The 71,882-nt window shown below is 47.9% G+C and overlaps 2 long non-coding RNA genes across 3 annotated transcripts; one reads left to right on the plus strand and one right to left on the minus strand.

Annotated features, from left to right (window-relative positions):
- Positions 1 to 20,721: 20,721 nt before the first annotated feature.
- Positions 20,722 to 37,785, minus strand: LOC112446018 (uncharacterized). 2 transcript variants are annotated; one of them, XR_003034070.2, is made up of 5 exons: positions 37,208 to 37,783; positions 35,370 to 35,502; positions 24,577 to 24,691; positions 24,382 to 24,451; positions 20,722 to 20,907 (listed from the first exon to the last, which is right to left on the minus strand). It is a non-coding gene; the product is annotated as an uncharacterized lncRNA (long non-coding RNA). The 2 variants fall into 2 exon arrangements; XR_009493992.1 differs by lacking the exon at positions 20,722 to 20,907 and adding an exon at positions 20,925 to 23,794 and having other exon boundaries at positions 37,208 to 37,785.
- Positions 37,754 to 49,532, plus strand: LOC132344917 (uncharacterized). Its single transcript, XR_009493993.1, has 2 exons — positions 37,754 to 37,923; positions 49,069 to 49,532. It is a non-coding gene; the product is annotated as an uncharacterized lncRNA (long non-coding RNA).
- Positions 49,533 to 71,882: the final 22,350 nt, after the last annotated feature.

Here is a 71,882-nt window from a genome sequence, read left to right on the forward strand (position 1 = left end):
AATGAAAACTGACCTTTTCCAGTCCTGTGGCCACTGCTGAGTTTTCCAAATTTGCTGACATATTGAGTGCAGCACTTTCACAGCATCATCTTTCAGGACTTGGAACAGCTCAACTGGAATTCCATCACCTCCACTAGCTTTGTTCGTAGTGATGATTTCTAAGGCCCACTTGACTTCACATTCCAGGATGTCTGGCTCTAGGTCAGTGATCACACCATCGTGATTATCTGGGTCGTGAAGATCTTTTTTGTGCAGTTTTTCTGTGTATTCTTGCCATCTCTTCTTAATATCTTCTGCTTCTGTTAGGTCCATACCATTTCTGTCCTTTATCGAGCTCATCTTTGCATGAAATGTTCCTTTGGTATCTCTGATTTTCTTGAAGAGATCTCTAGTCTTTCCCATTCTGTTGTTTTCCTCTATTTCTTTGCATTGATCGCCGAAGAAGGCTTTCTTATCCCTTCTTGCTATTCTTTGGAACTCTGAATTCAGATGTTTATATCTTTCCTTTTCTCCTTTGCTTTTCGCTTCTCTTCTTTTCACAGCTATTTGTAAGGCATCCCCAGACAGCCATTTTGCATTTTTTGCATTTCTTTTCTATGGGAATGGTCTTGATCCCTGTCTCCTATACAATGTCACGAACCTCAGTCCATAGTTCATCAGGCACTCTGTCTATCAGATCTAGGCCCTTAAATCTATTTCTCACTTCCACTGTATAATCATAAGGGATTTGATTTAGGTCATACCTGAATGGTCTAGTGGTTTTCCCTACTTTCTTCAATTTAAGTCGAATTTGGTAATAAGGAGTTCATGGTCTGAGCCACAGTCAGCTCCTGGTCTTTTTTTGCTGACTGTATAGAGCTTCTCCATCTTTGGCTACAAAGAATATAATCAATCTGATTTCGGTGTTGACCATCTGGTGATGTCCATGTATAGAGTCTTCTCTTGTGTTGTTGGAAGAGGGTGTTTGTTATGACCAGTGCATTTTCTTGGCAAAACTCTATTAGTCTTTGCCCTGCTTCATTCCGTATTCCAAGGCCAAATTTGCCTGTTACTCCAGGTGTTTCTTGACTTCCTACTTTTGCATTCCATAGCTCACACTATATACAAATATTTAACTCAAAATGCATCATATACTTAAAGGGTCATAAAGCTATAATATTTCTAGGAGAAAGTCTTTGTAACCTTAAGATAAACAAAGTTTTTTAGATTCAACATCAAAGTACAACCCATAAAAGAAACTTTTGATAAGTTGTTGTTCAGTCACTAAGTTGCGTCCGATGCTTGGTAGCCCCACGGACTGTAAAACACCAGCCTTCCCTGTCCTTCACTGTCTCCCAGAGTTTGTTCAAACTCATGTCCACTGAATCCATTTGTTAAGTTAGACCTTTTCAAAATTTAAAACTTCTACACCTCAAAAGGTATGAAAAGACCAGATACAGGCTAAGTGAAAATATATGCAGAGTTTATATTTGATAAAAGATTTGTATCCAAAATCTATCAAGAACTCTCACAACTCAGTAAAAAGAAAATAACACAATTTTTTAAAATGGACAAAATATTTGATAAGACATTTTCCCAAAGATATGAAAATGATCACATGAAAAGGTGATTAGGAACTTTTAAACCTCAATATGATACCACTGCATATGTATGAAAATGGCTATAATTTATAACTGATCATGCTGGGTGTTGGCAAGGACACAGAAGGACTGGAATTCTTATACACTGCTGATGGGAATGAAAAATGGTAGGACCACTTCAGACGAGTGTTCGGCAGTTTCTTAGAATGTACAGCTATCATATGATCTAACCATTCCACTGAAGATATAGGAAAGCATGTCTATACAAAGACTGGTACATGAATGGACATAGAAGCTTTATTTGCAACAGCCCAAAACTGGAAACTACTCAAAGTTCCATAGACTGGGGAATGTATAAGTAAATTCTTGTATATACATACAATGGAATGCTGCTCAGCAACAAAAGAGAATGAGCCAGTGATACACACAGCAACATGGGTGAATCTCAAAATATTTACACTGAGTGAAAGAAGCCAGATAAAAAGAGTACATACTGTATGATTCCACTTATACAAAACTCTAGCAAATGCAAGTGAATTCTGTGGTAACAGAAAGCAGTCTGATGGTTCTTTGGTGGAGTCTTGGTATGGAATGGCATGAGGGGAGTAATTTATGGAGGGGCAAACTTTTACAAAGGAATACTGGGATGTGGACCTACTCACTGTCTTCTTTGTGGTGATGGTTTCATGAATACATACATGTCAACACTTACAAAATTGCACACTTTAAATATGTGCAGTTGGTCAATTGTACCTCAAAACTCTTTTTAAAAAGAAGCAAGTAAAAAAAAAAAAAAACCCTAATTAATTACTTTTAAAAAGAAGCAAGTATCAATCTCTAGTTTATGTGCACCGTCAAATTCCAGTGGACAGAGGTCAAGCTCTTCCTAGAACCCTCTCTCTTGTTCTGCTGTGCTCTCATGACAGGTCTGGGAGGTGCCTGCAGATTCAGCACCTCAGCAAGCATCTCACCAAGGAGTGAACTCCCAGTTCCCTCTTCCTACAGACACTCCCAATCTCTAAGGGTCTTCCTCTTGGAAACTCCTCCATCACTTAGATTAAACTAGAAGAGAGAGGAGGAGGGAATGTCCTCTCCATGAAAGTTGTACTTCCCATGATGATTATGACAAATTTCCCTTTCTCTCCTGACCGATCTTCCTGTGCAGGCTTGGGGATGGAGTGCTGCAAAGCTGCAGGGAAGATTGGATTTGGCTGGGATGTTTACCTGGGAAGGGTGTATCTGATCCCAATTGTTAGCAGCTGCAGGGCAATCTCTTGCACAGATAAAAACAGGTCCAGAGGAGAAGCTGGATGGAGGGAGCCTTACTGTTTGTCCCAGGCTGCAGGAGAAGGAGGGGGCTTCTAAATGACGAGTGGGTAGGGGCAGCCGTGGGCCCAGAAAACTTCAGGCTGCACACTGAGCTAAGTCAACAAGTCTTTAATGACGGCTCTCTTGGGGGGATTAAGACTCAGGTCAGCCAGATCTTGAAGCCAGCAGTTTTGTGTCTTCCCCCACATTCTTCCTCCCCCGGTCCTTGCTCCTTTCAGCGCTTGGCATCGCTGAGCAAGTAGAAGAGACAACTCTTTTACGTCTAATGTTTTTCCACTATGTGCTCTTTTTGGCACACAGTTGTTTAGCCTTGACTTAAAACAATTTAAATATCAAATCATGTACAGGTATACCTTGGGGGTATTGAGGTTTTGGTTCCAGACCACAGCAATAAAGAGAGTCACACGAGTTTTTTGGTTTCCTAGCACATATAAAAGTTTTATCTACATTATATTGTGGTCCATTAAGTCAGCAATAGCATTATGCTTGAAAAAACAATGTATGTACTTTTTTAGTTAAAAATACTTTATTGTTTAAAAATATTAACCATTATCTGAGCCTTCAACTAGTCATAGTAGTAACATCAGATATCACTGATCACAGATCACTGTAACAAATATGACAATAATGAAAAAGCTTGAAATATTGCAAGAATTATCAATACGTGATGCAAAGACATGAAATAAGCAAATGTTATGGGGAAATGGTACTGATAAACTTACTCGATGCAAGGTTGCCACAAACCTTCAAATTGTGATAAAGGTAACATCTGGGAAGCTCAATAAAGTGCAATAGTACAAGGTATGCCTATATATGTCATGTCAATCCAGGTAGATTTTAATGCTGTATGCTGAGACCTGTTCTGGATGAGAGAGGATGAGGAGAAAAATCCTGATAGGGATTCCATAGAAAACTCTAGGCAGTTTTCTCTCTAAGCTGTGTCTAGAGTCTATCTTTTACTCTCCATGCTCACAAGCTGGCCTCTCACTTCTCACCTGAACAGAAATCCTCTGCCTCGTCTTTGAGGCTCTCGAAGAGACCATGCAAGGATGCCCGAGACATTGGCTCCCAGGCAGGCTGGGGTTAATGTAAGACTTAACATGCAGATTTGCCAGGAAGCAAGTCTCTGGGCTCCCAACTTTGCTCAAATGGACCACATCAATCACTACTGAGACTTCCTTCTGAGGAAGTGAGGATAAGGGCCTGGTTATTTATGACAACCTCCTGAGGACTTTCCTCTGCCAACTGGGTTCCCCAGGAGGGGAGATGGCCATTAAACTCCCCACCTCTGCTATGCCCTTCTTTATAAACAAGATCCCGTTCTTCAAGAGGAGACCAATGCCAAGAAAAGGAGGCCAAGAGAGGAACATAAAAGGGGCAGACAAGCTTACATTGAATCTGAGTAATTAGGAAAGTCACCTTGCCAACTACCCAGCAAGGGCCCTAAGGTCCGGCTCAGGAGTGCCCAAGGCTGCACGGATAAAGAGGCAGGCCTGAAACTATGATCAAGTGTCTCCTCTACTCAGCCAAGGGTCTTTTTCTTTTTTGGCTGCACTGGGTCTTCATTGCTGTGCATGGGCTTTTCTCTAGTTGTGCCAAGCAGGGGCTACTCTTCGTTGCAGTGCGTGAGTTTCTTGCTTCAGTGGCTTCTCTAGTTGGAGAGCGGGGGCTCTATAGAGTGCGTGGGCTTCAGTAGTTGTGGCTCATGGGCTTAGCTGCTCCACAGCCTGTGGAATCTTCCCAGACCAGTGATTGAACCCATGTCCTCTGCATTGGCAAGTGGATTCTTCACCACTGCGCCAAGGGGGAAGTCCCAACTGAGGGTCATTTTTTGCAGTCATTTTCATTTTCAAAACAAATTTCTGAGTAACAGAGATTTCTTAGAATCCTGCTTTTAGAAACCTTGGATACTGAAATTTCTTCTTGCAAAGTTCTTCCTTCTCCTAGAGCTGTTTTGTAATGAGGATGGAATTTCATTTTCTGGAATAGGGTATCTCAGAATTTTCTTCCGATCAGACAAAAGAAGGATCACTTCTCAAAATGTAGGCAAAGATAGAACAGGAGAAACCCTCACAGCAACCCAAGGGAGGTAAATTTTATTACCTCCATTTTGTAGATCAGCAGAGCACCAAAGAGTTAAAGCAGTTTGCCTTAGCAAACTGAAATGGTGGTCGATCCATCTGAATGACTTAAGAATGAAAAGAACTGGACTTCAATGGCGGCCCAGTGGTTAAGAATCCTCCTGCCAATACAGGAGACATGGCTTTGATTCCTGGTCCAGGAAGATTCCACATGCTGTGGGGCAACTAAGTCCGTGCACCACAACTACTGAGCCCACACTCTAGAGCATACATGCTGCAGCTGCTGAAGTCCGTGCACCCTAGAACCAGTGCTCTGCACCAAGAGAAGCCCACACACCACAACGCAAGAGTGGCTACCGCTTGCCGCAACTAGACATCGTCTGCACACAGCAACAAAGACCCCCCAAAAGTTTCTTTAATAAATAAAAATTTAAGCAGTAAAAGAACATATATTAATAGATAGAGACCAAAACAGTACCTTTATTGGCCAGAGCTGGAGACAGACATGTCTCAAGACAGATCTTAGAAGGATGTTCAGCAGATCTGCTCCCCTTCTTCCTGGCCATCAGCCTTCTACACATTTCAGTCTTGTTCCCTATTGGGCGTGGCCATGTGACCTAGTTCTAGCCCGTGGACTGTGGGCAGAACTGCTGAGCACCACTTGCAGGCAAGACTCATAAGCTCCCATGTGTAATTCTCTATTCCCCCGACTCTTCCTTATCTGCTGGTAGAATGTCCCAACAGGATTTTATTTTTAACCTCAGCACTATCGGCATTTGTAGCCAGACAATTCTTTGCCATGGAGCCTTCCCATACATTATAGGATATTCAGAAGCATGTCTGATCTCTACCCATGAGACACCAATAGCATCCCCACTTGCCAAAGTGGCAACCAAAATGTCTCCAGACACTTTCAAAGGTCCTCTGAAGGGCAGAATCGGCCCCTGTTGAGCACTGCTGCTCTACAAGATGCCAAAGACACACGGCGGAAGAAACCTGGGTCCTGAATGACTGCATGGAGCAGAGCACCCATCTCACATTTGTCAGTAACATGAGCAAGAAATTTTACTGCATTAAGCCACTTCAATGTAGGAGCTGTTGATTCAAAAGTAGCTTCCTCTGACTAATATATTACTGCTAAAGGCTCCCCATAAATAGACGTATCCACCCAGATGGAGTACTCAGACCAGGGACCACCCCTGCCTGCATGGCTTGGGCCCAAGAGGTACAGCAGTAAGTCACTTCCTGTGGGTAGACAGTGCACAAGATAAAGGAAATGACAGAGCTGAGCTCTACATGCTTAGAACTTCTGCCCAAATTCACCATTAAGTCACTTCTCATCCATAAAAGCAGAAAAATCTGAAATGTGCTTGAAAGAAAAACTTTCTTCTCGAAAACTCCCTACTCATGAAACCAAGGGGCTCTGCACCGGGAAATGCCAGAGTCCACTTGTCTTTTTCTAACCCTAGAAGATCTGCTCAGGACAAAAGATAGCCTGTACTCTGCTCAGTACAAAGTACGGCCTGGGTTCTGATTTTCTCTCCAAATGCTTTATCTTACTTTGTTATTGAAGTCAAGGCTCAGGCTTTGGCCAAAGTCAGGGTTGGCCTCACTTAGTGATCGTGGTCCAGGTGTAACCCAGCAAGCAAAGGGCTTGTTCTGTGACAAAAACATAGAGTGGACCAGAAAAGAGTAAAGCCCACAGCCTTGATCTGAATTCACTGGTGAATGTTGTCAAGAGCTCCCATCACACAATTCATTTCCTTTCTCCATTGTCCTTTATATTTCCATTTACTAAACAGCCCAGTGATATACTGCTTGCTTCACATAAAGCTGTCAAAGGAATGCTGTGAGTGACCTTAGTCCAGGAGAGGCAGATCAGTGGAAGGGAAATAACTGGCTGGAAGTCAAAAAACACAGATTTGTGTCCAGATCTGATCTGTCACCAACTGATTGTTCCAAACTGGACCTCTTCTCAAGACCTCTGTTTCCTCAACATAAAGTAAGAACACTGGGTTGAGCATCTCATAATTTTACTGTTAACTGCACTGGGAAGCATTAAATTGAGATCTTGTTTATATCTCTATTGTTAATAGTGACTATGAGCCTCTTCCTCCCCCATCTCCTGCATGCCCAGCTCAAGCCTTGGATGCTGTTGTACTCAACAAAAGTTGCAATAGTCTTTCACAGGTCTTCATTTTTCCCTCCCCAAACCCCAATCTATTTTACGGTGAAAGAGACTGAATTAGATACAGTCCTAGGCCCCTTTGAGCTATGCTATCCTGAATTCTAGAATCCTAAGGTTCTAATACAGTAAGTCCCCCATGTATGAACAAGTTCCATTCTGAAAGTCCGTTTGTAAGTCCAATAAGGTTAGCCTAGGTATCCAACTAACACAATTGGCTATATAGTGCTATACTGTAATAGGTTTATAATACTTTTCACACAAATAATACATAAAAAAACAAACACAAAAAATAAAGAAAACATTTTTAGTATTATAGTGCAGTGCCTTGAAAAGTGCAGTAGAACACTACAACAGCTGGCTCACAGGACCTGGCGTCAAGTGGACAGGCAAGAAGAGTTACCAAGTGGAGGATGAAGAGAAGGTGGAAGACGGTAGAGATGAAAGATTGTCAGCAATAGGAGATGGAGGGCAAGCTGCAATTTCACTCATGCCTGACACAGATGGCACAGGTTCTGGTTCCTTGTTTCACTGAATTCTACTTATCCTCTTAACAAGTGAACCAGTGATGTCTGACTGCGTGCATGCTAAGTCGCTTCAGTCGTGACCAACTCTGAGACGATATGGACTGTAGCCCACCAGCCTCCTCTGTCCATGGGATTTCTCAGGCAAGAATACTGGAGTGGGTTGCCATGCCCTCCTCCAGGGTATCTTCCTGACCCAGGGATGGAACCCATGTCTCTTATGCCTGCTGCATTGGCAGGCGGGTTCTTTACCAACAGTGCCACCTGGGAAGCCCAGTGTTTGGGTGGTAGCTCTTGTTCTCTTGTCATAGATGACACGGTAGCACCGGACTGCCTTCTGAATGGCTGCTGTGACCTTCGGGTACCATTCTACGTTTGAGTCCTTTGCCTCAAAAAAGAATAGTGCCTCCTCAGATAAAGACAATCCCTTAGAAATCTCCAGAATCTTTTTGATTCTTCACTTACTTCTTCCTCTTGTCTCTCTTTGTCCTTTCTCTGGGCCTCCAGTTCCATCAGGTCTTCATTAGTAATCTCCTTGTGGTTCATAGCATGGAGTTCAGTGAGCCATCCTCTCACAGATCTAGCTTGAAATAAAGATACTGTACTACTGTACTCTGGACAGAACTGTAGGGTACATTGCACAAAACCACTCGTGGAGGGCACACACACCTGACAACGTGCACAAGACGTGTGAAATAACTTGTGACTGGACACACGTTCGCATCTTTGAAAGTTCACAACTTGAAGTTCTGTACATAGGGGACTTGTTGTGATTTATATCTTTAATATTCCAGATCATAGTCTAAATATCTGGGAGCCTAGAATTCTAAAGGGCTAGCAGTCTTAAATTCTAAAGTATTAAGAGTCTAGAATTCTAAGTATAACTTGAATTTCTCCAGGAAATAAATTGCAAAAGTGGAATATGCTAGTATTTCAGACCCATTACGTGGCATCACCAACTCGATGGACGTGAGGTTGAGCAAGCTCCAGGAGTTGGTGATGGACAGGGAAACCTGGCATGCTGCAGTCCACGCGGTCACAAAGAGTCGGACATAACTGAGCGACTGAACTGAACTGAATAACTCAAATATTCATGGCTTCTGTCCCTATAGGCATATTTCTCATAGGTAGCTCATATGGCGTCCTCATGACACATTTGGCCAGCTAGAAAGCAGCACTTTCTGGGCCTTTCACTGGGTCATTTAGCAAATGGAAATACAAAGGACAATGAAGGAAGGAAATGGATTGCCCTTTTCCATCCTCCTGCCAAGTCAACATACACCAATTAGTGATACATGTTCAGTTCAGTTCAGTTCAGTTCAGTTGCTCAGTTGTGTCCGACTCTTTGCGACCCCATGAATTGTAGCATGCCAGGCCTCCCTGTCCATCACCAACTCCCGGAGTTCACTCAAACTCATGTCCATCGAGTGGGTGATGCCATCCAGCCATCTCATCCTCTGTCGTCCCCTTCTCCTCCTGCCCCCAATCCCTTCCAGCATAAGGGTCTTTTCAAATGAGTCAGCTCTTCGTGTCAGGTGCCCAAATTATTGGAGTCTCAGCTTCAACATCAGTTCTTCCAATGAACACCCAGGACTGATCTCCTTTAGAATGGACTGGTTGGATCTCCTTGCAGTCCAAGGGACTCTCAAGAGTCTTCTGCAACACCACAGTTCAAAAGCATCAATTCTTCGGTGCTCAGCTTTCTTTACAGTCCAACTCTCACATCCATACATGACTACTGGAAAAACCATAGCCTTGACTAGACGGACCTTTGTTGGCAAAGTAATGTCTCTGCTTTTGAATATGCTGACTAGGTTGGTCATAACTTTCCTTCCAAGGAGTAAGCGTCTTTTAATTTCATGGCTGCAATCACCATCTGCAGTGATTTTGGAGCCCAAAAAAATAAAGTCTGATACTGTTTCCACTGTTTCCCCATCTATTTCCCAGTAAGTGATGGGACCAGATGCCATGATCTTCATTTTCTGAATGTTGAGCTTAAAGCCAAATTTTTCACTCTCCTCTTTCACTTTCATCAAGAAGCTTTTGAGTTCCTCTTCACTTTCTGCCATAAGGTTGGTGTCATCTGCATATCTGAGGTTATTTATATTTCTCCTGGCAATCTTGATTCCAGCTTGTGCTTCTTCCAACCCAGCGTTTCTCATGATGTACTCTGCATAGAAGTTAAATCAGCAGGGTGACAGTATACAGCCTTGACGTACTCCTTTTCCTATTTGGAACCAGTCTGTTGTTCCATGTCCAGTTCTAACTGTTGCTTCCTAACTGCATATAGGTTTCTCAAGTTCAGCCTTATCTAAACCTCAGAGGTAAGTGGAGGCCTGGATGCAATGTACTTATCATTAATATCCATATTTCATGTTTTAAAATTCCAAGTTTCTCACAATTTATAGTCTGAAGATTCTTAGATGTTAATAGTATAGGCAGAAAAAAAAATTTTTTTTAGATTCTGAAATACTATCATTCTAGGAGAGTGGAAGATGCTAGGGTATGTCCCACTCCCTCTGGGAGGCTCTGGGATGAAGGAGGCAAGGAGGCCTGAGCCAGTTTAGAGTAAGGTTTTAGGAGGCAGTAACAGGCCTCAGGGGTGAATACGATCGTCTGGACAGAGTGTTATAGACACAGGGCAGAAGGAAAGACAATCAAAAGTCCATGGTAGTCACACCCTAGTGGGCTTCCCAGAACCCTGGCAAGCAATGAAAACCAATTTAACAGCTTCCAACCAAGTGTGTTATTTATTTTATGAAAGTGAAAGTCGCTCAGTCATCTCCAGTTCTTTGTGATCCCATGGACTGTAGTCCATGGAATTCTCCAGGCCAGGATACTGGAGTGGGTGACCTTTCCCTTCTCCAAGGGATCTTCCCAAGTCAGGGATCAAACCCAGGTCTCCCACATTGCAGGTGGATTCTTTACCGGCTGAGCCACAAGGAAAGCTCTATTTATTTTATAAGTAACTGCAAATAGCAAAATAAAACCAAGAATTTGCATCCATGACCAGACCCCAGAGTTATTCAAGCTGCTTGCAGCTGTACATTGAGGGGTTCTCCTCCCATGGATGAGGGTAGACCCCCAGCCTCCTACAGATCTGGTCTACCAGGGTTTGGAGTTTTGGAGGTTTGACCCTTCCCAGCTTGGCTGCTGAAGCTGAAGTTCCAGTACTTTGGCTACCTGATGAGAGGAGCCAACTCATTCAAAAAGACCCTTTTTCAGGGCTGGACCTGAGAAAGATTGAGGGCAGGAGGAGAAGGGGGCAACACAGGATGAGATGGTTGGATGGCATCATTGACTCAATGGACATGAATTTGAGCAAACTCAGGAGATAGTGAAGGACAGGGGAGCCTGGTGTGCTGCAGTCCATGGGGTGGCAAGGAGTCCGACACAACTGAGTGACTGAGCAACTTGACCACACACTCCTCTGACTCTGGAAAGTGAAAGTGAAAGTCACTCAGTCATGTCGGACTCTTTGAGACCCCATGAACTATATAGCTGAGCCACAAGGAAATTTAAACTTGGAGTTTTAAACTCCACATTTCAGGTTTTGAAATTCCAAGTTTCTCACAATTTACAGTCTGAATATTCTTGGATGTTAATAGTGTGGACCTAACTGAAGCAGAAGATATTAAGAAGAGGTGGCAAGAATACACAGAAGAACTGTACAAAAAAGAGCTTCATGACCCAGATAATCATGATGGTGTGATCACTCACCTAGAGCCAGACATCCTGGAATGTGAAGTCAAGTGGGCCTTAAGAAGCATCACTACAAATAAAGCTGGTGGAGGTGATGGAATTCCAGTTGAACTATTTCAAATCTTAAAAGATGATACTGTGAAAGTGCTGCACTCAATATGTCAGCAAATTTGGAAAACTCAGCTGTGGCCACAGGACTGGCAGAGGTCAGTTTTCATTTCAATCCCCAAGAAAGGCAATGCCAAAGAATGCCCAACGTGAACGTGAACGTGAAGTCGCTCAGTCGTGTCCGACTCTTTGCGACCCCGTGGACTGTAGCCCACCAGACTCCTCCGTTCATGGGATTCTCCAGGCAAGAATACTGGAGTGGGTTGCCATTTCCTTCTCCAGGGGATCTTCCCTACCTAGGGATCTAATCCACGTCTCCCGCATTGCGGGCAGACACTTTAACCTCTGAGCCACCAGAGAATGCCCAAACTACCGCACAATTGCACTCATCTCACACGCTAGTAAAGTAATGCTCAAAATTCTCCAAGCCAGGCTTCAGCAATATGTGAACCGTGAACTTCCAGATGTTCAAGCTGGATTTAGAAAAGGCAGAGGAACCAGAGATCAAATTGCCAACATCCGTTGGATCATTGAAAAAGGAAGAGAGTTCCATAAAAACATCTATTTCTGCTTTATTGACTATGCCAAAGCCTTTGACTGTGTGGATCACAATAAACTGTGGAAAATTCTGAAAGAGATGGGAATACCAGACCACCTGACCTGCCTCTTGAGAAACCTGTATGCAGGTCAGAAAGCAACAGTTAGAACTGGACATGGAACAACAGACTGGTTCCAAATAGAAAAGGAGTATGTCAGGGCTGTATATTATCACCCTGCTTATTTAACTTCTATGCAGAGTACATCATGAGAAATGCTGGGCTGGAAGAAGCACAAGCTGGAATCAAGATTGCCGGGAGAAATATCAATAACCTCAGATATGCAGATGACACCACCCATATGACAGAAAGGGAATAGGAACTAAAAAGCCTCTTGATGAAAGTGAAAGAGGAGAGTGAAAAAGTTGGCTTAAAGCTCAACATTCAGAAAATGAAGATCATGGCATCTGGTCCCATCACTTCCTGGGAAATAGGTGGGGAAACAATGGAAACAGTGTCAGACTTTACTTTTGGGGGCTCCAAAATCACTGCAGATGGTGATTGCAGCCATGAAATTAAAAGACGCTTACTCCTTGGAAGGAAAGTTATGACCAACCTAGTCAGCATATTCAAAAGCAGAGACATTACTTTGCCAACAAAGGTCCGTCTAGTCAAGGCTATGGTTTTTCCAGTAGTCATGTATGGATGTGAGAGTTGGACTGTGAAGAAAACTGAGCACCGAAGAATTGATGCTTTTGAACTGTGGTGTTGCAGAAGACTCTTGAGAGTCCCTTGGACTGCAAGGAGATCCAACCAGTCCATTCTAAAGGAGATCAGTCCTGGGTGTTCATTGGAAGAACTGATGTTGAAGCTGAGACTCCAATAATTTGGGCACCTGACACGAAGAGCTGACTCATTTGAAAAGACCTTGATGCTGGAAGGGATTGGGGGCAGGAGGAGAAGGGGACGACAGAGGATGAGATGGCTGGATGGCATCACCCACTCGATGGACATGAGTTTGGGTACACTCCGGGAATTGGTGATAGACAGGGAGGCCTGGCGTGCTGGGGTCCATGGGGTCACAAAGAGTCGGACACGACTGAGCGACTGAACTGAACTGAATAGTGTAGGCAGAAAAATTTATTTTTAGATTCTGAAATACTGTGATTCTAGGAGAGTGGAAGATCTCCCAAATCTTCCCAAAGATCTGGGATCTTCCCAAATCAGAGATCGAACCCATGTCTCCCACATTGCAGGTGGATTCTTTACCAGCTGAGCCATGAGGGAAGCCCAAGAATACTGGAGTGGGTAGCCTACCCCTTCTCCAGTGGATCTTCCCGACCCAGGAATCGAACCAGGGTCTCCTGCATTGCAGGTGGATTCTGTATGAATTGAGCTATCAGGGAAGGGAAGGAAAGGCCTGGAAGTCTTCAGAGTAACAGAAGCGGTTTCGACTTGTGTCAGGAAACTGAAGCTTGACCTGAATCTCAGGTTTCCTAAGAAGCCCAGGGGGCTGGCAGAGATTCCTGGCCCAACACATCTCAGAGCCAGGAGCACCCCCTGCAGCCAGAAGCAGTGAAGTCCCAGCTTGGAAGAAATTAACAGCAGAAAGAGAATTTTCTCTGTTCAGCAAGGCTGGGCCTGCAACAGAAATAACCCCAATATACTGTCTGGCACTATGGAGAAGTTTTGGCAAATGCCTTTATCAACCAATCAGTTGGATTTACTAAGTACCTTTTATGTGCCAGCCACCATGGGGACAGGAGGGTCTTTTATTCCTTTTTTTTTTCTTTCTTTTTTTTAACAATGGCTCATTTGAAAAACACTTTTTTTTTTTTTTTTGCCATGCCATGCATCATGTGGGATCTTAATTCCCCAACCAGGATCAAATCTGCACCGCCTGCAGAGGAAGTGTGGCGTCTTAACCATGAGACTACCAGGGAAGTCCCAGGTCTTTCACTCTTGAAGGCCTCACACAGGCTAGTGCCTCAAGAGAAAGCCCCAGACCATAGACTGGTCTTCACATCTTTTACACACCAACCCCATGTTCCTTTCCAATCTCACATCTGGCGCTCTCCATTGTAAACCCCGCTGGTTCCCCCATATTGCACATCGCACCAGCATACCTGTCTGCACTCCCCATTCCTCCAGCTGGAATATCCTCACCCTCTTCTGATGCTCACTTCCTCAAACTCAGGACTGGCTCAGATGTCTCCTCCTCCTCCTCTGTGAATCCAGCTCTAATGCCCCACATGCTCAGGACACCCTTCTTTGAGTTCACATCATGTTCATTTAAGTGTCATTCTCCCCAGTAGATCTCAGTTTTCCTCTTATCTGTAACCCCAGTTCCTAGCACAGGGCCTGGAACAATATTTTATTTAGGATATGTGCAGTCATGGGGGAGTAGAAAGTGTTCAAAGCATGTCTGAATAAAGTGGAAGAATCTGCAGATTTGATGAAAGCAGAGTGACATCTAACTGGATAGCAAGAGTGAGGTGAGTGAGACAAGAGAGATGGTACGGGCCTTTCGATTCCAGAGAGATATCCAGGCTTTGATGGCTGGTTCCACCCTTTACTAACCGGATGAACATAAACAGATGACATTATTAACCGCATTGTCTCCTCTGTAAAATGGGGGTGGTTGTGAGGATTAAATGAGTTAATACAGATATACGACCTAGAACAGTATCTGGCACTTCATAAGAACTCAGAAAATACTACCTTTGGTAGTAATAATAGTAACAGGAGAACGAGCAGTGCTGGGAGTTGTAGCATCATTGTCTGGGGTATGAGGAAAACAGAGGGTCTTTCTGTGTGTGTGTCCTCAGTCGGTCAGTTGTGTCTGACTCTTTGCAACCCTGTGGATTGTAGCCCACTAGACTTCTCTGTCCATGGGATCCTCCAGGCAAGAATCCTGGAGTAAGTTGACATTTCCTCCTCCAGGGGAACTTCCCAAGCCAGGGATCGAACCTGAGTCCCCTGCATTGCCAGGGGGATTTATCACTGAGCCGCCTGGGAAACTGAAGGTCTTGCTGGCCAGGGTGGAATAGGGTGGACTTTAGTGGAGAATGGAGCTTCCTCACCCCTTCCAAAGTGCCCTGAGCGGACAAACCTCAAGCGCCTTCCTGAGTCACAGAGTAGGGGTAGAGCTCGCACTTGCTGACAAGTGCTCAAGCTGTCATGTGACATGATCTGTTTGGGATGTAATTCCTTATCAATTCCAGTCCGGAGCCCCTGAGCCTCTCTCTCTCTCTTTCTCTTTTTCTCTCTGTCTCCCTCAATTAGTCCTTCAGTCACGTTCGATTCTTTGTGACCCCATGGACTGTAGTCTGCCAGGCTCCTCTGTGCATGGAGTTCTCCAGGCAAGAATACTCGCGTGGGTAGCCATTCCCTTCTACAGGCGATTTTCCCAATCCAGGGATCGAACCCAGGTGTTCTGCCTAGCAGGCAGATTCTTTACCATCTGCGCCACCAGGGGAGCCTTTCTTTCCATTATCTCTCCTTTTCCTTACATTTTTCTTTCACTTGGTCCTCTACCTCTCTCTTCTATCTGAGAAAGACAACTAACAGCATAGTGAACTTCAAAGAACCCCAGATGTGAAAACAAAAGGCCTGTGTTCCAGTCCTAACCTTGCCTGCAATTGCTGATGGCTCCTGGGCAAGTCCCTTCTCTTCCCTGAACCTAAAGTCCGCTTCTCAACAGTGAATCACTGAGCTGTGTGTCTCCCTAAACTCCTTTCATTCTGAACGTCTGTACATCTCTGCCGCAGTATTCTCTGTAGGAAACTTCTCTGCACCCACAAGAATCACACAGAGAACTTGGTTTCATTCATCATTCAGCCAGTGTTTATTGAGCATAGATAATATGCCAGGCTTTATATCAGGTACTGGGGATCATGGGGTGACCAAACCAAAGTCCCTGCACTTATGGAGTTCACATTTGAGAGAGTTTAGAAGAAGATCAGATGATGAACTCATTACCTTGCAATTAATCATGAACCACTTAAGAGGGGAGAAAATTGATGTGTGCTAAATGCCTCTTGTAGGCCAGGCCATGTGCCAGACACCTCAGTCTAGGTTACTGCAATTGATCCTCCCAATAACTTTATGAAGTAATTATGAATGTGTTAGTCACTCAGTCATGTCCAACTCTTTGCAATCCTACGGACTGTAGTCCGCCAGGATCCTCTGTCCATGGGATTCTCCAGGCAAGAATACTGAAGTGGGTTGCTGTTCCCTTCTCCAGGGGATCTTCCTGACCCAGGGATGGAACCCAGGTTGCTTGCATTGAGGCAAATTCTTTACCATATGAGCCACCAGAGAAGTCGTTATGGTCCTTCCTATTTTAAAGGAAAGGGACACAAGGCCAAGACCGCTCAGTCCCTTGGTCAACGTCACCCTGCTAGATTTGGTGGAGATGTGTCCGGTACACACCAGGGCCTCTCCACAGGAGAGGCTCCTGAACCCTGAGGCCAGAGCACACCTATCAGGAGAGAGGACCCCAGACCCCCTTCCTACGGAGGCACTCAGGGCAACCCCTGCAGGCTGGCTGAGGTTTCCCGGGGCATTATCCTTCAGACGGCTATAGCTCACTCCCTCCATCCCACCATCTCGGCGGGCAGAGCTGTGAGATTTGTAGCTGAATTCTGCCCTCCTGGCCCATAACCCCATAAAACAGCAAGCAGCCTCTAAGATAGGGGGGGATAAGGGGGGCAAGGCTAAAAAATAAACACTGATGAAGATTAAAAATGACTGGTGGGTCTCGGGGATTTACGTCTCATAAAGTGAGATGGTCGAGGAGGCCAGACAGGGAGCAGACAGCCCTGACGCCTCTGCCTGGTGGATAATTTATCCCAGAAAGTGGAAGCCTCTATTTTTGACTCACACAGGCCAGGGTGGTTCTAGCCATCTGCCCCACCCCACCCCCGCCCCCCGCCCCACCAACACACACACACACACACACACACACACACACACAAACCCACTGATGAGGAGAGCCCGGCTGAGTCAGAAGTTTTGTTTTCCCAGACCAAACCCACACGTTTGATACTTTTTCAACCCTTTTCACTTCTCTGATCTCGTCAGAGTATTGTCTTACACCCTCAGTGAGGCTGGCAGGATGGGGACCCTCACCCACACTAGTCAGATGAAAAAACCCAAGCTGGCAGAGGCTGATTCATCCAGGATCTCCCAGGGAGTCAGGACTGTGAGCCAAGCCATCATTGGTTGATGTGACAACCCCCATTAGGTACACAGTTTCCATCCTTCTCTTTCTCCTTCCTCCAATCCTCACCCATTCGCAAATGAACTGTGTTCAGTCAGTGGAAATGGCTAACCCTCTACTGAGTAACAGTATTTATTAAGAAGTATTGTAAACACAGAGATGAGTAAGATTAAAACAGATGTTAATGACAAATTATCACTTTTTAAATATGTGGTGTTGGTGATGATGTTAATGGAAGTCCTCTCTGATATAATAGAGGAACTGAAAGAGCAGGAAAAAAATTTAAAGAGGAGTTGGGAAGAGGGAATCAATGTTGGGGTCAAGCGCAGGAGAGCCTTCCAGAGCAATTCCCTGGACGTCAGAAAGGATTTTTGTCCTGGATGATTTCCCATCAAATGAGGTCACGGGTTGGAATATGTTTTAAGACGAATAAGTAGCTGACAGTCACAGAGGATTCTGATGCTGACGTTGGAGCTCCCAATCACTCTGTCCACAAGATGCACAGTCAAACGTCACTTCTGTCACCCCTAACTGCTGCAGAGGTAAAGCCGCAGTCTTCATAGCGGAGTAGGAAGAACTCAGGTCTTAGGTTTTATTTGTTTGTTTGTCTGTACCACACAGCTTGTGGGATCTTAGTTTCCAGACCAGAGATTGAACATGGGCCACCATAGTGAAAGCCCAGAATCCTAACCTCTGCACCACCAGGGAACACTTAAGGAAAGAATTTGGATTTTTTTTTAAATTATTTATTGATTCATTTATTGACTATGCTGAGTCTTCACTGCTGTTCACAGGCTTTCTCCAGTTGCAGCAAGTGGGGACTACTCTGTAGTTGAAGCGTGCAGGCTTCTCATTGCAGTGGCTTCTCTTGTGGAACACAGCCTCTACGCGCTCGGGCTTCCGTAGTTGTGGCATGAAGGTTTAGTTGCCCCATGGCATGTGAAATCTTTATGGACCAAGGATCAGACCTGTGTTGGCAGGTGAATGCTGAACCATGGACCACCAGGGAAGTCCTAGAACTCAGGTTTTAGAATCCCAGTTTTCAATTCCAACCAGTTGTGTGCTTGAGAGTTCGTTTCTTGGCCTCTCTGAACCTGTTTTATCATCCATTAACTGGAGATAGCAACACTATCTCAAAGTTTTGCCTTGGAAAAAAATGGAAAGAGGATCTTCAAACTTAACTACATTAGTTGAGACTTCATGGGAGGCCCCCAGATAATGGATAACACATCCCCAAGTGAAGTGCAAGACCACCAAGCAAGAGTTGCAAAAGGTGGTGTTGAAAACTGTCTTTGTGGTCCCTTGTTGACCACCCAGCTCTGGCACATAAAAGAGGAGGGAGGGGCTAAGAGCAGGGCAGGCATTAGATAGGGGAATTCTGGAATGAGCTGTGAGTACATCGTGTATCTTCCTGTACTCCCTCCTGGAGCTCAAGCTTGACAAGAGTGGATTTTAATGGGATACTTGGAGAGCTTGATATTTTCCTTTCTTTGGGGGACACAGTGGACTGGAGTCTGACCCCCACAGCTAAATCTAAAGGGCAGAGGCTGACTGGCCAGGTCTTCTAACAACAGAGTAAAGACAGGTGACTGTACAAAGGGCAACCTGCATTCTCAGAATTTACCAGGCCGAAAACACCAAAGTGTTTCCTCTGAACAAGGTCTGGACCAAATGAGAGGGAGATGGCATAGATCAGCTGGACCCTGTCAGAGGATCATGTAGAGGAAGGAAAGATCTCATCAGAAAGAGGTTGGTGGTACAGCAGCTACCTAGAGCCTGTGAAGGAGTCTGAAGTAGCCAGCTGGAATAGAAATTCATTTACCCATACCAAAGAGGAAACTGTATGGGGAGGGGGTGGATTTTCTCCAGAGAACCGGCAAAAACACCCCATGAGAGAACAAGCAAGGTTAAACGTCTGCCAAGCCCAGAGAACATTGACCCTTGATCTTCAAGTTTACTAACTAGCCAGGTAAGTACTCTATTGTCCCCCTTTCCTTCTCTTTCCCTCTATCCCCGACAATGGAGAGATTAAAAAAATCCACGATGGTTAGCAAGATGAAGAAGGAGAAGTAATGCTTTAGGCAGAAAGAGAAAGAAGAAACGACTCTTGTTCTCACTGCAGGAGACTTACCAGCAGTAGCTCCAGGTCCGAGTGGAAAAGTGAAGTTTGAGGTTTATTACTGCTCATATTGCTAAATAGTAGTAATAGTAGCTCATTATTGAGCAGAAATAATATTTTGTGAGTTAAACAGGAAACTCTGTATTGTCAAAGAAAAAACAGAACGGTCATGTTTTCATCCAATGGGGTGGAACAGATCTTACCTGCAGAATGACTAGTAAAAGTTGTTTCTTGATTATTCCATGAGTGAGATTCCATGAGTCTCACTTGTTCAGTGTGACGGTTACATGACATGGCATTTGTCATCCCTTACACGTAGCTCGACTTGAGTACACCTGAGTTTGCTTCTGACATTTCTCCTGGCCTGGGTGATCAGCAGTGGGCAAGGCCTATCACCTAAGGTATCACTGAGTGGCCACTGTGTATCTGACCTATACTCCATTCCAGGGTAGAGACAGGAGGAAAAGATCCAGTCTTATCTCCTGGTGAACACAGTTCACAGGACTGGGGAGCCTTACAGTGTCCAGATAGAGAGACAATGACCTGGAGGGTCGACCTGCTGCTGCTGCTGCTAAGTCGCTTCAGTCATGTCCAACTCTGTGCAACCCCATAGACGGCAGCCCATTAGGCTCCTCTGTCCCTGGAGGGGAGCTAGAGCTTCTTAAATCTGTTGTAGAACTAGATATGGAACCTGGCCCTCTTGTGGCCGTCTTCTACACATGTCCATGGCTCCATACACCTTCCTCTTAGAATATCTAAGACAAAGTGGAATCAAGTGCCTGGTTGGCTAATCTGATCTATCATTTATTGAGCTCCTACTATGTGTCAGGCTCCTTATGTATGCTAGTTCTGCCAAAATAGAAATATCACTAGCATTTGCACAGATGAGAAAAACTGAGACCCATAAGGTTAAATGACTTGCCTAGAGTTATATGGCCATTCAAAGGTAGAGCTGGGATTTAAACAGGTCCATCTGGCTCCAAAGCTAGAGGTCCTGTCACCCAACCACGCTGCCTCTCCCAAGGACTGCTGAAGTCAGGAAAGAGAAATTTCAGCCAGGCTGCTGTCAAGTCTGCATCATCAGAGCCCCATATGGAGCCACCAGCTGTCCCACAGTGCCATCTTTGAGGGAAGGAACCAGTCCAGACTCACCCACACACGCACCAGCCATCCCAAAGCCAAGACAACTGGAGTAGACCAGCACTTTCCCAATTCCTTTCAAGGAATAAAAAGTGATGCAAATTTTTTAAATTCATAAAACTATGTGAATAACTTTTTAATTAATTGGTAAATTATATGGCCAGGGGCCTTAGTCTGTTCTCTGAAGTAGGCATTAACTTTATTAATTTGTTTATTCCTTATGCAGGTTAAGTTGGGTTCTTTGTGAAGGGTGCATAGGTGTGTGGTAAGTTCTGATTACATTTGGCAAGAATCTTGGCTGGGGTAGACAAGGGAAGTTCCTTGTAGATTTTACTTCTGATGGTGAACTTGGCCTCCATCACTCCCTCCTGAAACCCAACTATTTGCAGGCGGAAACAAGGGATTTTAAAAAAGATAAGGAAAGAAATAAATTAGAGGGGGAAACAACTGGAGGATAAATAATCCTCTTAAAACAGTCACTGGGAGAGGCAATGGAGAGAGTCCTGGATAGGGGGTGGTGTGGTTTCTAGTTGGGCTCCTTACTCCGTGGCTTCTGAGCCTTAGGCAGATAGCCATCCTGTTTAGCTCTCTGTCTCCCTGTCTGTAATATGTGGGGATAATCCATATTCTGACATCCTACATCCCGTCTGCCAAGAGGATGGAGTGGGACATGATCTGATAAAGTGACTGGACTTTTACAAAGCACTGTCCACACAGAAAGCTATGGAATACCCTTGATGCCTGGACCAAGGTCCTTGGGTGTCACCAGAGCCAAACCCAGTGCCAGCAAGGCAGGCTTCAGGGTGATGTGTGAGAAAAGGATATCCCTTGGTGAGCTCCTGGAAGGGACTTGCAGCGGATCTACAGTGTGGGGGCATGGTGGGAGTGAGTATGCTGGGCCTGTCTAATGCACGTCAGCACATGTCTGGGCCCCTGGAGTGTGCACATGATGGCTTGTACGTGTGGGTGTGGTGTGTGTGAATACCTGTGTTTCAGTAGTGAGGAAGGGAAATTCATGATTTCATTCACTCTGCTGGCATGGCCTGAGGATTTATCAGTCCTCTGCTCTAAGCACTGGGGATTCAGTGGTGCACAAGATTGACTAGTTCCCGTGAGTGTGTGCATGCGCATAGGCGAGTGCATGAGAGGATTTACGTATGTTGGTGAGGATACGTCTGTGTGAGAACATACATCAGAGTCTGTGTACATGAGGGAATGTGTGCTTGTGGGAGTCTGCATGTGAGCATGTGAGAATTGGAGTGTTTGTGTTTTTATGCAAAAGAGAGGAACAGTTCCATGAGAAACAATTCCCCACCATCCTAAAGGGTATCAAATCTTGCTAAAATGCCTTCAAGTCTTGAAGGGCCCTGAGATATCATCTTGCCCAGTCCTGACTTCCAAGATAGAGGTAGAGGACCAGAGAAAAACAGCTGTGTGTAGAAGTCAGCCAGGAGCAAAGCAGAAGGTCCAGAATTTATACCTGCTGACTCTGAGCCCAAGAGGCTTTTTCTACTCAAGATGCGAAAATGCAAATTAACTGAGGCTCAGAGGTTTTAGGGAAAAGGCCAGAGTACACAGCAGTATTGTACCTGTACCTGAACACAAGCCACTGAATTCCAGTGCCCAGAGTCTTCCAACAATCTTGCATTTCCTTTCAAAATCAGGACAAGTGTTTGCAACATGGCTGAGGATGAAGTGAATTTAAGAACTCCCGTCCCTAATGAGTATACCACAGGCCAGCTGGAAAGATTTTTGTCAAACGCCTGGTGACAGGCTCACGTTGGGGACTAAAGGGCCCCCCTCCTCCTATGGACAGAGGAGCCTAAAGGGCTAGAGTCCATGGGATCACTAAGAGTTGGGCACAACTGAATGACTAGCACACACACTCCTCATCTTCAGGAGCCACATGGAGGAAGTCAGATCAGGCCTCCAGAGCCCCATTCCCTGCCTCCTCCTGAGACAGAGCAACTGTGATCTCCAGGGGCTCCAAGGACAGCCCTGTGGGGCTGGGGTCTGCGAGTCAGGACACACCGGACATGTGGCCCCAGTAATCTCACTGTGATGCTCAGGTGAGATTTTTTTCTGTATGGGTCCTTCCCGCCACTGGGGATTCTGTGCCCTCACACCCATCAGAGACGCAGCATATTTTCCCTTCACAAAGACATGGGCCTTTGTGTCAGTGCCAGCCTGGCTTCCCCTGCCCTGAACTAGTGCAGGTACCCAGAGCCTCCACACTGCCCACTCAGACCTGCCCCATCACTAAACCCAGAGGAGATAGTGACCCCTCCCATCAGAGGCTGAAATCTAGACTTTGTCTGGTTTTCCTAAATCTGCTGCCAGGTTTATCTGCCCAAGACTCTCTGGCCCTGCCACCCTTTCTAGATATTTCCTGCCCTCACTTCCATTCCTATTTCCTCAACTTGCTGACAGTTCCTACTATAACAATGGCAGAACATCCAGCACCTGACTTCAAGGACAACCAAACCCTTGCTGGACATTCCCACTGCTGGCCCTAGTCAGAGGCCCTAGAACAGAAGGTGCCTGGACACTCCACCCCTGGCTGAACTTTGAACTCCAAGACTGGTCACTCTGCTGACCTGAGGCCATGCCAGCCCTAACATTTCCCTTGCCTTAGCCACCATTCCACATGCCTTTGGTCAAGCTTACCCAATTTACCACACTGAGCTGATTTCATCTGACTTTTTCGCCCCAGAGCCTCTAACCTCACTCCACCCTAAACCCTGAAACCAACTCCTGGCCCCACTTGAAAGCCTTTCAGACTGAGTGAAAGTTAGCTTCTGCCCCAAGTGTGTTGTCATCGAGACCCCTTGGGTACTTCCTTCCTGACCAGAAATGCCATCAGAGAGTCCAGTAAGCGCTTGGCTCACCGCCCCCATCAAGGTCTCCCTAGCGTCTGCTCCCAAAACAAAGTTGTCAGAAAACACACCCAGGAAAATTGTCAGGAAGCCACTAGTCATCCAAATTATTTACTGTCCCCTGGCACATAGCCAGCTAGAGGCTGGCCATGCAGACTCTGGGAAAATATTTATGTGGGTTCTGATGGATGCTTGGCCAGGAAGACTGCCTGCTGTCATCTTTTCTTCCTGCTGATAAGGCCAAGCAACGCATGTCAGACAGCTCTTAGAAGGGCCTGGCGGCAGGGACCTGGCATCTGATCAGAGTGAGGTTAATGGCTGCAACCCTCTGTTCCAGTTCCATCTCTGCCACCACCAGCTCTACTCTTCCCAGGGCAGTAGTTCCTCCATCTGTAACATCATGGAGCAGACTGGATGACCTCGGTGTCTCAGATCCTATGAGATTGTGACTCAGACAGAATCTGATCTCATTTGCAGATCTGCCATTTTGATGGCATTGGCTCATCACAGAGCTATTTTTCTTGGCACCCTGGAAACGTTCCTGAAATTCCAGCATCCTAGAATTTCTCTCTCCACTGATCCAGTTTCCGTAACCAGATGGGAGAACTCCATCTGGAGGGGGAAGATCTGAGCCTAAAATAAGAGTAAACTGGAAGAGGGGAAATTGAGGTCAAGCAGTGCTGGTCATGCACCAGTGTTGGCAAAGCTCGATGCTGAGCTCACTGGGACAGCAGAGGGTCCCAGCAAAAGGCCTCCTGTCCTTTTAGCCACACTGAGCTCCAGTTCTGTCCTCCAAGAGCTCCCAGTAGGCAGTGTGGAATGGACCCCAAGGCTCATCTGATTCCCCAATTGATCCTCATGCATGTTTCTTCTTGCCCGTGAGCCCAGGGCCTCCACCCACTGCCCTCAGCTCTGCAGTTCTGTCCTTGTCTGAGATCATCTTAGATGCCTCACTGGGAGGAGTTTCAGCCTCCTACCTCTTGTAGATGACATGACTTACTGGTCCTTCTCCATTTCAGAGTCTACACCTGTTCCCTCTGAAGACGCCTGCAAAGTAACAAAGTCACAGATTCAGACACAGGACAGAGGTTCAGGTGCCCCCAGAGTTCCTCCAATTGTCTCCTGATAGCTTCTCTGAGATGTCCCATGACCTCTCAGGACTTTCTGCCTACCTTAGTTTCCCTGAGCATGGAGCTCCCTCAGCCTTCCTCTCTTCTCAGACCCAAAGTTCTCCGGGAAGCTTCCATGTGCCAGTCTGAAGGGGCAATGCTGTAACTGTGCTGACCACTGATAAATTAGAATGTAGGAGCAAGAGTGAGTGCATTCAGTGGCTATTTCCCTGAGAGAGTACTCAGGACAGGCATCACTTCTGTTTACCTGGTCTGAAGAAGTGTTCCTCTAGACCCTCTTTTTCTCCATTCAAAGACTCACTTAACTCCCCTCCTGTGCTGGACATTGTAAGAGGTGTGATGGAGGGCAGGCACACAGGTAGACATAGAACTGTTCCCTTCACCTGCCCCAGGTGCCTGGCATCGTAGAACAAGACCAGACCAGCCTCTCAGCCTCTACCACCTCATGCCCTCATCACACCTCCTCTCCTCTTCACCTGCCTCACTCCTGGAATCATGACATCATAGGAGGGCAGAGACCAATCTAAGGAACTTAGACAATCTGTGAAATGAGTAAGAATGGAGCTGTATGAACAAAGATGTGGATAAAGAACACAGATAAGGACTAGCCTCTACCTGCGGAGAAGGCAATGGCACCCACTGCAGTACTCTTGCCTGGAAAATCCCATGGACGGAGGAGCCTGGTAGGCTGCTGTCCATGGGGTCGTGAAGAGTCGGACACGACTAAGCGACTTCACTTTCACTTTTCACTTTCATGCATTGGAGAAGGAAATGGCAACCCACTCCAGTGTTCTTGCCTGGAGAATCCCAGGGATGGCGGAGCCTGGTGGGCTGCCATCTATGGGGTCACACAGAGTCGGACACGACTGAAGCTACTTAGCAGTGGCAGCAGCAGCCTCTACCTGGAGATGAATGGAGAGAGTAGCATAGAAGCATATACAGTACCATATGTAAAATAGATAGTCAGTGGGAATTTGCTGTATGACTCGGGGAACTTAAACCGGGGCTCTGTAACAACCTAAAGGGGTAGAAAAGGCTGGGAGGTAGGAGGGAGGTTCAAGAGAGAAGGGACCTATGTATACCTATGGCTAATTCATGTTGATCTATGGCAGAAATGAAATCGATATTGTAAAGCAATTTTCCTTCAACTAAAAATAAACCTGTCAATCCTAAAGGAAATCAGTCCTGAATATTCATTGGAAGGGCTGATGCTGAAGCTGAAGTTCCAATACTTTGGCCACCTGATGGGAAGAGCTGACTCATTAGAAAAGACCATGATGCTGGGAAAGATTGAAGGCAGGAGAAGAAAGGGAAAACAGAGGTAGGATGGTTGGATGGCATTACACACTTGATGGACATGTGTTTGAGCAAGCTCCGGGAATTGGTGATGGACAAGAAAGTCTGGCATGCTGCAGCCCACAGGGTTGCAGAGTCAGACACGACTGAGCGACTGAACTGAACCGAACTGAAATGTAAAAAGTGACTAGCCTCCACCTGCAAGACGAGGCCCCGTGTGGTACAGCCACTTGACCAAGTCTGAAAACCTCTGATAGTAGAATCCTTGTTACAGACAAGGAAACAGAGAGCCAGAGAGGCAGGGCTGGGACCCAGGTAATAAGACTGCTAGTCACAAGCCTCAGGGCAGGAAGCTCTACCCTCCGGTGAAGACATCCCTTACAATCCTCACAAGAAGCCTAAGAGGTAGGCCTTGCTAACAGCCTTACTGTTCAAACAAGGAAACAAACAGAAAGGCAAAATAACAGGTAAGGCGACGCACTTTGAAGTGGCTGAGGATAGATTCATACTCAATCTGTTTGATTCTAGAGCCGTCTTGTCTAGAACCCAAGTACACAGCTTTGAGAAAAAGCATGCCGAGGAACCAATGACCAGGACTGCTGTTGCTGTAATTAGTTAAAATAAGAAAGTTGGCCCTCCCAGGGAAGATGCATTTTAATATGCCTTACTCATTCAAGAAGAAAAGCAGCTAAAACCCAAACAATTCACTGACGGTCCTATAGCAGTGAGAGCTCCAATATGCTACAGAAACCAGGTGGAAGGAAGCCAAAGCTAAGTTCATCAGAGGTTTGTAACAGGGAATCAGGAAGGCGTCTCAGGAAAGGAAAACTGCTACACATGGCCTTGAAAGATGAGTGGAAATTCACCAAGAGAAAAGGGGTGAGGAGCTTCGAGGTGCCAAACTATATGGATAACAAGGGTCAGTTTTCTGCATCTGGGTGGAAATTGATGGGTGGGGAGAAGTAACAGATGCAGCTGAGGAGGAATCAGCTGACTGTAAGCTGAAGGGCCTTAGACAAAAGGCCAGACGGTCCTGACTTTATATTTAAGGTGCCAGCATATATAAGCTTTCAAGCAGAGAATCAACCCCTTGCCAGTTGAAAAAGACTGGGGAAAAAGAGGGAACACATCCCAGGGGCAGGGGCTCATATGTTAACAATGATAATGGCAGCTCACATGTGAGTATCACTCTAATAAATCTCAAAATGAAACTTTCACTTGAACTCATTTATTCTTCACATCAGTCCTGTGAGGTAGGTATCCTTCTCCCACTTGTACAGAAGGGAGAAAAAGGCCCAGGATCATGCAGATCCATCCCCTTAGTCCAGGCTGTTCATCAAGGAGTTCCCCTCTGAGTAGTCTGGGGCAAGTGTGCAGACTGAGGCTGGATTTCTGCCTACGGACTAGCTGTTCTCTGCATCTCATCTAACTTTGAGGTTGTAAAGTTTTGAGACTTGGTGGCAGGCTGGCTGCCTTGTGGGGCTGCTGGTCTGAACCGTGGGTGGTCAGGAATGTTTCAGGACTTCCTGGGCCCCGTGTTCCAGGCTGGAGTGCCTGGATTAATGATCCATCTGCAGGCAGAGTCAGCCGAGGCCCTGACACCCGGTGCAGGGCATCGATTAGACTTTACACTCTGAGCTTGCTTTCATCAGAGGCTCTCCGGGTGGGCTGGGGCCTAATAATTAACATTCCCTGAGCCCCACAACATGAGTGAGCTGAAGAAGGAGAGAAAGAATCTTTTAGCAGGTCCCCTTCAGTGGTAGGAGTTGCCCCCGCCAGATCCAAGAAAACCTGAGTATGGCTGCCAGGCAGACGACCACATCACCCCAGTTGACACCTCAGTCCAGCCTGGAGTTGCACAGTGAGTGGTTTTGGTCTCATCTTTGAGATTCACAACATTTTTATGGGGAAGTAACACTAGGATTATTATCCTCACTGTACTCATTTGGAAACTGAGGCCCAGAGAAGGGCAAGGAATTGCCCAAGGGCAGAGGAAACAGGATTAGAGCTCAGGTCTCTGGCTCCCCTACCTGGCAGCCTTCCAATGTGGAAGGCTGTCTCCTGCAGGGATGTCTGGATCCCCTGGCACCTCGAGGTGAGAGAAGATAGGAGTGTGCTTTGATTTTCTATTTCACAAGAGAAATCATTACAGAGTGTCATGTTACTCATTCATGCGTTGGTTCACCAAATACCTACTGAATCCCTAGTCTGGTCCAACCTCTGTGCCAGGTGCCAAGGACAGTGGAAAATAGCCCTTGACACTAAGGAGCTTAAAGCTGGGGAAAGGAGGGCAGTGGAGAGTGTGGTAGGGGAGGGGTAGATACACAAATACTAAGTTCATGAGGTAACACAGTGCTTTACTAGTAAATCTAGTTGATAGTACAGAGTGCTTGGAGTACAAGGTCCCATGCTGCGGCTGCTGCTGCTAAGTCGCTTCAGTCGTGTCTGACTCTGTATAAAAGGCAATAATAAGTTCTTCCAGAGGAGTGAACACAGGTAGTGATGGGGATGTGATCAGAAAAGGCTTCAGAGGAAAGATAACCCGAAAGTGGAACCTTAAAGGAGGGCTTGATGTTTATCGGGCAAAATGGGAGCTGGGGAGAGGATATACAGGTCAGATCATCCCCAAGGGGAAGAAAAGAGTTGATTCAGGCAATGAGAGAGGCATGAAGTTGTTCAGTTAACTGAGAACAACGATGTTGGTTGAACAGGAGGATTTGAGTAAGAGATATTGGGAAATGAAGTTGAACAAATAAGCAAGGATCAGATCAAAAGCGCTTCCTAAGCCAAGGTAAGGGAACTGAAATTTATCCTGAAGGATTCAAGGAAGGAGGCAACATGGTCAGAACTGCATTTCAGGAGAATCCCTCCTGCTGCAGGGTTAAAGACGTAATGAAGGACGACAGATTGAAGTAGACACCTCTGGAAGGCAAAAGTGACGGTTTGTGGCCACAAAGGGCACCCAAAACTCTTGTCTGGTCTGGAGAGCCCTCTGTCCTGAGAATTTTCATATATCAAGAGTGCTCCCCATGGTTGTCGACTTATGCCAAGGCCCGTGATCTGGCCCCATTCCACACTCCCTGGTCTGCGACGAAACCACAGCATCCTTTTCTCTCTTTCTATAGGATTCCTTGTACCTGGACTTCCCATTTCTGCAAGGACACGTTTTGCCGCAGGCGGCTTCCCACTGCCAATCACTGCCACCAACATACAGCAGCAAAGCACACACCTTCACAGCCCTCTGCTTTAAACCACTGTTGTTATTTAGCTGCTCAGTCAGGTTTGACCCTTTGCAACCCCGTGGACTCTAGCCCACCAGGCTCCTCTGTCCATGGGATTCCCCAGGCAAGACTACTGGAGTGGGTTGCCATGTCCTTCTCCAGGATCTTCCCAACCCAGGGACCGAACCCACATCTCCTGTTTGGCAGGTGGACTCTTTACCACTGAGTCACCTGGGAAGCCCTGCTTCAAACTGTAGATGACCCCATGTTATCTGGTTGCACTTGTTAATTCCACATCAGGTATGTGTTAACTGAGCATACTATGTGCCAGGCACTGCTAGGCTCAGCGAATGTGGCCTCTGCTGTCACCTCCATGGGCCCCTGTGGTTAAAATCTAAACTCCTTAACCAGCATTTCAGGACTTTCTTAGGCTGACCCCAGCCCACCTCCACAGACTCACGTTCTCCCTTCCTCTCTGAACTCGTCACATTGAGTCGTTTGATGTCCCTTAAATATCCTCTATTATGTTTTCTAAATAGAAATATCTTTTTCATTGGAATTTTAATATACACACACTCTAATTCTAATACCAATAGTGGAAAGTTGAAAGTAAAAATGTGTCCTCTATCCTCTCCTACCCACTACCCTCCAAATCCCATCCCTAGAGATAAAAACTGTTAACATTGGGTAAATATCCTTCCTGATTCTTTTAAAAACTTTTGTGTCCTAGGACATCACCTTTTGGAAACTCTTTCCTGTTCTTCAAGACTCATTGCAACGTCTATTCCTCTTCTGCTGAGAAGTTCCCCATGACCCCCAAGAGTGGAGTTACGCACCCATTTGTTGTTTTTGCTTGCAACAAACATAGCGTTTATTGCCCATTATTGAAATCATCATACGGTATGCCTCCAACAGGTTGAGTGTGGGACTGTAGCCTGTGATTCCAAGGACGGGGCTGTGACAGCCTTCGTCTCCACTGTATTCATGGTGCCTTGCACATGGTAGGTACTCAGTGAGTGTCTATTATAGGTACATGGTGGGTGAACAGATGGATGGACGAGCGGGTGGACGGATGGACTGATGGCAGCTGGAAACTCCTACGGCATGCCCCACAAGATACACAGGAGGGGATAAGAATGGCACTGAGGAGTGGAAAGAACCCCAGCTGGGGGTTAAGGACTGGATTCCCATGCTGGCCCTGCCTTCTCCCTGTTATGTAGCTTTATAGAAGTTCCTCACCTTAAGCTTCAGCTTTCCCACCTGAAACTAAATGGGGAGGGGTGGGTATTTCCCCGGAAACCGCCCAATGGATGCTCCAGAACGCTCAGCTGGCCCTGGCCCAGCACCGCTATTTCACACCTCTGTAATTACCCACCTGCATGCCTTTTATTACAGAGATTGAGGTGGGGGCGGGGCTCATTAAATAAAGGGAAAAAGGAAATTGCTGGCTTGCCGAAATGACATCGTTGGCATTAACTAGATTAACTTCTGAAATGAAAAGCCCACGAAAGCAAAACCAAAACAGAGAAAGAGCCACGGCTTCCGCTGGGGGCTTCATGGTTCCCTGCTTCAGCCTGCCTGACCCTCAACCCAGGGCTCCAGCCATCCTCCCCGGACAGGCTGGAGAGGCGGCAGGAGCCCCTTCCCTGTCTTTACACAGGACTTCACCTCACGGATCTCAGGAAAATAGTACTGGGCACTGGGCCCCAGACTGGGACTGGGAACTCTTTCAGAAGGTTCTAGTCCATAGGGGAGATAGGCAGGCATGTCGACACCATGCAGAGTGGTGAGAGATGAGTCAAGAAAGCCAAGAACTGATGGACCCAGAGTCCAGGGATCAGAGAAGCAACACCCCAGCTAAATGACAAGCAGGTCTCCAGCCAGAGCTTCTTGGAAAGGCAAACCAGGAAGGGGTTAAGAGGAAGACACAGAGACGCGAGGAGGAGCCAAGGGCAGTCCTACGTGGCTGGAGCATAGAGGGAAGGGATGACATTGTTGCATTTAGTGGTCCCATCAGGTAAGTTTCTCAGGATGACACGATGACTTGATGACTCAGGGATCAAGCCTACAGCAGCCTGGGCTGGGGGCTGAAATACAGAATCCCTGCACCAAGTCAAGAATGCCGGACGCAAGAGCACCTGTTAGGCAGCGGTGGGAAGGAGCTGCTGCTGAACTCAGAGCTGGTGTCAGCTGACACTCATTCACAAAACCGAGGCAAGGGGCAGTAATGGTCTCAGACCAAGGCGTGGTCTCAGCTCGCCATGCTTACAACCATCAGAAGAGGTGGATGGATACTGAGCGAAATGGATCCAGCTCCGCTCTGTGGTTCCAGTTCCAACAAGGGCAGGGCAGGGTGGAGTCTTGATGCCTAGCTAACTGTCCACTCTCACAGAGAGAGAACCAGTCCTTTTAAGCATCCCAGAACACACGAGGAAAACCCTCCTCCCCCAATAAACCCGGATTCTTCTACCACAGAGGGTCAGCCAAGGTGAGCCAGAGAAGGGAGGAAACAGGAGAAGAAACATGATGCAGTTCCTGCTTCCTCTAGATAAGACACTTTACATGGACTTTCTCTTTCCTCCTGAAAAGAGTCTGGATGGAAGTATTCCTTTCTCCACATGAGAGGCCACAAAACTGAGGCTGAGCGAGGTTTACCCACTTCTCATAGCCAGTGACAATCAGAGCTAGACTCAGCCCTGAGGTCTTTGCAGTTACAAACTGGGAGATCTCTCCCCACACATCTTTCCTTCCAGACCCTGCCCTTGGCCATAAAAAGCTTCCAGTCTGCTAGTGCTGTGGATCCAGTAATGTCACACTAGCTTGCTAATGTTGGACTAAAACTCAGAAATCCTGTAATTCCTCTGAGCCTCTAGACACCAGGACCATCAAATCAAATCAACTGTCCAATGAGGTTTTTATTTTTCTCTTTTTTGGACATGTCACGCAGCATGTGGGATCTTAGTTCCCCAACCAGGGATCAAACTCATGCCCCCTGCCATCTAAAAACAGTGTCTTAACCACTGAACCACCAGAACTTTAAACATGACTTCTATTCCTAGCTCCCCTGCCCAGGGGCATTTGTGATGTCCTCATTCTGAGAAGTGACATCTAATGATAGAAGTCTCAGCACAGGACAGAAGAGATTCTTTTAGATAGAAGGCGGCTGTTGCAGCGCCCCTCAGCTTCATCCAGCTGCACCCGAACCCACACGGGGGCCTGCAGGCCACTGGCACCCCCATGGGTCAGTCCTGGTCAGGATCACCAGATGCCAGGCTAGGTCACTGGGTATTAATCATTGCCAAGGGGGAAGTTAAACTGAAAACCAGTTCATTAACGATTAAGCTTCCTCTCTGTAGCCCTCAGGGAAGGGGAGCTCAGGTGGAGGGCAGGGTCTTGTGTCAGGAGATCTCCTCCTGTGGAAGTCTTCCCAGAGAGTCTGTGGTGAGCAGCAGGGGTCCTGGGTTCGAGTTCTGGCTCTGCTGTCGACCTGCCAGGGGACCTTGGACAGGACACTTCCCCTTTCTGAGCTTCCAAGTCCTCCTCTGACACATGGAGAAAATTCCACTGGGTTCCTTGTGACACATTAGCATACACTGTCGTAAGAATAGTGTATATGTATTTGCTCTTCTCCATCTATAATAGTTCTGTACCCTCAGGGTTCCCAGTGCAAGTACACTTAACTGTTCACATCTTCATGGCCATGGAAATTCAGTTCACTTCAGTTGCTTAGTCGTGTCTGACTCTTTGCGACCCCATGGGCTGCAGCACGCCAGGCCTCCCTGTCCATCACCAACTCCCAGAGCTTACTCAAACTCATGTCCATCGAGTTGGTGATGCCATCCAACCATCTCATCCTCTGTCGTCTCCTTATCCTCCTGCCTTCAATCTTTCCCAGCATCAGGGTCTTAACTGTTCGCATCTACACAGCCAAGGAAAGTTGGTGGCAAATCACAACTCCACCATGAGACCTGGGGTGCATAGACTCACACTCTTTTCTTTGCTCCCCACACCAGCCAGGCAGATCTCTGACCCCAGAACATGTCCTCTTTGCTCTCCAGGCACTGGCCAAGTTATATCTGGAGAGAGTTCTTTGGAACCCAGTAATGCACAAGAACCAAAATTCCCCATTTGGCCAATTCCAGGTATCTCCTTTTGGATCATCCTATCCCATTGGGCTTCCCTGGTGGCTCAGAGGTTAAAGCGTCTGCCTGCAATGCGGGAGACCCGGGTTCTATCCCTGGGTTGGGAAGATCCCCTGGAGAAGGAAATGACAACCCACTCCAGTATTCTTGCCTGGAGAATCCCATGGAGGGAAGAGCCTGGTAGGCTACAGTCCACGGGGTCGCAAAGAGTCAGACACGACTGAGCTACTTCACTTCTCCATCCCATTGGGACCTGCTAAAACCAAAGGTTTGCACAGGACCTTCACAAATGTTGATCCAATACCAAAGCAATGACACAATATATAATTAAGCAGACTCCTAAACCCTTTGTATTCTACACAAGGCACCAGGATGGTGCCAGGGCTCCAGTGGCAGTCCCAAATGGAAGTGACACCACACGTACCCTGGTTTGCAAGCAGAAATGTCCATTAAGGTGAGACATCTGACGACAACAGTGGTAAACAATGACAGATTTTAAAACATAGAGGCAGTGGGGATTAGCAACCAATTTCTTTCCTCTTTTTTCAGTTGCTCTTCACCAGGCTTTCCAAGAAGTGAGTCTAATCACTCTTCTGTCTGTAGATGGCAGCACTGGCCCCTTTCACACCCCAAGGGGGACCATGATTTTCACTTGAGAACATGTGCTCCTGAGAACAGGGTAGAATGGGGTAGAACAAGGATACAATAAGAGGAACTAGCTTCACAGCAACTAGCCTCGCCCACTTAAGATGTGAGCATATCTGAGAGTCACAAAATTCCCGAAGCCTCGCTCAGGATTCTAGCAGGATACCCCAGCTCACCAATAACTGTCTAAATTACCACTGCAAGGGGTCCATGAAACTCAAGGGTTTTCCCCGGAAGTGTGTCAGGATCCACAGAACCCAGCTGGAGCACCCTTGAGCAGAAGAGTACAGAGTACAGCAAGCTGCCCCTGTCTGTTCTGAGTCAGCCTGGAGTGTCTCGCCCCCAGGCATTGCCCCAAACTCCTGTTTACTGAGTGCTCTCTATGTGCCTGGCAGGTTGCTGAGAGCATTGCCAGCACGGTGCCATCTACCCCTCAAGATGGGTACTCCTTCATCTACTTTACAAAGAGGAGACAGTGGATCCAAGAGGGTAAGCATCACTTGCACAAATGTGGAAACCGAGTGAGTGGAAGACTTCTATTCAATGTCATGTGTTAGGTCACCAACCAAGCAGGACAGGAACCTACGCACACCCTGGAGTGAAAGCTTACCAAAGCAGCCTGGCAGTATAGGAGACGATAGCCATTGAAATGAGGAGGGAGGAAGAGAAACAGGGCTATGGTCCCAGGACACACCTGACACCTCCTCTGAATATTGTCGCCCCCAACTAAGAAGGGAGTCAGGAACACCCCTCAGATCCAGTACCAGTTCTGCCCTGAATGAGCTATGTGAGCTAAGGCAAGTCCCCTCACCTTTCTGAGCATCTAAAACCTTCCCCAAGCAGGTGGTGAATACCTAATGAGGTAATGGCAAGAAAAAAAAAAAAAAGCTTTTAAAAGTATAAAAGCTCTCCTGGAGGTATTATTAATTATTATTATTATCATCATCATCATCATCATCATCTTTCTCAGTTATTAATGACCTGTTACCTGCAAGGGATCTGTCATCCAGGAATCTCTGTAAGCCCTTCTTGAATCTGTTTATATTTCTAGTCGGCAGCACCTTCCTTGCTTTTGATCCTCAGCCCCCAACCCGGGGAGCCACAGGCAAAGTCTTCTGCCTAGAGGCTCGGGTTTGAACAGCTTTTCTCAGGCTCTTGTAGATTCTGTCACCACCAACTGAATTTAGTGCAATACAGCCTCATTTCCTCCCCCAAACCCCATTTGTAAGCCCAGATCTGTGTTAGGATCTTAGGAAGACAGAGAGGAAGAAAGAGGCCTTGCCTTCTCAAATCATTCCCCATAAGACTACATATCCCCCATAGGGTGGAAACACGGGACTCCCTCTTAAGCGCCTATATTTGAGCTGAGAATAAGGTCCAGACGCCACAGGTCTAGAGCCCATCCAAGAACCAGGGCCCCACCTGCTCTCAAAGCCCCTTTTCCTCTTCACACCAGAGGCAAAGGACTTGAAAACCTTTCTCAAGGACTACACAGAAATATAAATCAAGCTCAGTTAATTTTGATACCTACCTGGGATGAGCTCCATAGATTTCAAGTCAAGTCAAACATGGAGTGGTCCTAGCCTCAAGAAGTTCATCGCCTGGTAGGTGAGATCAAGGCACAAAATAACGATCTTGCAAGTCAAGGTTAGCTGAAGGTTTGTCTAGAGGATTCAAGAAAAACAGTTTAGGGGAGGGCCTACCTAGCTGTGCCTGTGACAATCAGGAAAGTTTTGATGAAGGGACACTTGAATTCGGTGCTAAATAATAAACAGGATTTTGGCAAGTAGAGAAGGTGGTGAGCCAAAGGTAAGGGGGCCTGGAGTAGGGAGAACACGAACACTGTGTTCAGTGGTCAGAGCAGAGTGATCCACCTGGTGAGAGCCACTGGATGTACAGTGCTGCCTGTCACTGAAATTGACAAATATCCTCCCTGATCTTCAGAAAAAAGCCCTATCAACAACTGATGTCTGGCCCCCTAAGAGAACTTCCTGACTTCCCTTAGGCAAGGTCTTTGCGTGTCTTGGGTTGTGCAGACTGCAGAAGCTGGGCATCGATGTATTCTCAACCCCAGGCCAGTGTTGTGTCTTTACTGACTGTCAGGCTCAGAACGTCCCTAGCGAAAAGGGCTTCTCAAATGTACCCCTTTCTACCCCTTAACTGCAGGTGAGGAAACTGGAGAAGAAGCCCCTTCCTCACAAGTCAGGGACAGGGGTGGGAATGGAACCCAACCCTCCTTCCCCTCCTCTCCCCTCTTCTCCCGTGATGAGGTAAATCTCACCCAACCTGACTGGAGGAAAGCTCCAGACACGTTCAAGGTGATTGTAACAGTAGCATTTGCAGGCAAATTATATTCCATGAGCTAATTAGGCAGGGATTGGGGCCCTTGGCCATAATTAATATCTTGTCCCTAACAACTTAATCCTGGGTGAGATCATAGCAAGGATCTCCTCTGAATGCCGAAATTCTTTCCTCCAACAAATCACCTATATAAATACATATATTTTAATAGCAGCAATTATAAAGTTCTCTGCCAACTTATGGGGCTGTTTAACATTCCTGGACTGAGGCCACAGTTTTTTCCCCATCTCCTCCCTCCCCACAACCAAAGCCTAATGAATAGTGACTCTTTTGTGGCTCTGCGTTCCATTTAACCAATATCTCCTACCCGATGGGTCTTCGCAGGGAGTTAATAAGCAGTCTGGGAGGACTGCCTGAGGAGGTCCACGAACCTGATCGTTAACTGCAAGGCCTAATCAGCATGTGCTTCCCACCCAGAGTCCCCTACAGCTACACAGGCCCGGTCCCCCAGTAATGGATGGAAAATCGGCGATTTCCTGACAGTTAGCAACCAATTTTCCACCAATTAGAAGAGAGACTGTGGTCCCTGGAGGAAGCTGGATGGGTCCACCGCACAGAGCTGGGACCGGAAGACAGATGATCCTAGGAGCATCAGGGAACCAAAGCCCTGGGGGCAGGGGACCCCTCCCTCCGCATCTCTTTCTGGATCAGCTTTGGCTTATATCAGGGGAAGGCCACTTCGGGGACAGGGGCTGCCTGCTTGGGCACTTCCCTCTGAGCTCGTCTCACTTAGCAACCCTGTTTTGTGATAAACCACCCCCTTCTCTTCTGGGCCAGCAGACATGGGTTTCTGCTGGGTGTCTCCTCAGTGCCCAGGACAACTGAGAAATTCCTCCAAGGCAGTTGATGTGGAGGCTTAAGAAAGCATAAGCTCTGGAGTTGAACAGTTACGCCTCGAAATTCTGAATTTGTTTTTTTTTTCCATTGTGTGTGACCTTGAGCCAAATACCTAAATTCCCTGGGCCTCAGTTTCCTCATCTGTAAAATGGGGCTAGCCATATCAATTACCAGATAGGACAGTTATGAGGATTAAATGAAATAATGTGGGTAAAGTCCTTTACATCACAGTAAATAGTGTTCAATATAGAGGGGCTATTATTATTCTTCCTATTACTACGTTGATAATATACGTACTATTACTAAATGATATCAGCGAGTGTGTGTTGAGCATTGTGCTAAGCACTATGAGATCACTGCCCAAGACATCCTTAGACATTTCTCCAGTTTGTTGGCCCTGCCCCCATCATCTTCCATCTGCTCTTGCACCCCTCCAGCTCATCCCCCACAAAAGTGCCAGTGATTTTTCTAAAATACAAGCTTGACTGTGTCCTCATCGCTAGCCAGATTAAGATCCCACAGTGGCTTTTGCAGCACAAGTGCCTTTCCTGGAGCTCACAAGCCTTGAGCCATCTCTTCCCTGCTTACTCCTCAGCTTTAGCTCTCCCCCTTCCCTGCCCTGCTTCTTATCATTCTTTAATGCCCACAGTCCTGGAACATCAGACCCACCTTTGCAAGGAATGTGAGAATGCAATGACATCACAAAGAACGTGCACCGAATAGGTGCGTAGGAAGCTGGATTCTCCCCTGCTCCACGCCACAGCATGGTCCCCAAAGGAGCTGAGTGATGGCATTGCCAACAGGCTTGCAAGTTGTGAGAGAGAGACAAGGTCACCCTCAGCATCACTTTGGCATTTATTGAACTTGATTGTGCTCTAAATTCTCAGGTAATTGGCCATTCTCACTTGGTAATGGTAACTGAATCAGACCCAGCCTTTGCCTCAAAGAGCTCAGTCTGTGGGGAACAAAATACCAAAAGGGGTCTTGACAAATACTTACTCTATGCCAGGCACTCTGCTCAGAAACTGTACATGGATTACCTCATGGGATTATCTGATTTGGTGTTCATAAGAGCTTCAGGAGCAGGGTTAACATATAATTTATCACACAAACTAAGACACTTCTGAGAGTGAGGGAGCCCCTATTAATAACTATATGGGACAATAGGCATAAATTTGGGGCCATCCTAGGCACATCTGGATAGATGGATGCCCTGTCTCCAAGGTATATGTCCTTTTTAAGAAAAATTCATTTTGGTCACTCTGCACAGCTTACACGATCTCAGTTCCCCAACCAGGGATTGAACCCGGGCCACCGCAATGAAAGCCCAGAATCTAACCACTAGGCCACCAGCGAATTCCCAGTATATCTTTATTTTAAAGGCTTTAGGACAATAGGGACTTTGCCCACATTTACATCCTTCTCGGAGACAGGGGCTCAAACCAGTCCCTCTGACTGCAATCGCTGGGCACAAATAAGATGCAAAGTGAAACAGAATGTTTCCTAAGAGAAGGAGGGAGAGAGGTGGCTCCAGGCTTGACGGTGAAGTGGGAAGGTTGGGAAGCAAAGGGGAAGGGCTGGGGGGCACACATGAACTGAGGGCCAGAGGGCAGTTGGGTTTTCAGAAAGCAGGTGGGAAAGTTAAGACAGTTGTGCAGGAGGGAATGGTACAGAGAGTGGAGGGGTGAGCAAACAGGCAAGGAAGCAGGGAAGCAAGAAGGGCGGGAGCTGGAGTCTAAGTTAGAGACATGGCCACGGACCCAGGTGAGGGCTGATCAGAGAAGTCGGGAATGCTAGCTGTGAGGCCTCACAGCCCTCAGCGAGCTTCTGATTCTCTCCTTTTCCAAACGCACCTGCAGTCCCCCTACCTCTCCCAAAGCAGCTAGAAAGCCCTTGGCCTCATGTCCCCACCAGAGGAGTGAAGGGCCACAGAGCTCCCTGCCCCTTCCTGCGACCCACGCGCTATGAGTTCTCTAAATTTGGGCAGGGCAAGACAAGTTCACTTCGTAGAGCTGAGACTCCAACAGCATCCTCTTTTCTCAGACTTTGCTTGTTTCTCAGACCCCCAGTGCCCATCCTTGCTTCCCACCACTGCCTGGCTTGCCCATTTGAGCCTGTTCTATATGCTAGTATCACCTCCGGTTCCTCGCCCATGGAATCCAACACCATGACATTGCTTTCCCAGAGGAAGTTCCTGAGGGTCCAGAACTGCTGGCTTGACAACTCAGGCAGTCACTGGATTCCAGGCTCTGGAACCGGGAGGGAGGCTGTCTTGTGTCTGTCCTGAGAGAGACTCCACGTGCAGCTTCCGACTGACCTGCAGGCTCAGGCAGGCGATGCTTGTGCTGGTGGAAAAGGAGCCCCACACCCACGAGGGCCAGGCTTGAGGAGCGCCCAGGGGTGCCTCCACCTCCCGCACTTCCTCCTGCTGCACAGAGAGCTCAGCTGCACACCTAGCTCTGCCTACCTCAGCCTTCAGAAGTCAGAACCTGCACCAGCCCTGCCCAGTCCCACTCACCCAGCTCCCAGCTCAGAGCAGAGTGACAACACATGGCTGATGGTGACCCTGCTCCAATCTCACCCCTCTGGGCCACCTCCACACCTTTGCCAGAAGGATTGTTCTAGCAAGTTGATTTGCTCACTCAGTGGCTTCCCATCACTGACAAGAGAAGCACACGAGCATCTTCACATATAGCTGTGGGGGGCAGGTCCAGGCACTGCCCAGCTCTCCGATTTTACCTCCATCTAGCCTCCTCACTACCACCCATACACCTTCATTTAACCACTTCTTCATTCATCCAGTATGTGTTGAAGACCTTCTTCATGCTAAGGCCTATACAGGTTGCTGAGAATCAATCCTGAAATGATTCTAACACTCAATTCCAACATGGCAGGGGTGGGGCAGGTGGCATCCCACAGCACCAAGCAATTCTCCAACACCATCAGCTGGGTGTCCTACAATCAAACTCCATTCTGACAACATCTGTCTGGAGGCAGTGGCAGATTCCACAGGGTAAGGGCTCAATCCCACAAGACTGCCCCCCACTTCAGAGGCCAGTCACAAGTCTAGGTTTCACTGTGCCTCCAACCGTCTGCCTGTAAATTAGAGGTTTCCATGACTCCTCCTTGGGTTCAATTACTTTGCTAGATGGCTCACATAACTCTGGGATCCTGTTTACTCAATGGATTACCAATTTATTACAAAGAATATTAAATAGGAACCAACAGCCAGATGAAGAGATCCATAGGGTAAGGTCTGGAACAAAGGAGCTTCTCTGCCTCCGCAGAGTTTGGTACCCAGCACAGTGAATCGTGGAAGTGTACTGGTTCACCAACCTGGGAGCTCTAGGAATCCAGCTCTTTGGGGTATTTATGGAGGCTTCTTTAGGCAGGATTGGTTCAGTCATTGGCCACCGGAGATAAATTCAACCTCCAGCCCTCCCCTCTCCCCAGAAATCAGGGGGTGGGACTGAAAATTCCAATCGTGCAATCCTGTAATTGCACGATTGGTTCCCCTGGCAACTAGCCCCTGTCCTGAGGTGCTTTCCAAAATCCATCACATTAACATAAACCCAGTTATCATGGAACAAGGCATCTTGAATAACAGGACACCCATTTCACCTTGATGGCTCTGAAATGTTTGGTTTCAGGACAAGAAACCATATATTATGATAAAAGATGCTCCCATTGCTCTATCCTTCAGGAAATCCCAAGGGTTTGGGGAGCTGTGAGCAAAAGCTGTGGATGAAGACCTAAATTATACTTTGGTCATCTGAATGTCCAAGTATCTATTTCTTATAAATCACAACAGCATGTTGCCCATTCTCCAACATCCCCATGCTGCCTAGGCTGCCCCTCCCGACCTCTCCTACCTGCATTCACTCGATTATTCTCTAGGACCTAGGGCAGGAGCCTCCATCCACACCCTCCTCCAGGCTCCCACAGGCTCTGTTTGGATGCTTCCTGATTAGATTGGAGCTCAACAAGGAAGGGGCTTCCTTGGTGCTTAGACGGGAAAGAATCCTCCTGTAACGCAGGAGACACGGGTTCAATCCCTGGGTTGGGAAGATCCACTGGGGAAGCAACCCACTCCAGTACTCTTGCCTGGAGAATTCAATGGACAGAGGAACTTGGTGGGCTACAGCCCATGGGGTTGTAAAGAGTTTGACACAACTGAGAGTGACTAACACTTTCACTTTTTCATATTTTCAATAAGGAGTTGAGTTTGACTCAATCCCATGCCTCTCACAACAAAATACGTTTGTCATCCTTCTCAGTTCCTTTATCCCAGGGTTTACATTTTCATTATTTCATCACCCTCTCCACCACCCCTTTGCCTGCTGCTAGAACTTAGAACACTTGTGTGTGTGTTAGAAAAAGGTGCCCTTTCCTCTGGTTGGATGCAACTCCTTGCTAAAGTGTGTGTCTTGTGAGCAGAGCCCTGGCTGCATCTGGGCCCCAGTTGCTGCTGGTTCCGGCATCTTCATGCAGGACACACCCAGACAGTCAGAAGCATCATTCCCTACCCCACCAAGATGCTCATCCAGTTATATTTGGGGGACCACTCTCAATTCAAAGTTACATTGACATCAGAGGGCTAATGACCTCCCACCTGCAAACTACCTCGTCTAAAAAGAAATGGTTGTGGGGAAATTTTGAAGCAATCATGGGAATTGTAGATGTTCTGCCCACCGGTTGGAAGGTGTGTCAAACAGGCGCCTGTCCAACCAACAGCATCCAACCAACAGCACATGCCACGACTTGAGTGGATGCTGCTCCTGGGAAGGGCTGGACCAGTGTCCCATTGGAAGGACTTTCAGTCATGTCACTTCCTTTCTTTCCCCTCTTTAGTCTTCGTGTTCTCAGCTTCTGAGATCCAACGTCAAAGCTCCCTTCCCAGCTTCTATACCTTTGCATCCACAAAGGCACGCATGTGCACACACCCACACACACATGCTCACTCCTGTAATTATTCACTGAAATGGGCTCTGAGAGTCATGCTCCAGAGAAGCCCACTTGCCAGAAAGAACATGATCTTAGACCAAGTCAAAAAAAGATGGAGGGTTATTTGGAAATATGTAGAAATATCAAATCACCATTTTGTACCAAAAACTAACATAATGTAGGTCAATTATACCTCAAAAACATACTAACTCATAGAAAAAGAGATCAGATTTGTGGCTACCAGAGTGGGAATTGGAGGGAAGGGAGGGGAGGGGGAATTGGAGGGGAGGGGGAAATTAGATGAAGGCAGTCAAAAAATACAAACTCCCGGTTATAAGCACTAGGGATATAATGTACAACATGATCAAGCTAATTTACCCCTGCTCTATGTCATATATAGACTTCCCTGGTGGCTAAGATGGTAAAGCATTTGCCTACAATGCGGGAGAGCCGGGTTCAATCCCTGAGTTGGGAAGAAACCCTGGAGAAGGAAATGGTGACCCACTCCAGTGTTCTTGCCTAGAAAATGCCATGGATGGAGGAGCCTGGTAGACTATATAGTCCATGGGGTGGCAAAGAGTCGGACACCACTAAGCGACTTCATTCATTTTCACTATCTTATATATAAAACATATATAGAGTTTTATATGTTAGAGTAAATCTAAGAGTACTCAACACAAGGAAAAAATATTTTTGTCAATTTTTTTAATGTTTTATCTCCATGAGATGATGGATATTAAGCCTATTGTGGTCATCATTTCATGACGTATGTAAGTCAAGTCATTATGCTGTATACCTGAAGCTAATACACTGCTATATGTCAGTTGTATCTCATGGAGTACCATCTATAAAAAATACTGAATCATTGTGCTATACACCTGAAACAAATATAATATTGTAAATCAACCATACTTCTATTTTTTTAAAAAGAGACATGAAAAAAAGAATGTTGAAAGCAGATTTTTAAAATAACTTGAAAGAGTATGTATCATTAAAAAACTTTAGATACATATACACAGTAAGCAGTCTTAATGGATGGACAGAGGGATAGATGGATGGCCAAATGCTTGATAGAGCAAATCTACCAAAATGTTAACATTTGTGCTTCTAGGAGGTAATGTATGGGTAATCACTATATGCTGCTGCTGCTACTAAGTCGCTTCAGTCATGTCCGACTCTTCGCGACCCCATGGACTGCAGCCTATCAGGCTCCTCCATCCATGGGATTTTCCAGGCAAGAGTACTGGAGTGGGTTGCCATTGCCTTCTCCGAATCACTGTATAGTCCTTCCATCTTTTAAGTTTGGAATTTTTAATGCAGTGTTGGAGGAAATATATAAATGTACTAAATGAAATAATGTTTAATATTTAAAACTTAGAAAAACTATGTCTCAATAAAACTAGAAAAAAAATATATATATATATGTCAAAAAAAAAGATAGTGGAGGATGACAGAAGTCCCTCTGAGCCCTGCCATGGTCAAGTTCACCTGGTGTTCACTCTGACACATTAGGTGGCAAGGCTTAGTCAGACCAAAGCAGCCCATCACTGACATGATGGAGGCCTTCGTTCTAAGAGAAAGCAGCTCCGGGAAGAGCAGGCATTGGGTAAACCTGATGTCTCCATCTCTCCCAACCTCTCAGGGCTCTCGTGGGAAGAGGAAGCAGAGACACTCTGGTGGCCCAGAGAGAAATAGGACCAATGCGGGCTGGCAATTTAGGCAGATCTTTACTCAGTATTAACTTCCTGGGAGGCGACTTTTGGAGGTAGAAAACTCATGGTTATGAGGATGTGGGAGCAGCCACTGGATGCCCAGTGTCGGGCTGACCTTGAAGACCTGAAGATGTGAATATCATTTTGTTTCATGGTCTAGGATTCTGTGAATCTAAGACTTCACATTGCTCATTATTATTAGATTCCATTACTATATGATCTTAAGAGTTTTAAAACTCAGTGCCTTAAAAATGCTGAAGTTTTATTATTCCCTAATTCCAGAACCTGAGAAACTTAGAATTATAAAGCTATCTATGAGATGCAGTCATTTGTGTGGCTCTCTTTGAAAGATATGTTGAGTACATGCTTTTCACCAGGTACTCTTTGGAGGCACTTTACATATATTATCTTATTTAATCCTCACAATGTACCTGTAAGTTACATACATTTATTATCCCTATTTTTCAGATGAGGAAACTGAAGCACAGAGAGGTTAAGTGACTTACCCAGGACTACAGAAGTACTATACAGTGGTCCTATAATGAAAACCTGGGGTCCGTATTCACGGCCACTGCCTTAGGCTGCCTTCCTGTATTATAAGAGGAATACACCCCGAAGGATGGAGGGGCTCTGGCCCAGCCCAGGGCTGTTATGGGTCCTCTGCTCAGCTGGACTCCACTGGCCGCTCTGAGTCCCAGCCCCTGGGGCGTCCCTTCCTTTCCCACCTTTCCAGGGAGTGTTCCCTCCACAGTCTCAGGTCCTGAATTCCCCAGGCAAAGCCAGCCACATTCTTTGGGCTGGGGTCCAAGTTTATTTAAGAAGAGGAAAATGTTATTATGGAAATTACAACAGCTTTACGAAACAGCGTCGCTGTATCAATCCAGGACCACAAGAATGCTCATCAACTTAATAGCTTCCTGTTGGGAGCCTTTCAAGTTACGACTGAAACTGGCAGGCATCGGGGCATGGGAGTGGGGCCAAGCAACTGGGTGACACCGCACTCCGCCCCCTGCCCTCGGGATGAGTGGCAGAGTCCCAGCAGGAGACCACAGGGGACCCTCCCTGCCTGCTCCTGCCTGCATCCCTGAACAAGACTGCAGCTTGGGCTTCCCATTCTCAAAGGTGGAGCCACAGTGGTGATGGTGGTGGTGGTGATGTGTGTGTCTCCAGGTAGCAAGCAGGGAGGAGAAGCCTGGGGCTCCTCCTTCTACCCACCCCATTCCACACCCACAGCCTGACTCAAGTACAAACACAGTTGTGATCCTTAGACCTTCTTCCAAAGCCAGTGTGGAGGGTCTGTGGCTAGGTCCCTGATAAGGACAGGCTTTAGGAAAGGGACTGCTTTCTTTAACTCCTAAGCCCAAAAAGAGAGAAAGCCAGGACTTAACTCTTTTTATCTTTAAAAAAAAAAAAAAAAGGAGAAGAAAAGAAAACCATTAAAGTGAAATTCCTGGGGCTGAGAGCAGCCAGGAGTCTGGCACGTGTCTCCTCCTCGGTAATTATCTGGCATTTAGCACCTCTCTTCCCAGCACTTGTAATTAGCAGGGAAATTAAGATGCTGTCATTCTACCTCCCAGCTTCTCTCTGTTATGCCCAGAGGCCCAGAGAGGGGAGGGTATCAGTACACCAAGAATTGAGACTAAAACTCAGGGGGGACTGAGAGGGGACATTTGACAGGAGAGCAGTGGTGGGTCCTGGAGGGAGCACTTCCTGCCGCCTGCAGCCACAGCCATGCCTTTTGTCTGAATTTCTGGAGTGTATGCAAGGGTACTACGCTCTCTCCCATGGGATGCTGTTATGGCGCTGATGAAAAGACTAGGCTCCAGTGGAGTCTCATTGCCTTCACCAAGATTTTCACAGAGGCTCTTTGGTGCCCACCTCGGTGCTAGACCCTGAGATCAGGGATGAATCAGATACACCCGGAGTTGTAGATGGTCCCCAGGGAAAGGATATGGCATTTGGTTGGGGAGGGGGTACAACCATAACACAAGGCTGAATGTGACAAGAGTTGAAGGAGGCAGGATCAGTTATAGAATTTGGAGGGACTTACTGAAGATGTGAATTACTGGAATTCTAAATAATTTCAGACAGCAACAGCAGAAGATTAAACCAAGCATATGGGCTCTTCTAAGGGACTCTGTGAGCTGCATACTCATGAGGCCAGCCCTGGATCGAGGGCAGTGTAGGTATTTCCAATTAAGAAAGATTTCTTTTTTTTTTTTCAAACTTTGAACTTTTTATTTTGTATTGGGGTATAGCTCATTAACAATGTTGTGATCGTTTCAGCTGAACAGTGAAGGGACTCAGCTGTACATATACGTATATCCATTCTCCCCCAGACCACCTTCCCATCCAGGCTGGCACATAACACTGAGTAGAGTTCCATATGCTATACAGTAGGTCCTTGTTGGTTATCTGTTTTGAATATAGCAGTATGTATATGACTTGCCCAACCCCCTAACTATCCCTTTCCCTCTGGTAACCAGAAGTTTCTTTTCTAACTCTGTGAGTCTCTTCTGTTTTGTAAGTTCATTTGTGTAGTTTATTTTTAGATTCCACATATAAGGAATACATATGGAATATTACTCAGCCATTAAAAAGAATGGAAAATGCCATTTGCGGCAACATGGATTGACCTACAGAGTGTCATACTGAGTGAAGTTAAGTCAGACAGAGAAGGGGAGATATCAGATGACATCCCTTATACAAGGAAGAATTCTTAAAGGATGCAGTATTTGAACTGGTCTGGTTCAAGAAGTCAGCTTTGCTTAACAGGAAAATTACCTTTACTCTATGTGGCCAGTTTTCTCATCCTTCAAGACCTCAGTCAATGCCCTCTCCTCCAGGAAGTCTTCCCTACTAACTCCATGCTGGAATAGGACTCTCTAGGCTCTCATAGCTCCACTCCTTCACCCCCTCCAAACCTGTGCTTCCCTAGACACCTTACCTATTTCACTCCAGTACAGATGACCAGTTTATACACCTGCCTCTTTGGCTAGCTCATGTGCTCTCTAAAGACAGGTCTATGCCTTATTCCTGTCTTCATTCTTGGTGGCCCACAGAGGGCCTGGATAAGACAGGTGTTCAAAAGTGATTGAAGAATGAACGAACACCCCCAGAGTGAGCAACTTGAAAGAAGACTTGATTGTGCTTAGGGAACACAAGGATGAATATTTATCCATGGGCCAAAAAGTTAAATTGGGATTTGATCAGAAAGGCCCTAAATGACAAGCCAAGGGAAGGGTTTGAGCTTTTACAGATGGATCTGGCTGCTCTAAAGAAGATGGCTGGGAGTGGAAGATGGGGGTGGGAGGGAAGGAGCTGTAAGCCAGGCAGAAAGAGCAGTCAGAAAGCTGTAACCATGATCCAAGCCAAAGGTCAGAGTGGCCTGGACCAGATAACAGCCATGGGAATGGAGAGAGGGGAAGAGCTGGATGGGAGCTTTGAAGCCCCAGCCACCCTGGTGGCAGCAACACTGGGTCACCAGCCAGCTATTCCAATTATTCATAGAAAATCAATCCCATTCCGTGGAGACTCAGATAAAACTCATGCACAGTAATGGATGGAGAGCTTAGAGTGAGGAGATAAGAGGAGGCCCCGGGTGTGGGGTGATCAGGTGGGGCTTTGCAGGAGGGGGAGGAATGGTAAGAGGTTATCAAAACAGCCCTCAAATAGCAAAGGCTCAGAGCCGGTCTGCCCAGCTGTGGCTGCAGAGGGACACACAGGCTCACCCCCAGGCCTGGGAGAGCCAGGCCTAGTGGTCCTTGGGCATTAGTCCCAGCAGCAGGGGAGACTGATTGAATCTTGCTACCCTGAGATGACATTGGAGGTCTGATACCCTCTATTAGGAGACCAGGGGCAAGGGGCATGGATGTGGAACAGGCGGGGTACCCTCTGGGGCCCCTTTCAGCCCTGGCTTTCTGGGATCCCAAGTCCATGAATCACCACTGTGGCATTTTGTCTGTAGGATCAGGGAAAGCACGGTCTGTTCTCCAGCACAGGGCAGGCGCTGTGGGAGACGGAATAATGGAGCCCACTCACTCAAGCTGGGCCACAAAGCCTGTGTCCCATCAGCCTCAGTCCCTCCCCAAACCCTGGAAAGGGATCACTGAGCTTCCCATCCTCTGAGAAGGGAGAGAGAATATGGGTGTGAGAGAGCTTTGCCCCGGGAAGAAAGGGAGACTGAGAAACAGTGGTGCTTCCCAGAGCAGAGAGGGTCGAGGAGGATCAGTGCCTGAAGTAGAGAGAAACGCTAAAAATAAACAACCAGTGCTCACATAGTACCCACCACTGTGCCAGGCATTGTCCTGGATACTTGCCTGAATTAGCCAGGGTCAGTCTCACAATCCTCATTTTCTAGAAGAGGAAACCAAGGCTGAGTTGAAGAAAAATTTCCATAAGTTCCCACAGCTGAAGATGCAGAGCTGGGCACTTGAACCCAGGCAGTCAGGCTCCCTTCTATCTCTGCTCTGTAATGATCTTCTGTTTGCAAAGAGCTCGCTCTGTTCCAGGCACTGGTATCACTTGGCCCCTGGGAGAGGTCATCATCCCCATTTTACAGATGAAGAAGCTGAGGCTCAAAGAAGTCTGCTTATAAACCCGTCTCCCAGAAGTAGCAGAGCCGGGATGTGACCTCACAGCTCCCTCGAGTCTTGCACCCCCACTCCAGGCTCTGCAGGACTGGGGGTCTGTGCAGTGGACCCTAAAGAAGCAAGCGATGGGGCATCTCCAGGGGAGGGCAGGGCCCAAGGGGTCCCCTTCCCACCCTCTTCAGACAGCTTTTCCTCACAGCTGTGGATGGAGGCAGCCGGAGGTGCGCCCGAGAGTCCCCATCTGCCGACACTCAGGCCTAGGAGGAGATAGCACTTTTTATCTCTGGGGCGAGTTCAAGAGTTTATTCCCCCCCGGGCCAGTGGGGAGCCTGGTGCCCATTCTTGGAGGGTGTCCAGTGACAGGACAGAAGGGGGCACTTGGTCTCCTGCTCTGCCGACACTCACTCCCCTCCACACCCCAGCATCACCCAAGGCCGGAAACATCTGGGACAGAGCACTTGGGTGTAGGCGCTGGGTCTGGTGGAGCCCAAGGCTGGTTCGGAGCAGTCAGGGGTGGCTGGTGGGAGGGGCAGAGCTCTGGGGTCAGGCTGAGGGGATATAGGTGTGGTCCCGGCTTCACCCCCTTCTCACTGTGCCACATCACACCGGGGGCTTTAAGCTCTGAGCTTCCGTTTCCTCCCTTAAAAACTGAATTAGTATTTCTATCTAAGAGAGTTCTCCTCAGGGTTAAAATAGCGAAGATATGTATTTCAGCCACCTGGCTCACAGCCTGACCAATAGCTGGGTCCCTAAGATTACCCCTCCTTTCTCGTTTGCACAACAGGAACTGACTCCAGTCACTGAAGCAAAGTCTGCTCCAGGATCCCAAAGACACAGGGAAGAGCTCAACCCTCCTCTCAGTGTTCCTGGGCCTCCCCTTGCCCTGTAGAGGCCAGAGCACATTCTCGGGGCATTCAGGGCCCCCAGGGGCCTGCTAGCTACCTGTGTCCAGGCCTCATTTCCTGCCTCCAGCCCCCAGGTGACTCATTCTCCCTGAACAAAGCAGGCCCTATCTTCGTTCCCCAGCGTAGCCTTCAAGGACCGGATCATCAGCGCCTCCTTTCTGAAGCCGCCCCCGGGCCCCTGAGGGAGAATGAATCACTGGCTCCACTCGGCTCCCACAGCTCTGAACTTACTCTGCTTTGTGCTGTGGGTCCAGCTCCAATGATCTGCCCCCCAGCACACTGTGAGCTCCTGCAGGACAGCACTGGGATCCCCGTCTCCTCATAAAATGCCTGCCAGCTGTCAGATCTGTGCTCGGAAAATGTTATGTAATCGATTAGCTAATTAATGAAAGAGAATGTCCCAGGACAGGAGCATCTCAGAGCTGGAGAAGACTTTCATCCCAGGGCCTCATTATCTAAATGAAGCAGCATGGATGTGGAGGAGGCTGAGATCTGGGGTGGGAAGGACAGGCCCTGGGACCCACAGTGAGATAAGAGCAGGATAGGCACTAAGAGGCTGCTCTCCACACCTGACCAAGGGCAGGGCGGTCAGTTCCGGTTCACAGTTAGACAGACATGGACCTGTAGGTGGCTCTCCACTGCCCCCTGAGGAAGTTCGTTTCTCATCGTGGCCTTCTAAGTCCCTTTGTGAGGTCGTCCCCATCGAGTGCTCACTTCTGCTTGTGAGCCTGACTTGCTGTTCTCAGTGCTGGGAACACCTGCCCCTCTGCCTGGCCAAAGCCTAGAATCCTTCAGGTGTCCGCGTAGATGTCACTTCTGCAGAAGATGCTCCCTTGTCCCCTGTGTCCCTCTTTGGCCCCCTGTGATCCCATCTGTCATACGAGGCTCTGATTGTTTCCGTGCCTCTCGTCTAGTCAGAGATTGTTCATCTTGTACCCCTAGTGCCCAGCCTGGAAGGAATGTATGTGAGTAAATGGATGAATGAATGAAGTATAAGGACTGGATATTTGGGGGGCTCCGCAGGTGGCTCAGTGGTAAAGAATCTGCCTATAATGCAGAAGATATGAGTTCGATCCCTGGGTGGGGAAGATCCCCTGGCGAAGGAAATGGCAACCAACTCCAGTATTCTTGCCTGGGAAATCCCATAGATAGAGGAGTCTAGCAGGCCACAGTTCATGGGGTCGCAAAAGAGTCAGACACAACTTAGCAACCAAACAACATAAAGATTGGAACTCTGGACCACAGGCAGCCATTTTACTGAAGGCAAGTTAACCCCAGGGCTTCGCGGGGGTTCAGGGGTGGGGAAAGCACTGACTTGGGAGGAGACAGAGAGCAGGGTATGCTCTAGGACACCCCGCAGGGGCAGAACTGAGAGTGCTGGCCATGGAGGGAGTCGTGTTCCCCAGAACCCAGAGAACCCATGATTTGCCTGAGCCCTCCCTTCTGTTCAGCTGGGTTATTTTGGCCCAGTGACCTTTGTTATTTCAGGCAAATCCTTCAATCACTGGGGAAGCATTTGGAAGGAAGAACACCCTTGGAAAAAAAATCAGTCTGACCCATGTCCTGAGTGAGCCTTTACTGCCCCAGAGGCCCGTCCTCTGGCAGGCTGAGCGGGGTCTGTTCTGGAAGGTTGGTGGGAAGGGCATCTGGACATTGCTGGATGGAGAAGGGGAGGCCAGGGAAGCATGGCTATTCAAATAACAGCGAAGACTCTGGGGAGAGGGAGAGCTGAGCCTTGGGGGTGAGTTGGGTATTTATGGTAAAAAAGACCTGGAAGGATGCCAGGCAGAGAACCTTAGGCTTCCCAAGAGTCCAGCTCCTTCACCACACATTCATTGCACTCCTCTTGCCTAGGCCCCACCTCAGAGAGCTTACAGTCTGGTGAGGGAGAGGAAAAAGCAAGAGATACTCAGGATCCAGTATGAGAAGGGATGTGGCACGGAGGAACCCAGAGGGGCCCCTAACCCAGCCTCCTGGGGAAGTGGTAATTTAGCTGAAAATTGCACAACAAATAAGACCTGTTTTTATTTTCTTCTCTCTCTCCCTTCCTTCCATTCTCTCTCCCTCCTTCATCCTTTACTTTTTTCCTTCTTCCTTTCTTTTTTCCCTTTGTTTACTCATTCTTTGTTTCATTCAATTATTAAATGAGTCATCATGAAAGAACAACTATGGCACACCCACTCCTCGTAGGTGGGGCTACATGAGGTGAAGTGATCAGATGTGGCCTCTGCCCACAAGAAAGTCATGGTCTGCTGGGGAGACACGTGATAGAAACGGTCACAGCATATATACGTGCACATACAAAACATCCCACAAACCATTGTTGTTCAGTAGCTCAGTTGTGTCTGACTTTTTATTGGGTTTTCCAGTAGTCATGTACGGATGTGAGAGTTGGGCCATAAGTAAGGCTGAGCACTGAAGAATTGATGCTTTTGAACTGTGGTGTTGGAGAAGACTCTTGAGAGTCCCTTGGACAGCAAGGAGATCAATCCAGACGATCTTAAAGGAAATCAACCCTGCATACTCATTGGAAGGACTGATGCTGAAGCTGACACTCCAATACTTTGGCCACCTGATGCGAAGAAATGACTCATTGGAAAAGACCCTACAAACCATTAAGAGCTATGAAAAAAAGAAGTATTTAGTGCCATGAGAAAACTTAACAGGCCTGAAACCTGTGGAAAGAACAGGAGTGTTAAGGCAGAGACTGAAGCAGAGCATCCAGGGGAGAGCGCACACATAAAGGCTAAGAAGTGGAGGCACGTCACATGTTCAAGAAAACAAAAAAGGTAGTGTAGACTACCCAGTCACTGTCTGGGACCCTGCGCGTGGAGTGTAGAAGACTGCTGTTTCACTTCCTCCTTCTAAACCTCCAGCAAACCCTCTCCATGTACCTTGCACACCTGGGGTATGCAGCAGAGGGAATTCTGGGAAATGTAGTTCTGGCATAGCTGACGATACGCTACAAATGCAACACAGGTATGCAAGGGCCAGATCATACTGGGCCCTGTCAACTTTGGATGATATTTTACGAGAAGTGGGAAGTGATACTTGATTTTCAGCAGAGGGATGGAGAATGGCATGATCCATTTTATGTTTTAAAAAGTCCCTGTGGGAGCTTCTCTGGTGGTCCAGTGGTTGGGACTTCGCCCTCCAATGCAGGGGGTGTGGGTTTGAACACCGGTTAGAGAGCTAGAAGTCTTCCCAGGTGACTCAGTGGTAAAAAAAAAAAAAATCCTTCTGCCAGTGTGGGAGACACAGGAGACTCGGGGTCAGTCCCTGGGTTGGGAAGATCCCCTGGGGGAGGAAATGGCAACCCACTCCAGGAGCTTACCTGGAGAATCCCATGGACAGAAAGCCTGCGGGCCACAACCCATTGGGTTGCAAAGAGCTGGACATGACTGAGCGACTGAGCACAGCACAGCACACAGGGAGCTAGGATCTCACATAACTCTCAGCTAAAAAGTCAAAACATAAGGTAGAAGCAACGCTGTACCAAATTCAATAAAGACTTTAAAAATGATTCATATATATTTTTAAATCTTTTAAAAACAGGTTCCTTTTGGCTGCTGTGTGAAGATTGGCATAGAGAACAGCAAGACAGGAGCAGGGATTCCAGACAAGATTCCTGAAGGGATGCCAGCAAGAGAACATGGGGGTTTAGATTTGAGGGTGGGGGCCTTGAAAGCAGAGTTGGAGAGAAGCAGGTAAATCAGAGTGATTTTAGCATGGAGGTAAGAGAGAGGAAAAATGATGACCAGGGATGATTTCCCCCGGCTAGTAGCAGCATTTACAACACTGGGAAGCCTTAGGAGATGTGGGGTTTGGGTGACAGGGGTCTGATGGAAGATCAAGTTAAGGCTGTCAGGTAAAATCTGGAGGCTGAAAATCAGGATAGCATTCTGACCATGAGATGTATTTGAAAATAAATAGCACAGAGGTGGCATCCTTGGGTGTGGACAAAGCCCACTGAGGGACAGGGTGCTGAGAGAGGACAGAGGAACCCTGGCACTACCATGGAATTTTAAGGCAAGATCCAATTTTCATTTTAGAAAGAGCTTTCTGACTGTCATGCAGACAACCATGTGCAGGGTGATGCCAGAGATAAGAGAGACCAGATCTTGGTGACCAGCTGCAACTCAGATAACTAAAATATCAGGTTTCTCTGCTTTAGGCTATATTGACTAAGTGAGGCAAAGTTATACAGGTTCTGATGATCCAAAGTTCTGATTTCCTATAATGTCATGATAGGTGGTGGGGTGGTAAGACCAATTTCCAAAGCTGCACAAATAAAACCTAAATGATTCCATATTAGTTCCTTTACTGTTACTGTGTTGGTGGATGTAATGATTGAATGGCTTAAAAGATACAGTGAATTTGGAAAATTAAAGGATTCAGAATTCAGAGTTCATGGGAACGAAGGTCCTGTTGATTCCACCTCCACAGTCTCACTATTTATCTCCAGTTCTGTTTCTACTACTGCAGCCCATCCATCCTCCTCCTGCATCTGATTCACTGAACCAGTCTCCCAACTTGTCCCCAGACCCCTCTCCCTCTTGTCCATCTTCCACACAGCATGGCTGACATGTCTAATTACATATGCAACCATGTCACTCCAGCCAAAAGCTCTCACTGGCTCCCACTGCAGGATAATATTCAGCCTCCTCCACCTTCATGGTTCCGGACCCTGCCTGATTCTGGGCCCTTCCTTTCCAGCCTCAGTTCCTTCCCATGTCCTGAACACTCCTCCCCAACTCCTATTTCTTGCTCTACACTAGTCTTTCGAGTGAAAGAAACAGCCTCTGCAGGGCTCAGAATGAACCCTGCCCTCTCCCTATGATAGGCTTCTGCAGGCATTGCTCCTTCTCCCCAGAACAGGCCAGTTTCATCCCTACATTCCCTTAATCTAGCAAATTCTTGCTTAGACTTCAGAATTTTTGTCTGGCTCTGCCACATCTGGGTACCAATTCCCTCTGTCCCGAAGCCTTCTGTGGGCTCCTGTCAGAGAATAGACTGCCTTGTATCATAATGCTTGTCTCTTCCTTCCTCCCTTCCTTCCTTCTTCCCTTCCCTCCTTCCTTGTCTCTTTCTTCCCTCCTTCCCTCCTTTCTTTCTTTCTCTTTCTTTCTATCTTTCTTTTCCCCAGTTTTCAAAGTCTTTTATTGGCAAGTATTTTAGGAAGGACAGATTAATCCCACTGTTTCCAAATCCATGGAACGTAGAGCCGTACCCAAGGACACATTAAGTGGCGTGAAAGAGACCGCTGCTTTGCTTCCCTGTTATTCATAGATCCAGTCAAAAGCAAAAAACTTGTAGTCACCAATTCTTCAGGCTTAAACCATAGGCTGATTTAGTTTTCAGCACTTTTGACTGCATCACTGCTCTGAATGATGTTCCTTCTGACTTGTACGCAGAGTCCCCTTGCATTGTGCTTGACTTGGATTCCACTGGTTTGGTCTCCCCAGGCATCAGTCACTCTGCCTTTGCCACATTCAGTCCCTCCAGATCATGGCCACAGCTGACCCTGCGTTCAAGCACTTCTCACCTCCAGGAAGAGTGGGTGGTCTTTTAGGTCAATGCTGTGCTGCTTTAGAGGCTCCTCGGGGGCCTGAGGGAACTTCCTGGCCACGAGGTAGAATCCCTCCGGCTCTAAACACTCTCAGGTCTCTCCCCGCCTGGCTGGATGGCAGGGAAGGTGTGCTGCACATTGGTGGGGTCCCAGAAACTAGCAGAAGTGGATGGTGGGGTGCACTACAGGGCTGGAGCTAAAGGCTATTTCTTTCTCTTTATTTTTGGCTGTGCTGCATGACATATGGAATCTTAGTTCCCTGACCAGGGATTGAACCCACATCCGCCCCACTGGAAGCATGCAGTCTTAACCACAGGTCCACCAGAGAAGTCCCACAGCCATTTCTTACTCACTGCTATACCTCAGTGCCCAACACAGAACCTGGCATGTGGGAGCTGTTTTGTTTTTTTGTTTTTGTTTTTAATGTTACTGATAATTAAAAAGAGACTTCCCAGGTGACACTAGGAGAACCTGCTTGGCAATGCAAATGATGTAAAAGACAGATGTGGGTTCAAGCCCTGCGTCGGGAAGATCCCCTGAAGGAGGACATGGCGACCCTTTCCAGCATTCTTGGGCTTTCCTGGTGGTGCAGATGGTAAAGACTCTGCCTGAAATGCAAGAGACCCAGGTTTGATCCCTGGGTCAGGAAGATCCTCTGGAGAAGGGTATGGCAACCCACTCCAGTGTTCTTGCCTGGAGAATTCCATGGACAGGGAAACGTGGCTGACTACAGTCTGTGGGGTTACAAAGAGTTGGATACCACTGAGCAGCTAACTGTTTCTATAATTGAAAAGATCTCTGGAGAACTTAGGAAAAGTTTTGGACTAATCTCAATGAGAGTCAGAGAGAGCCCTGTGTACCCATATCCTCCCATGGAGCCCTCATTGCAAGAATAAAACAGACAGGAACGACCTCCATATCCCAGTCCCACCCACAGAGCAGAGCTCACCTCCGTGACCTCAGCAGCATGGGGATGCAGAGAGATGCTCCCCACCCCGCCCCCTGGACAGAGGCTGCCGAGCTCTGCGCTGCTGCCATCCTCTCTCTGCACAGGCTGGAGAACCCATCAGCGTGGCTGGGCCCACTCCATGCTGGACACCGAGGGCCAGCTTCACTTTCTCCACAGACCAGAGGACAGTCCGGGGTCCTCCATCCCCACTGCAGCAGCCAGACAGAGCCCCAGCTGGGCCCAGGGCCAGAGCACTAAGATGTAGTCTTTCTCAATTCCCCACAAACTTGACACTCAGTTTCTGCTGCAGGAAAAACAAATCACCTTCCACTCTTGAGATACCAGCAAACTGCAGTGATTCAGAGCTGTAGGGACCCTGAGAGAGCATGCAGTCTGCCCTCCTCATTCTCTGCTCCTCACTGCATTGTGCAAATGAAGGAACTGAAGCACAGGGATGGAGCGGGATTTTGAGCAGGTTCATGTCGCACAGAGTCGGACACGACTGAAGCGACTTAGCAGCAGCAGCAGCAGCATGTTGACAGTAATAGAGCTGGGGCCAAAAACATGGGTTCTGTGCCTCCCAGCTTCATGACCTTTTCAACCCCCAAGCTGAATAAAGAGCTGGGATTGACATCTTAACCCTGGAGGAGCCTCTACGGCCTCACTGAGCTGACTTACCTCCCTTGACAGGGAGCTCAGCACTCTAGAGAACTCTCCAACTTAGAACCTTAGAAAGGGCTTCTCTACCCTGAGTTCTAACCTGCCTCGGGTCCACAAGGCCTGGGAGATTCACATGGAAGAGAAAATAAATGAGAATAGTGTGTCCTTTGGAATTTGGGGGCCTGGGGAAGGCAGACTGAAAGCCCTCCTCCCTGCAAGAAAACCGTGGGTTGGGGCAGGAAGAGGCAGGGAGACCCCCTGAATGACTTTCCCAGAAGCCTGGGGAGAGGGATCACAGGTCAAGAACTTGGAGTTTGGAAGGTGGGGAGTTCTACTTTCTCAATTGGTAAAACCAGTGGCCCCTCCCGTGTGACACCCTCAAATCTTCAGTAACATGGTGGCAAAATTCTCAGGGCAATTACATTTTTGTAGAAAAAGGAGAAGGACAAAATGTTGTGTGTGGGTCTAGTGATTTAACACAACATGGAGGAAGTTGCCCTCTCCTGAGCAGGGGATGAGAAGTGTGACAAATTGTGGGACAGATGAGCAGCCTGGGGTTCAGAGCAAGTTTTCACCAAATCTCCCAGGAGCATGGCAGTGCCACGTGGCTTAGGGTAACACACAAAGTCTGTGTCAGTCGTTCTGCATTCCTTCCCTTGACAGAAATTGACTGAAGGCTGTGATGAGCATTAGCACTGGGGATACTGCTATTAACAGATCAGACATGGCATTAATATATTATCTGCCCTGGGTTCTTAGCTAATAGCTCTTAATGAGTGTTGCCTCTCCCCCTAAAGTTTGCAAGTCACTCAATGGCTGGAACTTCTGCTTGCTTCCTCCTCCACGAAACACACTTCAAGATGAGCCTCTAGTGATCAGCTTAAGAATTCATGGGAAGGTACAAGTTCATCAGCCACATTCACTCACCAGTCATGTAATCAGCTAAACAAACAAAGCACTTTCCCAGTTCTTACGTGCTCCCAACCCCTGGAACTGAATCAGGCAGACCCAGAGGGGCTCAACTCTCAAGGTCATCAAGTCTATTCTTCTGCCTCCAGACCAGGCTGAAGCCTAGGCTAGTACAGAGGAAGAACAAGTCTGGGAGGCAGAGAGGCAGATGGGAGCTGGATTCTGCCCCAAGCCCACTGTGTGCTCAGCGGTAATGGGAATGTCCACTGGTGATGGTGGTGTGTTTTAGTCACTAAGCTGTGTCCGACTCTTTTGTGGCCCCGTGGACTGTAGCCCTCCAGGTTCCTCTGTCCGTGGAATTTCCCAGGCAAGAACATTGGAGCGGCTTGCCATTTCTTTCTCCAGGGGATCTTCCTGACCCAGGGATTGAACACACGTCTCCTACATTGGCGGTGGATTCTTTACCAGTAAGCCACCAGGGAAGTTCACCAGTAGGCAATCTGGAAACCCTTTCGCTTGTTTGATCCTCTCAACAACCTGTGAGTTAGGTAAGGCAGGTTCCATGGATTCTTTACCAGTAAGCCACCAGGGAAGTTCACCAGCAGGCAATCTGGAAACCCTTTCGCTTGTTTGATCCTCTCAACAACCTGTGAGTTAGGTAAGGCAGGTTCCATTATCCCTGTTTTACAAAGGAGGACCCTGAGGCTTGGAGAAGTCAAGTGATTTGCCCCAGGTCACAGGGCTGGTGAAGTGGTGGCGCCAGGGTTTGAGGCCAGGTCTGTCTGGCCCCAGCGGCCCCTTTCTCCCTTGCATGTATTATACCCTTGGGGTACATACTCCAGATGCTGCTGTGCTGGCTCCCACTGACAGGAGCCCCAGAGCTGAGCCGATTCATGAACTGATGACGCCAGCCTCCCTGCATCCCGTGCCTGATGGATCTGCTGGCTCTTCCAGCCCCAGCACCACTGGCCAGTGACCAAGGAGAGCACAAGAAGGAGGGATGGGAGCTGCGGGGGTGGGCAAGGAGGGCCGAGCAGAGATAGACAGGACTCAGCACATCCATCACCAGGGCCAGTCCCCTCCGGGATCTCAGCTGCTGTCTGATCTGCCCAAGTTCCCATCCAAAAGTCAGCCCCCTGACAACCTGTCAGTCACTACTCCCCACCCCCACCCGGGGTGGAGGGGTGCTCCTTCCCAGGCTCCCTCAGCCTCAGGGCCTGCTAGGATCCAAACTAACAGGCCAAGCATAGCTGGGCTCTGACAGGGGAGGAGAAGCAGCCACTCGGACATCAACAACAGAGGGACGGACCCATGTCTGAGGAGCTGGCCAGACCTTCTTCCTGCTTTGGGGGCCTCATTCTCAGAGCACTTTGTCCCAGCCCTCAATTCCTTAAGCTCCTTAGCAAGGCCTTGCTGAGGTTTACTGGGTTGATGAGGTGTGACTTCTTGTCAGGCGTGTCTCCGGCCCCCGGCCTTCACCCCACCTCAGTATGTTCTTGGCCTCGCCTCCTGGGTCGGCCAGCTTGGCTGGACATGTGTGGCCTGCACACATCCAGTCCTGTTGCATCCTGCTGGCCCCAGAGCATCTAGGACAAAGAAAGGGGCTGAGGAAGGGACCTGGACCAACAGCATGGGGTCACGCTGCCGGGGGCATCCAGAGAGAAGAGTGTTCTAAGCACAGACTCTGCCCAGTGGAAGTGGGGACACAGTCGCGATGTGCTTCTGACCCAGTGTCAGCTCACCCAGCGTGCACTGATGGCTGCTCTGTGCCAGATGGACACCGGGCCCTGGATCATAGGTGGCATCAGATATGGCCCAGTTCCTGAAGGGCATCTAGACTGTGGGGACAACAGCTCAGACAACAAATCATTAAAAAGCCAGTGATAACTTCTCTGAGAGGGCCCCAGGTAGAAGGAAGGCCTGAGACAGAGGGCAATTAGCTTTGTGGAAAGAGCTGGGATCCTGAACAAGGGGCTGAATTCAAATGACATCCTGCTGCTGTACCTGACTTCTCCAAGTCCCAGCCATTTATCCATAAACAGGCAATGGTGTTACCCATCTCACGGCATCATTCCAAGCACTGGATGGTAAAGTATTTAGTACAGTGCCTTGCGAGAGATCAGGGGAAAGCCTGGATGGCTTCACGGAAGAGACAGTGCTGAAAGGATGAAGGGAAGCAGAGGGCATTTGTCCACTCAGGAACGTCTGAGGAGACCTTAAGATCCATTCAGGCAGCACTTCTTGAAGGCGGTCTTATTTCCACTTGCTGTGTGGCATTGCCCTTGTCTCTCTGTCTTGGCCTTGAGGCCGTAAGTTGTTCAAGGACTAGGGCCCACCTCATTCACCACAGCATCTGTAGTGCCTGCTGCAATGGCACTCAGTGAATATCTATCAGAATAAAAATGAATGACTCTAAAGTCTGTCATGGCCTTCCCAGGTGGTGCTAGTGGTAAAAACCTGCCTGCCAATGCAGGAGACATAAGAGATGCAGGTTCCATCCCTGGGTGGGGAAGATCCCCTGGAGGAGGGCCTGGCAACCTACTCCAGTATTCTTGCCTTGAGAATCCCATGGACAGAGGAGCCTGCCAGGCTATAGTCCATGGGGTCTCAAAGAGTTGAACACAACTGAAATGACTTATCATGTATGCACAGAGCCTGTTATACAGAGTGAAGTAAGTCAGGAAGAGAAAAACAAATATCGTGTGTTATTTGGATATATATATATATATATCTGGAATATATATATCTGGACATATATCTGGAATCTAAAAAAAAAAAATAGTACTGATGAACCTATTTGCAGGGCAGGAATAGAGACACAGATGTAGAGAACAGACACTCGAACTCAGCTGGGGAAGGGAAGGGTGGGACAGATTGGGAGATTAGGATTGACATAAATATACTACCATGTGCAAAATAGATAGCTAGTAGGAAGCCACTGTATAGCTCAGGGAGCTCAGCTTGGTGCTCTGTGATGACCTAAATCGGTGGGATGGGGGGTAAGGGAGGGAGGTCAAAGAGGGAGGGGATATATATACACATATATGTAAATATATATAGCTGATTCACTTAACTGTACAGCAGAAATGAACACAACATTGTAAAGTAATTACACCTCCAATAAAATAAATGAATTAAAATTTTAAAAAATGATTAATGAGTCTGCCGAGTGAGAAATCAGGAGAAAAGGGACAGGGAAGAAACGGAAGGGAACTACCGTGTTTAGTCCCCACTATGTGTCAGGCGCTAGGCTGCTTACTCTCGGGTATCATCAGATTTTGTCCTCCCAAAAGACTGCGGTGTGTTTTATCCTCTCCATTTTACAGATAAGGGAATGCAGGTTCATGGAGGCCAGGAGACCCACTAGAGACCCGGCAGCTGGAATGCAGCAGCCCAGAACTCCTCGTCCTATTCTTGGGTCTGCAGGCCCCTTTCCATCATTCTGGGCTTCTTCCAAGTGGCCTAAGGATATTTGGCCAGAGCCTCAGGACCCAGAGGGCAGCCCCTCCCCACCCATCCTCTACCCCCACCCCAGCTGAGCAAACAGACTCCAGCTGCAAGGTTCCAAGGAGCCTGGGGGGAGGGCCTGGCAGGTCTGACAGGTCAGCGTGAGCTGGGCTTTCCTGAAAAAGCCAAGGTGGCCTAGAATGCATCCTTCAGCAGGCCCAAGGGAGGGGTGCACCCGGCTGGGTCTGGCTGACTCCAAGTGCTGTGATCTCAGCCCGAAGGCAGCCTCTAAAAATAACTCCACCCACCTCCCTGCTCCGAGCGCAGTGGGGATAGACCCTCCCTGGTCACTTCTGCACTGACCGGGCTCCGGGCAAATCCCCGTGGCTTGCAGCAAGCCCCAGGTGTAAGCGACGTCAGGGGTCACCCACTTCCCACTGCACCAGAGCCGCAGGATGGAGGGAGGCTGGGGACGCTATGCGTCTGCTCTCCCTGCGCAGCAGTCCTTTCTCTCCAGCCTGTCTGCCCCATAGTCTTACCTTTCGCTTCAGCTTCATTTCCCACTTTCCTCTCTCCAGGGCTCCTGCAAGACCGGCTGTTGTCCTAAGGGTCTTGTTACGAGTTCTTAGCAACCCTAGCATGGGTACTAAGTTGTTTCGGTCGTGTCTGACTCTTTGCAACCCCATGGACTGTAGCTCTCCAGGCTCTTCTGTCCATGGGATGCTCCAGGCAAGAATACTGGAGTGGGTTGCCACGCCCTCCTCCGGGGATCTTGCCGACCCAGGGATCCAACCCGAACCTCTATGTCTCCTCCATTTGCCGGCGGGTTCTTTACCACTAGCGCCACCTGGGAAGCCCCCGGCAGGCAGTGAGACCTCCCTGCAAAGAGCACAGGCAGGACACCCACTGTCTGACACCCACAGTCAGAACCTCCAGCCTGACATTGCGCACCACTCGTTTCCTTAGTTGAGTGATGTTCTTTCTGAAGAACCAGATAATCCACTTCTTGAAGGCAACGGGCATGAAGATTGATTGTTTCACACTAAGGCAAACACACGCTGCCACACATACACCCAGCGGGGGAGGCACACGCGCTCCCCATCCACCCTTGGCTCTCAGACAAGCCGACCCATCTTGCATGTACCACCCAGAGAGAGTGGGGATCCACCCTGCCCAAGGGCTGGTACCACCAGGAAGGAAAGCATAACCTCAGCGGGGGATCTCCGCCACCTCTGCCCTGAGGCTGCACACAGATTCTCCTCTTTGAGATGGGGCCCATGAGACAGAGAAGCAGTGTCTGGTGGGGGACTTCCCACCTCAAGAAAACACACCCCATCCCTTCTCTGGGTGGAATGCAGAGACGTAGTCAGACACAGGCAGACACTGGAATTCACAAAGATTTCATCAACCACTTTTTTTTTTTCTAATTTTATTTTTAAACTTTACATAATTGTATTAGTTTTGCCAAATATCAAAATGAATCCGCCACAGGTATACATGTGTTCCCCATCCTGAACCCTCCTCCCTCCTCCCTCCCCATACCATCCCTCTGGGTCGTCCCAGTGCACTAGCCCCAAGCATCCAGTATCATGCATCGAACCTGGACTGGCAACTCGTTTCTTACATGATATTTTACATGTTTCAATGCCATTCTCCCACTTTTGAATTGGTTCAACCACATATTGAATGCTCACCTACTACATGCGAGACCTCTGGGATGGGGGATGGAGCAGCAAAGGAATCAAAGAGTTTGGCATCACAAAACACTGGCCTTGTCACTTCATTACTCATGTCAGACTATGGTTCCACAAATGTTTCTCGCATACCGATTGGGTGTGGACCACGTTCACATGAGTTATCTCATTTAACTCAGTTCTCTACACCAGTGGTCCCCAACATGTTTTGCACCACAGAACTGTTTTTCAGAATTTTTCCATGGACAGGGTGGAGGGTGGTTCGGCAGTAATGCGAGTGACGAGGCGCACTGAGGAGCAGCAGAGGAAGCTTCACGCCCTAGTTCTGCCACTTACCTTTTGCTGTGTGGCTTGATTCCTAACCGGCCGTGGGCCAGGACCTGTCCACAGCTCAAGGGTTGGGGACATCTGCTCTATGCTGTAAGTGTAAAATCTGGGACCTAGAGAATGTGTCACTTGTTCAAGGTACACAACCACTGCCTCTACTTGCTCATATGTAAAATGGGTCCATAGCTGTATCCCCCTCACGGGGGTGTTGTGAGGATTAATGAGTTAATTTATGTAATTTTCTTAGAAACATGCCTGGCACAAAGCAAGTAGTTAATAAATGTTACTACTAGCTGAAGCCCTTGCCATAAATTCTCTTCAAAAAAGCAGCAGACACAGGATTCAAGTAACTCAAGCCTTATTTTTCTCCCTACCATACCAAGGTTCTTTTGCATTTTGTTGGTTTGTAGTAATTTCCAACAAACAGCTACTGGGCATCACTTCTCTACAGGGGCAGCTCCAGGTCTGGTGTTTAAAGCCCTCTGTAAAGGAACTATTGAAGAAGGAAATGACAACCCACTCCAGTGTTCTTGCCTGGAGTATCCCATGGACGGAGGAGCCTGGTAGGCTGCAGTCCATGGGGTCGCTGAGGGTTGGACAAGACTGAGCAACTTCACTTTCGCTTTTCATTTTCATGCATTGGAGAAGGAAATGGCAACCCACTCCAGTGTTCTTGCCTGGAGAATCTCAGGGACGGGGGAGCCTGGTGGGCTGCCGTCTATGGGGTCGCACAGAGGTGGACACGACTGAAGCGACTCAGCAGCAGCAGTAAAGGAAATGGCTGTTCCTTCCTCACCCATCCTCCTCTCCTCCCTTAAGCAAAGGCTCTCCTCAGTCACGAGAGAACAATAACCACTTCTCCACTGAGGTGACCCCACTCTCCTGCTTCCAGGGCTTTGTGCAGGCCTAAGACTTTCCATCTCGTTTCTGCTGACTCTGATTCCAGGACTTGTACCAGTGGCACTTCTGTTGAAAGCTTGAGATCCAGCGACAAAAGAGAAATTAGCTGGCTTTCAACTTACAGCTATGGCACCACATCCCTGCTCTGCCACTTTGCCACTGTGCGATCTTGAATGAGTTACTTAACCTCCCTGAACCCAAGTGTTCTTATCTGAAGAGATTGTATGTGATCATCTTCATCTGTATTGTATTAAACAAAAGACTGTAGAGAGAGTAGTCCTCCCTTCAAGTTTTCAATTCACACAAACTACATGAGGAGGTACAGTTTTTCCAATTTTTAATTTTTTTCTATAAGATTTTCATGAAGTTCTATGCCCATAATATCTCAACCATACTGAAATCCACATCAAAAAGGCATTAATTTCAACCAATATATTTGCTCATTTTGAATTTCACCTCAAAGTGGCTCGTGACATGTTGCAAGGATTTCAAATCCCAGTGGAGTGACCCCTGAACCTCAGTGAGAATTCGGCTTAGTCTTGTCTTCAGCATGTAGCCACAACCCTCTCCATGTTTCAAGGCCCATCTCCAAGTTGAATTACAACAGTGGTGTCATCGTCTGTGTATTGTGAGCTCCTTCCTCGGGGACAGAGCCTGGGTCTGATTCATCGCATGGAGTCTAAAGAAGCATCCTATAAATCTCTGAACGGACCACCATCCATTTCAGCCACCCATCCTCCAGCCATCCAATCATATCCCCTCTTCAAATGTGGATTAAGGACTCTGTCTAAAGTAGGGAATTCACCCTTCAAACTGGGGGCTTTCATCCTCCAATTTCTTTGTCCTCTAGCATTCTTCCCTCCTCTGGGATCCTTCCAGCCAAGCCCATCACCCTCACTGGGATCCTCTGCTTTCCTAGGGCAGCCTCTTTCATTCCTATCCAAACAGGTCCTCACACCTCCATGCAGGTGAAAGTTGAGGCTGGCACCTCAGAAGGAACAATGTCCCATGGGCCACAGCTGGAGGTCTTTAAGAACATCTGGATGTACCATCAGTTGCTCGGTCAGCCTTTCAAGCCCCAGGGTGCCAAATCTGAGCCTAGGCAGATAAGGAAGCTAGATTTTCATGTGCACATTTGGTGTGGGGTTGCGGGGGAGGGAAGACTAGGGGAGGGCCGGATCTCACTTAGCCCAGAAAGCCCTTCTTATCTACAAGTCCTTTGAAGTATGGGAGCTCTCGGAGACTGGCAGCCGGAGGGGAGCTTTGCTCCACACTCCAGTCCCCACCATCCCTCAGCTGGAGAGGTTGGGCCCATTCTGGAGAAATTCTGAGATCTCAGCTCTCACAAATCATTCATTCACTCATTCATTCATTCAGTTCTGACCCTAGCAAGTGCTGGGCTCCATACTAAAAGCTAAGGAGGCTGAGATGAATCAGACCCATACGCTTCTTTGCCAACACACAGCTCTCAAATGCTCCCCGCCCATGAAGGGATACAGACATGGAACTCCAGTGCACTGGAGTGCTTATAATCCTAGGTCCTGGTCTGGAATGTGGCAATTGTATATGATGCTTAAACACCCTCTACAATGTCAGAGCAAGCAATGAGGCCCAAGTTCCAGCCCACACACCTCCCAAGGTGGCAGAAGTCTTTTCCTCCTCTTCCCTCTTCCCCTCCTGCCAGCAGAGCAGCCCTTTAGAACATTGGGTTCTCTGGCTAACAGACTGAGCCACCTTCCTCAGAGCTGAAACCTGCCCTTGCATTTCTCCCACAGGTCCTGACTGACCTCTGTGGCTGCCAGAACCTGTCTGGCTGCACCTGTCCCAGGACAGCCCTGGAGAGAGCTGGAGGCTGTGTCAGCTTCCCACAAAGCTGTCACTGGAAAGGAGACTCCAGGGCAATTATGCTGGGCTTTGGGAGAGAAAAGGCTGGCGTAGCAGGCTGCCCAGAGGGAGCACCCCAGCTAATGAGGGAGCCTTAATCCCTCTCTCAGACTAACAGGGGAGATAAGACCAGTGAAAATGAGGAAACAGGAGCAGCTTTCCAGCTTCCAGCACCTTCCTCCCTCTAGCACCTCCTCCTAAAGCATCTGTACTCAGGTTGGATGCACACTCATCCTACTAAGGCTGAAGTCCCTGCCTTAGGAGCTGGAGGGCAAGGGTGGAGCCTGGCTCATCTCTTTCTCACCTCAGCTCCAACCCTCCCTGCGGCTTGCCCAGGACCTGCACATGGCAAAGTCGAAAAATGTACACTGAATAAAACATTGCACTGGTGTGTGCTCGTTATAGCTGATGCAGAGGCTGTGTATCTAAGAAGGAGTCAGCCAACCTCAGAGTCGGAAGACCCAATCTTAGCCTTGGCTCCGCCGTGCACTCTTTTGCTCAAGAGGGACCTTGAGGAGGTCTGTTTCTCTTCCATGGGACTTGGGGTCTCCATCTAGGAAGACCACACAACTCTGAGACCCACTGAGTCATAAAATGCCCCATGATAGTTCAGGACGCCCTCTCGACCTTTATTTGGCACAGCCTATGCCCCTGTTAGGGACACCTGAGAACACAGCATCTCCTTTCTCCCAAGGCACCTCCACGCCTCCACCAGACTATTTCTGAACCCTGGGAACCAAAGGAGGAATGTGTCCGACTGTGAGTTTGGCCAAATCAAGTCAAGTCACCTTTGCTATTTAAAACCTCTCCCTGGGCAGAGGCAGTCTGTTGAGGCTGGGAGAAGAGGCAAATCCCTACTCATTTAGGAGTCCACTTTACGGTGACTTTAAATTCCCTGGGATTAAGAGATCTCCAACACCAGCTTCCCACTGCCCTTTTCTCTAATGCTCCCCTGAGGCCACTTGGCTGATCGGAATGTTTAGCTCACCCCCTCCAGGGCTAGGCAGGATAAGCGCCCTCTCTGGGGACATTCGGCTGGCTGTCGCCTTTCCCAGAACTAATCCATGCTGACAACCCCTGGCCCTGGCATTTCCAAGGGGTCAAGTTCTATAGTTCAGAAAGCCAGGATCCTCTAGGGATCAGAGGGTAGCTGAGGATAAAGCAGGGCAAGACTAGAGACAGTTGAAGATGGATGGTGGGGTCCGATGTCACAAGTTTTTGGGTCCTGGCATGTTCAAACTGAAAGAGGCCATCGGAATAACATGTCATGCACCCCCATTGTACAAAAGGAAAAGTGAGGCTCAGAGAGGGCAGGGCACTTACCAAAGTCTGTGGTGAGGTGAGGACTCAGGTACTTAGGTACTTAGTACTCAGGATTCATCTACTCACTTACCCCACATCCCCAGATTTCAAAGCGGGACACTTGGAATGCTGAGATACATTCGTACTCATTTAACAAACACTTCCATGAAACCAGCTATGTGCCAGTCACTGTTCTGAGCATCTTATAAAATATGATCTCATTTAATCCTCCTAAGAACCTGAAGGTAGGTTTTACTATCCGCAATTTACAAATGAAAAGGCTGAAACGCCAATAGCGTAGATGAAAATAACTTTTCCAGGATCACAGAGCAATTAAAATGTGATCACTTTAAGTCTGAACTCAGGTCTGTCCTGTACCCTTTCCTCTACTCCCAATTGCTTGGTTAGAGGTCAGAGAAGTGAAGCCCCAGTAATACACAGTGCTGGCAGCAGGGGGTCCAGCCCGCAGAAGGGTCCATGCAAATCAGCTCTGACAGGAGCAGATTCACACAGCTGGGTAAGTGGCCCAGTGACAAAGTGCCCCCATAGCCTCACCCCTGCCCAGTGTGGCCACTCTGCATGTTTCCAGGGAAGCCCATTTGCTTCATCTTCTGAGTGAAGTTTGCCCCCAAGGCTATGTGATGCAGCAGCAGCCCAGCCCTCACCTGCCCTGGCAGCCAGGGTGTGAGCCTCCACCGCCGTTGAGCTGGGGCTGCTGCTCTTGGGGTGAGCACTCCTGGGCCCAGGACGGAGGCCTTGCCAGCCCCAGGGTAATGTGCGCCAGCTGCCGCTGCGGCCCCCACCAGTTCTGCAAGAGCAGGCCGGGGGCAGCCTGCGGGTCATACGTCTAGACAGTCAGACTGAGAATGGGGCTCGGCATCTTGGGAGAAGTTTCCTGAATTCCTTCCACCTTCGGGAATGGAAACTGAGCTAACAGGGAATTTGTTCTAATTATAGGGAAATAAGGAGAATTGAACAAGAGCTCCTCAAGGTTGAACTCTTCTGTCGGGTTTCTCCAATGTTCTCCCCTGTTCATCTCTCCAGTGAGAAACCCCAGAGCACCGGCTCTGGGCCAGCATGAGGCTGGGCACCGGGTACAGCGAGGATGAGATGGGGCCCCGCCCACCAGGAGCACCCATCTGGTCGAGTGGTGAACAGTGGACCATCAACAAGAAAGCCTGAGGATAGAATGGGGGGAGGAGGGCAGCAGAGCACAGGCTGCTGGAACCCAGTCCCAAGGCCAGCAGAAGCTCCTGGACAAAGTGGACGCTGAGGTCCTCCTCCCTCGCTTCTGCCCACACCACAGGGCCCGGCGGAAATGCCACCTCTGATTCCCTCAGGACACACTGATGGACACTCATTCAACAGATACTGATTGAGGATAGAAGGGTGAGCCAGAGAGACCACTCACAACTTGAGGAGTTTAAGGTTGCTCCCTTCTGAAAGGAGTCTTTGCACATGTTCCACCCAGCAAAGCATCTCAGAGGCTGTGTGTGTGTGTGTGTGTGTGTGTGTGTTTTCTGGCTCTTAAGTACTTCCCAAGTTTCTTTCAAGAAGTCCTCAAGTAGCATGACTAACCCCTGGAATCAGACAGTCGCATCGGAACCTTGGGTCCGGCACCTATGTAATCTTGAACAAGCTATTTAGCCTCTTAGAATCTCAGTTCTATTTGTCAAATTTGTACAATAGTTATTTGGGAAGGCTATGTGGATTAAATAAAGTAGCTCATGGTAATTACTTAAGCTAGCACTTGGCTGTTAGTGTCTCCACTGCCAGTCTAATGGCCCACAGGCATCATTTGCTTTTCAAACGCTTGCTGCTTGATTGTTGTTTGGCAGAGAATGGAGAGTATAGTGGCCTTTTAAAATGTGGTAAAACATACGTAAAACCAAATTTGCCATGGTAACTATTTTAAGGTGTACAATTCAGCAGCATTAGGTACATTCACTACATTGTGCAACCATCACAAGTATCCATCTTGAGAACTTTTTCACCATCCCAGCGGAAACTGTACCATTAAACAATGACTTCCCCTTTCTTTCCTCCCCTCAACTCCATAGTTGACTTTATTCTACTTTCTGTTTCTATGAATCTCCTAGTTTAGGTATCTCATATAAGTGGAATCATATGGTATTTGTCCTTTTGCAACTAACTTATTTCACTTAGCATATTGTTTTCCAGGGGCTTCCCAGGTGGCTCAGTGGTAAAGAACCCCACCTGCCATTGCAGGACACGTAAGAGACAAAGGTTCAATCCATGGGTCGGGAAGATCCCCTGGAGGAGGGCCTGGCAACGCACTCCAGTATTCTTGCCTGGTGAATCCCGTAGACAGAGGAACCTGGCAGGCTACAGTCCTGGGGTCGCAAAGAGTCGGACATGACTGAAGTGACTTAGCACTCACGCACACATTACTTTCCAGGTTCATTATGTTGTAACATATGTCATAATTTTGTTCCTTTTTAAGGATGAATAATATTCTATTTTAGCATCACCAATTCAATGGACATGAACTTGGGCAAACTCTGGGAGATGGTGAGTGATAGGGAAGCTTGGCATGCTGCAGTCCATGGGGTTGTGAAGAATTGGAATGACTTGGCAACTTGTCAACAATAACAACAAAAAAATATATCCCATCTTACAGACATATCACATTTTGCTTATCCATTCATCTGTTGATGAACATTTGGTTTTGTTGTTGTTTAGTCGTTAAGTCGTGTCTGACTCTTGCAAACCCATGCCCTGTAGCCCACCAGGCTCCTCTGTTCATGGGATTTCTCAGATAAGAATACTGAAGTGGGTTGCCACTCCCTTCTCCAGGGGATCTTCCTGACCCGAGGATCGGACCCATGTCTCCTGAATTGACAGGCAGATTCTTGAAGCCCGGACATTTGGGTTGCTCCCGCCTTTTAGCTGTCGTGAATAGTGTTGCTATGAGCATTGGTATACAAGTGTTCCAGTTCCTGCTTTCAATTTTTGGGGGTCTATTCTGACAAGTGGACTTGCTGGATCATACAGTTACTTGTACTTTTAGTATTTAAAGGAACTGCCATTCTGTTTTCCACAGCAGCTGCCCCGTTTTACATTTCCACCAGCGACGCCATATGGTCTTCAAGGAGCGGGTGAAAGGGGTGTGCAATGTCTCCCAGGGTGCCTTTGTGGAGACTTTCCTCCAAGCAGTGGAACCGGTGCGGTAAAAACTGAGGCAAGCCCAGGGGAGGTGTTTCAGGCGTAGAGGGAACTGGAGCTCCACAGACAAGGGGTGGAAGGGCCCAGAGCATGGGGTCTGGTGAGAGGATCCTGGAGGTGTGATGGCTACTGTTGTGTGCCCACCATTCTGCCCGAGAGCAGAGGGGGCTGCCTCGGAGTCACGGTGAAGTCCAATCAGAGTGTTCCAGGCAGACCAGATCCATCTTAATATGAGGAAGACTTTCTGAGTGTCAGAGCTTTCCAGCATGTGAGTGGGGAGCACTCCATCCTTGGAGGTGTGAAAGGAGCCACGGAGGCCCTTTGGAACAGGAGGCTGAAGGGCATTAGAGGTCAGCCGAGTGCCTCCGGAGCCTGTAGAGCAGTGTGTTCTGAACATTTGCGATTTCAGAAGTCTGTGGCTGGATTCCCTTTGCAGGCAAAGTCTCTGTAACTGGCTCTTCCTGCCCATCCCGAGAGTCCTGCCCCAGCCTCTCTGAGGCCCCCGAACTGGCACAGACATTGCTCAGTCCCAGCCAGGGTGAGCTTCATTTCCATTTGCTGATGAGGATACTATATGATACCCTAAGCTTCTAAGTTTCTGTGGCTCCTGTCTACCTTTTCAATTAGAAATAGTCCTGTGTGCATGCAAAGCAAGGTTGCAGGGAAACAGTGCAAAGAGGAGTAAGGGGCACGAACTTTCCTGTTCAGCCCACTCTCCTGCCGCCAGCCCCTTACCTAGGCGCAGAGCTGACCTTACTTCTCTACTCAGCATTCGCCTCCCTGCCCTGGCCTGGCTTTCCCCTGCGCTCTTCTCTCCTTCCAACCATTCCACTTGTGCTCCTGGCTAGACCTACTTCCTGGAACACCATCTCTGAATCTCTCTACCTACACAAATCCCACCATGTTTTTCTGGCTCATCCAGGTTTCCTTTCCTATAGGAAGCTCACAAAGGTCTCCTTCTTCCGTAAGGCTCTGTTTGCCAGGATACTGCTTAAGGCAGTCCTTCGATATAAGTTTATTATTAAGCACCCACTTGGCACCTGGAGTGTTTCATATGCTGGGGACACATCAATAAAGAGAAGAACAGCTCTGCTATCACTGAGCTTCTGCTGCAGCAGGGGACATAGAAAATAAACAGGGAAATACAAAAAGTCACTTATATAGGGATGATTGCTGCAAAGACAATAAACGGCTGACATAGGGAGGTTACTCTGGAGAGAATAGTCAGGGAAGATCTCTCTAGGAAGTGATTTGAGCCAAGACCTGAATTATGAAAACAGTCAACTGTGAGAGAGAGGCTGGGGTTGGGGAGCCTGGCAGGGACAGATGAAGGCATTCCTAAATAACCCCGGTTTGTTCAGGAACAAAAAGGCGGTCGCTGTGGCTGGAACATGGGGGAAAGGTGGGGAATGGATGATGTGGCAGTAGAGAGATAGGCAGGGGAGGCGATGTCAACCACAGTACGGATCGCAGTGGACAGCCATCAAGGGTCTTGAGCATGAATCAGGTCTGATCTATGATGCATAAAAGATCACCCTGGCTGCTGCAGACAGAACAGCTTGTGGTAAGGAAAGATTAGAAGCAGGCAGACCAGTTAGGAGCCTATCGGAGTAGACCAGGCAGGAGATGATGGTGGCTTAGAGATGGGAGTTGGCAGTGCAGACAATAAAGAGTCAGGTTTGAGATATGTTTTGAAGATACAACTTCCCAGGATTGGGAGATGGAAAATCTGACGGAGAAGTGTCACCTTCTTTGTTGGGTTGTGGGGTTAGAGAGAAGGATGAGGAGTTCTCCAGATAGAGAAAGAGAAAAGAACATTCCAGGCAGTATTTGTTAAAGATTCAGAAGCAAAAGAGTGGATGGTGC

This window comes from Bos taurus, chromosome 3 (genome assembly GCF_002263795.3).
Source record: "Bos taurus isolate L1 Dominette 01449 registration number 42190680 breed Hereford chromosome 3, ARS-UCD2.0, whole genome shotgun sequence".
Taxonomy (NCBI): domain Eukaryota; kingdom Metazoa; phylum Chordata; class Mammalia; order Artiodactyla; family Bovidae; genus Bos; species Bos taurus.